The sequence below is a fragment of the Protopterus annectens genome, chromosome 1.part0 (assembly GCF_019279795.1).
Source record: "Protopterus annectens isolate FY-2018-M chromosome 1.part0, PAN1.0, whole genome shotgun sequence".
In the NCBI taxonomy this organism is placed as follows: Eukaryota; Metazoa; Chordata; order Ceratodontiformes; family Protopteridae; genus Protopterus; species Protopterus annectens.
In genome coordinates, this window is record NC_056725.1 from 426,053,801 (window position 1) to 426,125,889 (window position 72,089).

Below are 72,089 nucleotides of genomic sequence, written 5' to 3' on the forward strand. Positions count from 1 at the left end.
TGCACCACACATGCTCACAGAAGATTTGGTCAGATCTCTCATGGTGGAGCATCCACTGACTATCCTGACAGAGGGCCTGAAACAGGATCTCATTCTCTACATGGAAAAATGTGCTTTTTCTGTGCTTTCCATAAACTCGAATAATAAGCTAAAAGAGAAAAGAAATAGGCCACTGAGATGAGTTACTGTCATATGCTGCATATCCCTACACAGCTACATAATCAGCGAGGCACAGATGGTGATACCCATGTTCCCTTGAAATATATACCAAGTGCTACCAACTTGTTTATGTAGGATCCATGGAGAGGTGTGATGTGTCCATGCAGTGGTCTCCTTGTCTTTGGAATATTGTAATACCCTATATCTAGGCTTTTTGGCATTGATCTTGATGACTTGCAGGAATTGCACTAAGCATTTGCTGGGTACCTTCCACCATGCTGACATCACTGTTGTGTTGCAGAGTCTGCACTGGTTCTCCAAGGCATTGAGACTGACATAAGATGTGCCCTGTATGGCATCATTCCTGCCTTCCAGAAACTGCTTTTAACTATCAGCCGATTTGGTCACTTTGCTCAGGTGCCAGTGGACTGCTAGTTATTCCCAGTTGTGGCTAGAATTATCCGTTATTTGTTCCTTCTCTTATTAGGAGCCAATTACATGGAAATGATTGTCACTATCTTGATGGTTTGGGCAGCCCCACATTAAGTCCAAGAAGTTCTTGAAGACCTACCATTTTTATAAGGCCTTTTTGTAAGGTCTACCATTTTATTAGACTCCCTGATTTTCCTGAAGCCAGTATGCTGACTTACTACTTTTCATTTTAAGTGTTTCTTATTTATGGATTTGCTCTCTGTGCATTATTTTATCTGTTAGGCATTTTGGTCAACACAATTTGATTTTATTTTAAGCCATTTCATTTAATGTATATTAGCTGTTCAATCAAAAATACTACTTTTGATAATTTGTGTGTAGTCTACCATTTTTCTGTATTTTTCCTCATGATGAGCAAAGGTTTTTATTTATACTTCTGCTCTTCAGTGTGGGAAATACTTCTTTTTCTGTCTTCCTTGATTGTTCTGTTGCTTTCATATTTTTCTTACACATAGGGCTGTGGTCCCTTCACTTTTCTTGTTTTATTCTTCTTGCCCCTTCTACTTTGCTTCCAGTCATGGTTCGCTGTATACCCTGTGTTTGTCACTACCGCAATATAAAGATATTAGTTTTCCATCAAAGCCACACAATTGGTGATTTATTGTTTAGACTGCGATCACTGGTACTGTTTGCTGTCCATTTATTTACATTTAATTTGCTTGGTTTGTATTTATTCATGTTGATATAAGGCTGATGCCTTTTTTCCTTTTGCTACTGATGTTCTCATACTGTTCTTCCTAGTAAGACATACTCTCTTGGATAATCTGCAGGAAGAGGCCAGGATTTCTCTGCTGCTCTTCTATGTTTGAGCCCTGGGCTACTTTAAAATGCATGCATATGAAGCACTTACATCTGACTGTTAGAGCTCCAGCTGTTCTCCAAGACTGTTGCAGACCACCACGCCAGTATAGGCATGCATCCCCACAAGACTGTCTTCCATGAAATCAAAATCCTGTGCTTTCTAGCAGTTGTTTTACCAAATGTTGAAATTTATGTTGAGGTACAACCTAGGCTCACTCTTAACTGGATAGACAACATCTCCAACATCTCAAGAGATATGATAAGGTCCATTCCTGGTGTACTAGCTCTAACTATATTGCATCTAGAATATTCCCAGCTAGGCCATTTGTTAGATGGATGTTTCTGTTCACCTCCCTTCTCTGTCCACCGGCTTCTGTAATCCTAAGGATTCATTCTCTGTGTCTGCCAACATCGCACACTCTAATACCATCAATCAGGCATTTTAATATTCTTTCATATGATTTCTCTTTTATTTCCCTCTTAACAATGAAACCTATAATAATAAGTTGTTTCTCTCACCTCTTGAGTCCTGTTTCCCTGATCTTAGTTCTTGAAGTTCCTGTCTCTTTAGAGGGTCTACTCTACAGCAGAAAAGTGCAAGGATAGTAGAGATGCACAGGTGGAGGAATGGGATCTTCTTCACCATAGAGATGCACAGGTGGATGAATGGGATCTTCTACACCATAGAGATGCACAGGTGGAAGGATATGAGCTTCTTCACCACAGGGATGCACAGGTTAAGGGACATGATTTTCTTTATCATAAGTACTTTCCTGGAGTCTGCTGCGATCCTAGCACTTTTCTTTCTTGGCAACTTCTGAAGCAGAAGTGGTAGCCTTAGTACTCCTTGGATGGGGACATATCTGCCTCTGTAATCCTAAACAAGTCTATTTAGAGATTAGGAACCTTTGCTTTCAGCTGGGAGAGGTACCTGCAGATGGAGCAGTATTACACCCTCTAAAATGTTTGCCAGAAGATTGGGGTGCCTGCTGTTGATCTTAACCACTTGCAGCAGTTGCACCAAGCATTTGCTGGATACCTTCCACCATGTTGACATCACTCTTGTGTTGCAGTGTCTGCACTGGCTCTCTATGGCATTGAGGGTGACATACAGAGGTGCCCTATATGGCATCATTCCTGCTTACCAAAAAAACTTCTAGCTGATTTGGCCACTCTGCTCAGGTGTCACCAGACTGCTTGTGGTTCCTAGGTTGTGGCTGAAATTATGTGTTTTGTCTTGTTCTCTTGTCTGTAACCCATTTTGTGGAACTGGGTGCCACTACATTGACAGTTTTGGGACAGCCCCATAATCAGTCCAAAACTCGCCCAGAAGTTTACCGTTTTCATAATGCATTTTTATAAGGTCTACCACTTTATTAGAGGGCCTGAAATTCTGAAGCCAGTACACTGCTTTACTACTTTTAATTTTTATTTGTTTCCTGTTTATGGATTTGTTATTTGTACATTATTTTATCTGTTAGGCACTTTGGTTAATGCAATAATTTTATTTTGAGACATTCCTTGTAATGTATATTAGCTCTTCCTTCAATAATACCTCCTAATCTGTGGTGAGCAGGGTATGTTCCTAATGATGAAAAGAGGGTGCAATGTACTGTACCCTCTAAAATGTTTCTCAGAACTTCACTGATCCATAGCCATTGCACCACACCAGATCAGTGTGCCTGCCAGATTTTAAACTAATGTTTGGGTTAGTCATTGACTCCGATTGTTTTAATGTGCTTGTTTTTTCTTATGTACTTACTTATATGACTATTATTCTATTTTCTCAGCCCAATGTTCCTCATCAATTCAGAAATGTATTTTATTGTTAAGGCGCAGACATCTGACCACTGGGGAATTTAAATTTCCCTTAGCCAACTCACTATGAAATTTGACTATTGCTGCAAGAGGACGTCCCTGCTATCCTGTTTAGATTTGCTAGAGTAGAGACAGGAGAGACTTCATTTTGGAGATGGTGTATGCTACGGTGGGGAAAAATGGAAAGAAAACAATGCCTAAATATAGACCAGCTGAAAACTCAGTTCTTTAACTTTACAACAAATGCAAAGTTTTTATAGATGTGTTTGAGGTACTTTGGTTAATAAATGGTTAAACTAGCTGGAATTTAGCTAGTGTATATAATGAAGATAAAGATTTTTCGTTAAGTATTATCTGTTTCTGGAAACTACCATCATCTCATTTTAGCTCAACTACCCTGGAAGGCTGCATGTAAAAACATTTTCTCTGGTAGTGAGCCATAATAACTGTTTTTACTCCTGCTTTTTTTTCTTGTGTTCAGTATTAAACACCTTTGATTTTACTTGCATGAATACTTTGGTAAAAATAATGTGAAAGCACAGTCCTGGGAGGAGTACTGCGAAGCAGTGGAGCATCATGTTTTCATTTTATTGCTAATGAGATACATGAAAACAGGACGATAGCCACAACTGTTTTGCACTTGTAGGTCTGAAACCTGCTGTTTAATGAAAAACTTCCTAATACTTACTCCTAAAAAAAAAACAAAAAAAAAAAAACATGAAGCTGGTAAGTTTATTACAGAATAATTTTAATCCTAAGCATATGAGACAGCATGTATGTGTATGTATCTATATAAATTTCAGTCATATACTAGAAAGCTTACTAAGTCCATATTTATTTATTCAACATTTGTTCACCAGGAAAGTCCAACTGGGACAGAACACATTTTCAGCAGAGGCCCAGGGAGAAATGCTCAAGACATGTCTCTGGCGTGTGGGAGGAAACCCACACAAATACAGGAAGGACATGCAGACTCCACCCAGAAGGCATCCCAGCCAAGAATCAAACCAGAGAACCTCTTACTGGGAGGCAATAGTGTTAACTGCTATACCACTGCACCGCCCAATGCATGAATATGTACCTGACTTAATAAAATTAGCTCAATACCATAATTACAGAGAGATAACACAGATCTGAAAATGCTAAGATGTTTCATTTATCATTTGTTGACCAGGTCAATCCCACTAGACTAGTAGCCTCTTTTCAGAGGTGACACAAGGTGGTATTTATATTACTAGGGGAAATTTACCCATGTCACCAGGGAATGTCTTCTATTCTTTTCAATAGGTGTTGTGGGATCTTTTACTTCCACCAGCATAAGAAGATGGGGCCTTGGTTTAACATGTCATCTGAGAGACAACATATTCAGGAGTGCAGCACCCACCTTATGCTGCACTAAAATGTCAGGAGTTAATCTGCCTGGTGTGGAAATAGAACCTACAGCCTTCTGTACTAAAGGCAGCTGTGCTACCTGTTGCCCCACTGATACTCAAAGAAGGTCATGATAAGAAAGCAGTTTCTCATTTGAAATACTTTTAAGTGATGCTTTGGCAATGGAAACAGAAAGTAAAAATGCACATTTACAAACAAGGGTATGTAATCAAATAAAAGATTATCCCAGTACAAGGTGTGTTTATTAGAATATGGGCTGCAACAAAACTAAAGCTCCTTATGGGTGCATGGGTAAACAATACTCAGCTTTTCAATGTAAATTTAATTGAAATAAATATGATGTATAGTTATTTTGTGGCAGAACTGGGAGCACAGCAAAAGCCTATATGACTAAATATTCTTTGCAAAAGTATATAACTGAAAGAAATGAAAGAAAACTCAGCAGCGACTGTTTACATATTTCCTACTGAAAAAATACAGGATATGCAAAAGATACATTAAGAATAAAACATCTAGAGGAATAACTTTTGTAGTGCATGGAGTACTATGACTGCACACCAAAGTGGTAGAAGAAACAGGTTTGTTAGGCACCTTAATGACATCAGAAATGTGCTTAGCAAGCTTTTGTTAAGAATCTCTCTCCATTGATAAGGTCTAATCTTGCACTAGAGTCTTAACAGTGGTCAGTGGCCACCACAGGATAAAGGTAGGAAGCACAAAGAGCTTTAAAACATGTTAAATACTTTATTCAGCCAAATAAAAAAAAGAAATAAAGGGTGAATGAAGTGTTTAATGTTTTAAAGACCTTTGCAGTTCTCACCACTATTCTGTAGTAGTCGCTGTTTGTGAGATAGTATGAAGTGTATTACTTCTTTCAGAGCTGTAATATACTTAGTACTCCTACACTTTTTATTTAATTATTGTAGTGCATGGAAGCAGATTAAGCTTGATGCACTACAAAGAATTCTGATCTGATTTTTCCCATCATAACCCTTGTTGTTATGTGTTCTTGATATGGACATCAAGACTCACCTATCAAGCTTTGCTCTGAAAATTAATTTCTTGATGTCTGCATCTCAAGTACATAACAAACTGGTCATGATTAGAGACACAATCATGATCCTGCATGTTATGCACTGTGTAAAGCTTAAAAGTCTGCAAAAATAATCTAGTCCTAGTAGAAATGCAAATAATGAGCTTGTGAATCTTGCATTTGACAATGGAAGTTGTATAACCCTGATGATAAAATAACACTTTGTAAATGTATGTAACACTGCTTTGCATCTTATTAATCAGAGTGGGGGTCAGATAGAACTGCTGATGATGATAATGATGCAGATGAAGTGGCTTCTTCTGTAGCCTGTCATTGATTAGGATGTAGAAAATAATGTAAACTATAAGAGGAATATCAAATAAACAATAAATCATTAGTATATTCACCTTCACACCATTTGGAATGGCTTGAAAAGCCATGGTCTAGAGTGCATGTTAGGTACTTTAGTCAGCTCTTGCAGGACAAAGGTTTCACTTTTTCAAAGATGCTCATTCAAAATGAATGTGTGTATGCATCTACATGCAGCCAATGAAGAAAATGAGGCAAAGTTTTAGCATTAATGGTAATCCTTAAATTGAAGTATTTGGAAGTGTATATCATTTCATTAATGTGGAATTTGCAAGCATTATGAAAAAAAATGAAATTTATCATAGTTGCGTAGGTATACACTAGGCTAATGCCTGCCAGAGTGTTTATAAGCCAGTTGTGTCCCTATGTATCATGGGCATTTTTTAGGAGGGGGTATGTTAGGAAGTTTCTAAAGGCTATGTGATGGGGGTGTGCTAGTTTGTGCATAGTTACTGTCTGCTTCTGTCTATCAGAGTTATGAGGACCAGACCCAGGGTGAATTCCAAATTTCCCAAACATTGGTCAGGGTTATGCTTTAATAGGGTTAGGGTTGGACATTACTTTAAATGGATGGAGAACATATTCCAGAGCATGGGGATCCCCAGAGAGACATATCTATCTTGCCAAGATGTCCTATTTATGTTGAAAGCAAAATTTAAATCCTTGTATGTAGTGGTTCTGATGCTGTTTGTTTTGCAGATGTACAAGAGGCCCATCAGAGCTGGAGATGAGGATGCCTTGTATGCCAGTGATAGACCACCTCTTGGTAACCCATAAGAGACCAAATGTAGAGATAGGACAATGTGTTTATACCCTGGATTCTCCTGGAAAGGAACCTTTGTGGGAGTTCCATGTCTGGTCTGGTCTGGTCAGGTACATGCTGAAGAGGAAATTATACTCAATGATGGGAGTTATAAGGACTGAATAAAGTGGCACTTTGACTTCCTTGGACCTGGATACCATGCCACTACTTAATTTGGGCAACCTGGAATGATTTTTTACTGCTTTGGCCACATGTTGGTCAAAGGCAAGATTACTGTCTACATATGTTCCCAGATCCCTGAGTACTGGGTCAACTTTTAGGAGTGTCTTATTGATGGAGTAATTAGCCTAGATGGCTGTTTTCCTAAAAGGCATTATAATGTACTTCTTGGCATTTAGTTTTAGTTTGTGACTTTGGCACCTGTTGTCTGTGTTAGATTCTCTTGTAATATGTTTGTGTCATGGGGAGAATCTATGATAGCTCACAATCTGCAGTCATCTGTGAACTTAGTCAGCCAAAGGACCTTAGCATTAGCCTTTACCCCCAAGAATTAGATGCAAAATAGTAGTGGTCTCAGCACGGAGCCCTGAGGTACCCCGCTCGTTACCAGTCTCTTAGTGGAGGCGATCTCACCAATCCTGACTTCCTGGATCCTGTCTGTGAGCCAGCTGGCAATCTGATGTGTTATGTAGGGGTTTATGCCTAGTTTAGTGAGTTTGTCAATTATACTTGAGTGGGGTATTGTATTGAATGACTTGACCAGGTCCGGGTAGGCAGTGTGCATCATTTTCCTCTCATCCATTGCCTTGGTGACCTTCTCAAAGAAGTCCACTAGGTTTAGTAGGCATGACCTTCCCTTGAAAAAGCCAAACTGGGCTGGTTCCAGTGTCTGAAGGTTGCCTATGCTTTTGCTGATCATTACACATAAACATACAAAGTTCTGAACAAGGACAAGTAGTCTGTATGACATAGTAGTTATAGTAAAAAATGGATTCCTAGCATAAATGAGTGTTAATTCACACTGCAAATTCTGCAGTGTTATCAGTGATTATGGTTTGTGTGTGCAAAGACTTGATGATCAAATAATAGTATTTTGTCCAGAGACTGAATAAGATTATAAATCAGGAAATAAGAAATGATACATTGATAAATCTGATAAATATATTGGTGGAAATTATGGTTGAGACATAAACAAAAGCTGTGAGGACCCATTGCTTGCACATGTGGTTGCAAAAGGCAGACATATTCAATTTTTTCTGTTGTCACCCCACCCAAATTTTTGCTGATGAAAAGCAAAAACTTACTGAAATTAAAGACTGTACTAGATAGTTGTAAAACTTTTTTCCCCTGAGAAAAGCAAAATGCTCTCAGCTTTCATTAAAAGCTTAATAGTTTATACAAGCTTTCTTAGCTAGACGATTACAATGAAATATTGAAATTGTGAACTAATACTTACTGCTTTTGGATGCTTTATAAAGAAAATGAAAAAAAAAAAGAATTGAAAAAGAAAAAGGTATTCTAGAAAACTAATTCTTTGGCTGTACTATAAATAAGGCATTTTGTCGAAGGAGTTCTCATCATAAGAGGGGGAGGAGATGTAGAATTTTAGCTACTAAAGGGTAAGGTGAAATCTAGCTGTTCTGCATTATAAATATAACTATTCTACACCTTGCTGTTATACATCATAAAGTGAAATATTCTGCTTGAATTGCACCTGTTTCTGAGACCCCTCCTGCAGCCTATAATGTTGCAACTACTTTACAGTACCGCATCTAGATACTTCTCAGCTACTGAGCCATGAACAGTGAGTTTACTACTGTCATTGCTTCTATTTAAGTTTAGATTTCTTTTTTTATTAGAGATGTTAAATCATTTATTTTAATATGTTTGGACTTGGAGCATAACTAAATAATCCTATCTTGGTTTGTGATTTATTGATCTTTACTGTTAAAAAGAAGTGCGACTGCGAGCGATAATGAATTACAGCTTTTGTCTGGCTTGCAGAACTTGTACGGTTAGAACAACTTTACTGTACTTACTTTAGTATTTAGTTGTATATTGCTGTGTGATTATTGTCATAGAAGTTGATTTTAGTTCTCTTGGTATTCTGTGGTTACTGATTTTGATTACTCTTTCCTTTTACAATATTTTATTTGTTTGAAGCTGAATGTGGATTCCTTAAATGAGTATGCAATTAATGATTTTCTAATGCACAAATATCTTATACAGTGTAATAAATGCTATGCATATTTAAAGGTAACAGCTAACAGCTGATAGCACTGGTGATCTGTGTTCCTCATGTCAAAAGTTGGATGATTTGTTCACCATTGTTAGAAGTAAATCTAGACTTGATGATGATTGCACTTGTGCAATTGGCATGGCTTGGAGAACTGTTGTTTCATATATTAATGACTGGACTGTTGAAATAAATAATGTTAGGCAAAGAACAAATAGAACACATTTAGGGAACAATGCCATCTATTGTCTGCAAAGATCATTCAACCCTATGAAACAAGACAATACCACCGACAACTTTGGAATTCTGGATGCAAGTATCCAGCAATCTGAGGATCTGTATTGTTTAGAAGGAAACACAAAGAAAAATAAAGGAAGAAGTTCACAACAAATAACAAGGAAGAAAAAGAAACTGACTAATGTCTGTAAAGTAAAGAGAATACGTAGTAAAAAGGACACTGCTTTGTTATGTAACACACAGGTTACAGGGAATGATAATATTTTTCTGTCAGAAAACCCTCAGTCTACAGAAAAAGGCATAATTTTTCCAAAAGAGAAGGCAGAAAAAAGCGGCAGGGGACAGGTGAAAAGGAAGAAATCAAAACTAAATGTGGAAGGATTGAAGAACATTACTGTAAGAAAAAAGAAGAAACACAGATGTTGACTACATGGCTCAAGCTGTGGATTTACAATGCCAGCTGGATGAGAATTTAATATACAGTGAAAACAGTGGGATTAATAAGACTAATGGTGATGAAGATCTATCCTTTGTAACAATTGATAGAGCAAATATTACTTTATTAGAAGCTGAAGATTCAGCAAAGATATTCTTGTAATTGGAGATTCAGTTATTAGAGGAAGTGATACTTATATTTGCAGAGATGATAATGAACATCGAATAGTGTTATGCTTGCCAGAAGCAAAAATAGAAGATGTGAGACAGGATTTGGAACACCTTAATGTAAGGAAGCATGACTCTGTTTTTATTCATGTTAGTACAAATGATGTCATCTGCAAGGATTCTCTGACTGTTAGTAGGGAACGGACAGCCCTCTTAGTATAGCTTGCCCTGCTTTTAGGACGTATTTGTTGCTAGATAATCTTGGTAAACTGAAATCTAAACCAGTGCACAGAAGGTTAATTACAGATTATATGGAAGCAAAACAGTCCCCCGGATTCACGAATCCTCCGTGTAAGACTAAATAAGTCTTACTCGGAGGCTGCAGTTGAACGGTATGACATCAGCGTGCCATGAATATTCATGAGGGCACGCTGACTCAACCGCAAGTCTAACATGGACCAGGGAATGATAATAATTTTCTGTCAGAAAACCCTCAGTCTACAGAAAAAGGCTTTCTGCCGAACAGTCTAAATGTCCACGCCCCTGCAGGGGTTCAAAAATAAAAATGTAAACACAGAAGAGCGAGTCTGCTCAAATGTCCATGCACCCAACACCACACTCCCTGACATTATAAACCCCCATCACAGTTATGAAAAGTAAAACATTAAAATTATATTTTTTTATATTCCCAAAATAGCTGCCCGTATTTGCGCGTGTGTGCGCAGGTGTGCCCATTGCTTAGCTGCAGTTAGCAATCCTGTCATGGAAGAGCATAAGAAGGAATGTTTATGCAAATTACACCAAATAGCAATAGCGTAATGGTAGAGCGTTCGCACAAAGAGGAGGCTTTCACGGTTCGAGTCCCACCACTCCCCTTCCTATTTATGTTTTAAATCAGTTATATGAAATAATACCCGACATATATGATTACAATTTTACTAAAAAGCAGCGAAATGGCCTATGTATCAGTGAACAAAATATATATTTATAAAGGATCCTGATATATAATTGCCCGTAGTTAAGCAGCGCTTTACCCAGCGCAGTAGAGTTGCCCATAGCTAAATAGCACTTTACCCAGCGCAATGTAGTTGCCCATAGCTAAATAGCACTTTACCCAGCGCAATGTAGTTGCCCATAGCTAAATCGTGCTTTACCCAGTGCAATCGGTTTGCGCGGAGGTGTGCGCCGCGCCAACCAGCGCACTGTAGGGCAACGTGGAGCAACGTATAGCAAAGCTGCTTAAACACAGCCACACCCCCTAGCCTGTCTGGACAGTATTAAAATAAAATTAATGACAAGGTTCGAACCCAGGACTCTGTGCACCATAATCAAAGTACTGAACCACTAAGCCATGACAGCTTAGGATAAACAGCCACTGTTAACATACATATACTAATAAATGGTAGATTAACCATTACTAAGCAGGTCAGCAGTCAGCCGAGAATGTTCAAAAATGGCCAATCACAAAAAAGTGTGGGAAATGCGGTATATTTAAGCCCCATAGGCGGGAATATTCGCCAAAACTGATTGTAGCTCACATCTGCAGTTAGAATGGCTGGTGCTGGAGAGGGTACACGCTTCCGAGCGCAACGTTGGGGCATCGAGGAGTCAAAATACATGGTTTGGCTCCTTGTCCACCGTCATGAGTCAAGACTCTTGCATGGCCAGTTCCAAGGGATGGAGTACAAGGCAGAGGCTTGGAACTGGTTAGCTCATGACCTCACCAGTGTCACAGGCATTCCTCAGACTGGTGAGCAGGTCCGTCACCACCATGCAGACCTGAAGAGATGGAAGCAGGACCAACTGAACCAATGGATACAGGAGGCCTGTGGGATGCAAGATGCCCCACAACTGAGTAGGTAGCCATGGAATGCAGTATGTAAGAAATGATAATTGAGTCTGTATAATGGATAGGTATGTCTCAATATCCCTTCATTTACTTCACAGCTGCAAGTGACCATGCTGCGAATCAGCAAGCCTGTGCAGATAGGCTGCTAAGGCTGTGCCACCAGGCAGGTTAGTGATTATTCTGCATGTATTGTTATATAAAATAGGGTAGAGAGCATGAAAGAAAGTGTTGTAGTCCAATAATACAGCCATAAAATGGACTGAATAAGTCCTCTGCATGTACTGTCAGATAAAAACGTTACAGAGGCAGAAAAAGAGTGTAGTAACCCATTAAGAAAGGTAAAATATGTCTGGAATAATATCACTGCAGGTACTGTCATATAAAATAAGTGAGCAAGCCTGAAAAAGAGTGTTCTAACCTATTAATAAAGGTATAATATGTCTTGAATATCTCTTCCATATGCACTGTCATATCAAATAAAGGAGTGAGCCTGTGGAAAAGTATATAATGTAATTAATAAAGGTATAAAACCTGGAGTGTGTCTGTGTCACTTACTGTGAAGTGTTGTTTTACCCTTGCATTATACACATAGTACTGTTTTAATAAGTGCTGGCAACACACAGTTGGGCAGTCCCATCTAAAGTGGGTGATGGAAGTGCTAGTAGCTGTGAAGCATATATACAGTCCTGAACAGTCAGTTACTGGCTGTCATGCATAAGTAAATTGGCACACGAGTAGCTATTGAATGTGTTCCCCAGAAATGTGAGTGTGCTACAAGAAATGCAGGGTTCTGTACAAATTGAACTGAAAATGTCATGTGAACACATCCAGATATGTAGATAAAGAAATATAAATACAACAATAAATATGTAGCAGTAACATCTGCATCCTGGACAGTTATTATGTCAGATATAGGTCAGGTATATAATGAAGTAGCCAAACCCATTACACAACCTAATGCATGTTGCCAAATGTAATAATACATGGAGGGGATATACACCTGCAGTCAATAGGAATGTAGTGTAGACTAAAAGTACTCATAAGATGTTAATTGAGTTTTCTTTCTACATCCTACTGTATGTGCATAAATAATCAATTCCACAACTCAATGGGTATGTGTAATCTCAAAATATTTGTTGGGACATATGTCCTATTGTTCTATAAGTATCTGCATTCACTTTGATGCATGTGTCCTGTTCAAACACCACAATCATGGTGGCCTGTTGCCACCAATCATCCATGCATGCTATTGGAATGTCCACTGTTGTTCAATTTATGCATGTGTTATGCTTGCTGTTCAACTGTTGGAACCTTGGTGTGTTGGGTTAATGGGAATATTACTGCATGCTGTTACAACAAATTTGGAATGCTGTTGTTTATGTTGTAATTAAACACACCTAATCACAGAACGTATGGGAAGGCCAGTCCCAGTGGACCCACCTGTCCCTCCTCAGCTGGCGAGTGCACCTGGCACCAGCAGGTCTGGTGCCCAGCCCGGGCTCCCCTCCTCCGTTGGTCCTATGCCACCTTCGGGTGGAAGCACTGCAGGGGATGGGGCTCACCCCCCCCCATGCAAGTATGGGTGGAGAAGGGCCACCTGTCACCCTTTGAAGGGTCCGGTCTGTGGTGCATAGGGAGATCCAGCATTCAGTTGCTGTTCCCCTACGCCAGCTCGAGGCGAGAGTGGCGTGTCTCATGGGTGAGCCTGCCCATCCTATGCAGCCCCCAGCACAGCCACCCTCGGGGCTGTGAAGGTGCAGTGGTGACTGCCCATGGGTGGGGATCTCATTTCCACTGTTACCATCTGTCGGCTCATGGGCTTGCGATTTCCAAACACCCGTCCCCGTCAGTTGTGTTCACCCACCCCATGTGTCATACACTGCCCCTGTATGCATCTTGTTTGTCTTGTCTGTTCTCCTCCCCAACCTACCTCCCCAAATATACCTACTTCCTCTACCTCACATTCCACTCTCACCTGAAAAAAAAATAAAAAAAGGGCAATCTGTACCCACAAAAAAATTACGCCCCATACATAGCTGTCCATTTCACACACATGTCCACTGGACATGTAAACTGATAATTATAATTGGCAGTACAACATACTTTGTTGTCCTCACCCCTCTCCCAGGGGTGAAAGGTTTCAAATATCACTTCAAATTTATTGCGTATGCACAGCTGTTGCTGGTAAATAAATGGGCAGCTATGGACCTGCCCTACACCCGTCCTGCACATCCCGAGCTTGTTTCCCTACTGTTTTTCCCTCTTTGTGCCCCCCTTTTTCACCACTTTCCTATCTCCCCATTTTCTTTTCTTTCAAAGAAATTAGCGTGGGGGTTAGCGGGAGTAAGCACTTTTAAGCAGTAGTTAGCAGGTTTAAGCGAGTGTGCGCATATGTGTGCTTAGCTAAGCGTCACTTAGCATCATGCAAACCCACGCAAACCCGCTTACAACTGCTTAAAAGTGCCTTAGTCACTCTATGGCAGGGCCCTTGTTCTGCTCAGCAGCAAAAATACCTCTGCCAATCTCGAACCCCAGAACATTGGCACAATAGGCTGCATGAATTACCACTAAGCCACAGCAGACATACAATAACCTGGTGCTCAAATAAATATATCATGCATTTCAATTACTGAATGTAAAGGATAAACAGGAAGGCCACAACACAAAGCTTGTTTTGTGGATCTTTACCAGCAATTGTTGTGAAATGCATTACATGAGTGTGATATGAGAAGCAGCCATTCTAGCAGAAAATAAACTTACAGAGGCACTTTACAACCCCCACACAGTATCATAGCAGGACAAACAGTGGCAAATCTGATTAGGGCAGAGGCCATACTACCCAACTGTGACTACTTAATAGGGATGTCTCTGATTGTGAAACATATTGAAGCTGTGTCCCTCTGAATCCCTCTGAAAAGTACTGACGTCAGTCAGAAAGGTGGGGTATTGCACAACTAAAACTGACAATAATAACAGTAGACACTGCTTGTACTTCATAAAAGGAGTATGTATCCATATGCACTTCTTCACACAAGTCTAGACTTTTACTGTCTCTATGATGTGTAAGGTGTACTTCACATTTAACTACATATCCCTGACTCCATGCAAAGATGTATCTGAGTGTTTCATAGGCCTGGCAGAGGCACAAACACACAGGCATAGCAGCTATCCTGTTGTTACACACACTGCAAATAGCTTTGGTAGGACTTCCACAAGCATGCCCTTATGTAGGAGTACAACACAGAAATACCAAAGGGTGTAGCCATGTACTGGTAGCAACTGACTGTAACAATGCCATTGTACTAGTGATGAAAACACCTGCGGTTTGCACAGACAAAGAATAACAGTGTAACATTTGACTACCATCTGGATAGGTTCACAGTTGGGAACTACGCAGGCAGACCACCTGCCTTGATAAACCAACAGGTATACACCAATCCTTAAAGTCCAGTAAGATAATATTCACACAGTAATACATAATGCTCTCTGTATGCCAACAACCCCCCCCCCCACACTGTAAACACACTTGTGTGTTTAGGGTCTACCAAGGATGTAGGTAGGCATACTCAGCACTGGAATTGTCTAGTTGTCCTGTGAACCCTGGGCTAATGTCAGCAATAAAACCACAGACCCTGCAGAAGTGCCTACATTAATATGCACAGTATAACAGTTCACAAACAGTTCATGTGCCAAAAGAATACTTCTCAATAACTACGTTTGTATGGCAGTTACTTATATGAGTGGAAAAGAAACTACATAGTCACAGAAATGTTGTGTGAGCATTTGTAGGGGTGAGTTAAACTCTACACTGATAGCTCTGTACTGCAAGTGGCAACAGTCAGGCCTGAGTACAACATGTACATCACTGTCTACACCTCTAGCTTCAGATATAGGAAGTATACCAACCTTCTGACTTACACAACAGTTTCCACAGCAAACAAGCATGGGCCCCACTCTGGAAATCTGAAAGGGCTACGCCTACATACCTAAGCAATTTATAGCATTGGGTTGCTATGACAGTGAGTACTGCAATTACCACACAGCAGGCTGTATGCAGTTACCAAATGCTGGGCACCAATTGGTGCAGAGGGCATCACATGCACATGCCCAGATAACTATAAAAGCAGATTGTACTTGCTATCCCCACATGCAATCATTACATTGCATGTGTCAGCAAATACTGACAAACTATATTACTGAATACAGAAGCCTTACTTCAGTAAATATTATATTTACTTTCTGAAAAAGTAAATATATTAATTATGAAAAAAAAACTTAATAACTGATAACAACTAATAAGTAAAAAACTTTACTTAAAAAAAAAAAAAAACCTTGTAAAGCATACACAGACAGACCTGACAGTGAGTAACAGGTATGTAACAGAGTTGTAGTTACTGGTAAGTAGTAGATGATTATGAATAGTACTGTAAATACTCAGAAACATGCATAAGTGGCAGCAGTAGGTATGTATGCAGTGATGCCATGCATAACTACTACCATGGACAAATTAGTGTGTAGCTGTGTGCAGTGGGACATAACTGTGACATATGTATCTCAGCATTATATGTCGAACATCTGAACATGTTATCTATGGTCTGTACAGTACTGCGTGTAATGGCAGTTTGTGGGAGTAGTGCAAACACCTATATAAACTTGGATGTGACAGAGTAAGACATGCATGATAGTAACATAATTTGTAGCTCAGCACTGGCAACTGCTGTACCAGGCTAGTATAGTAGTGTTATCATTTGCAGCTATATATACTCCCTGTACTATTACTGTATGCACACATGTGACACGTGTCCATGTTGTAGCAAGGCCCAACAGGTCATCCGTGAGGTGTACAGACTTACAACATTGTGGACCCTGTGTGTGTATGGCACGCACATATGGAGAAATATATATGTGTCTGATAAATTAGCATCTGAACATGTGCATAGAGCAAGGGACATACTGCAACTGTTTGTGAAGGGTGGACAATTATATGTTGTTGCAGGTTGTTATGTGCATGTTTATATGTAGGTGGTAGTGTGTGGCAAACAAGACAGCATACTGTGCTGGCATATGAAATGTGGCATTTAAACGCCATGGGGCATGATTCCTCAGGTTGTAGTCTTCCAGATAGGGGGTCCTGCTAAAGGTACATGGGCTGAGACTACCTTCCATGCATTCTGCACAAGACTGTGAAATATCATTACATAACTGCATCCCTCTCAACCTTTGCATAATTGGTATTCCCACCATGAAAGGTGGACTGCATATGTGCCTATATGTATATCTATATGTACACCAATGGACGTTCATATGTACGCCCAAGCTCAATGTTGTAAATGTATTGCCATCCCTCATGTTAATAACCCTGTACCCATGACCTACCACATAGGTGGTAGACTACTCAACACCGAAAGTGTGATGAGAGACTATGGGACAAAGGTGGACAGTAGTGTCCCTATTGATAATCACAGTGCCACACTAGTCATGTAAACTGAGTAAGGGCCACATGTCAACAGAAAAGGTGTGTCATCCATGGAATAAGAGGTCAGTGTTCCACTGTACTCATCAGTCATAACACCCATCATAGAGTACATTGACCCTGTCAGTATGTACCTCAGAAGACATCCACATCGACAGTAGATGCAAGACACATACCTCACAAAGAGTATTACCGGACTCAAACAGATGCCCTATGCAAACTGTCCTACAAAATCACAGCTACACTGTGTCACATACCGCCTACCCAGAGGCAACCTCTGCCTAATATACAAAGCTATGCCAAACCCACAGGTGTTGGACATGCTCCATATATACTGATTACACTCCATACAAGCTACACACTGTACTGATCTAAACCCTGTAACGTGAAAAAGCAGAACATGCTGGAGTGGTACATTATCATCTCAGACACATACCATACTCAGGAACTAACTACTTATCAATAGCAAATGAAGGTCCTCATTAGCAGTTGTCATGAATAATCATGATGAGTGGGTGTGAGATAGGAAAGACAACCCGGGAGTCACCACTGTGGCTCTGCATGACAGGGGCACATGAACCTACATTACATGGGTGTGGAAGGGCAGGGTACCATATGGCTATGCTTCCATAGGTCCTACGGATAATAGCCTTTCAGCTACCTAGGACCCGATACACACACGCATGTACTTGTTGCATTACTGGCTATGTGAGGTTGACTGGGTGTGATGGTGAATGTGTAGGTGAATGTGTCAAAGTTGTATATATGTGTGATAGCCTAGTGTAAAACCGTGTATATCATGTTATGTAGTGTTGTAGCTCAGATCCCAGCAAAGGATACGTATGCTATTGCTAGGCAGGAAAAGCAGTAAGGCATATGGTGTGACGTAGTCCCATGGTGTTGACCGGAGTGTGCCATTGTAGGCTTAAGCAGTACATGTATGCTTATTGATTGGTAACACTAGTGAATACAAATCCTGTATGAACAGTAGTACTACCTGAAGCTGTAGGCCTAAACAGCACAGTATGGTTTATATCCACATTGCTTGGACACACTGTTTTGCTTGCTACCTGTAGTCCTCACACATTACAAACCTCAGGCATGAGGTTTTGTAGGTGCTGACACACAGTACTGTATGTTACACAGGTAAAACTGATCTGGGTTGCCATACCTATGTGTCCTGTAGGTATGTCAGATGTGTGTGTGGGTATGCCTGTAACATGGCCTTGGTGGTATGTGTGTCACAGGATATACGTGTATATCTAGCAACATGTGTAGTGTATTACAGCAGTATGCCACCTATAGTGATGAATGTGCACATTTGTTACTGAGGGGTCTGCTATCAACAAGTAGCGTGGTGTACTGATAGTACTTAAACTGTACTTGACATTCATTTCAATGGATGACAAATGTCTGCATGCATTAGCTTCATACACACACCCTGTGGCTAGGTGGTGCATTGTGTCACATAGAGTGTGCCATGTACTGTTGTATAGTCTTACATACTGGTTCCACTATGTTGCTGTGCAGAACATGTTTTGGAATATAGTATGTGCCAGGCACTGTCAGGCAGTTGTGGGCTGAGCAGTCCTATGTGGTATGACAGGTGTGCATCTACTGACAGCCAATAGGTTGCTATATATGGAATTTCATTGATGTCTGTACTTTAGCATGTTAAGTGTGCCACATGACATGCTCACAATGACTGTTTTAATGTCTTACAGGAATATGTCTCACAACAGGAAGCCCGCCTATTCCCCAGAGGAGGAGGAGGTCATCTATGATGCCCTGGTATGGCATTACAACTTGCTGTTTTCCAGATCTAGTCAGGACCAGCATGGACGCACTGCACTGTGGCAGGATGTTGTCCGTCAGGTGAATGATGTAGGCATGCATAACTGGAAGTATGAGCAGGTATGCCGTCACTGCAGTGATTTAATCAGACATGTCCGGCAGCATGCCTCCGATGTCCACAGACAACAGCTTGCCACAGGTGGTGGTGTATCAACACATCCCCCCTCACCAGAGTGGAAGAGTTGCTCCTCAGCATGGTGGCTCCTGGACAAGCAGTACAACAGACATGTGTCATCATGGAGGCCGGAGTCACCCAGCACGTAGATACAGAGCGTGCAGGTAACATGGCATATCTGTAGACTACTGTTAGATCAATTGCTAGAACATGCATTTACCAGCTGTGTACTGTGTATTCAGAAGATGTGGAGCCTGGTGTCATGCAATACGGATAATTTGGAACATAATTTGTATGCCTGTGACTGTCACCTCTTGTACTACTGTGGAATTGCAAACACACAGCAGCAATACCATAGTTGTTGCCACTGACAAACTGTCTTATATCCTTGTAGGTCCCTCTGGTGTGATAGCAGGACAGCACACCCATGCTGGTGAGTGTTCTACATTTAATATAGCATATAACATGTGCATGTCATAGGAGACCTGTAGGCCATATACACATGTAAAACACCTACACATAATGCATGCTCTGCATGTTCTCTGTGGGACTATGCACATCCCAGTAACATGAGTATCTGCCTCAAACACATGCAATACACAGAGCATCCCAACCAATTGTGGTACACTGTAGTAGACATTGTATAGGCAGAGTCAATACACATGCACACAACATACACCACTTTGTCATATGCAGTTAGTGGTAATTTGATACACATGCCGTATGTAGACACCTGCTGTAAGGTCATACTCCAGTATCCCAAATGTCAACAACACAGCACACATACTATACCTGGAGGTAGAGGACTTTCATGGGGCAGTGTGACATGCTTCAACACACAACACAGTCATGTGAGGCAATGCTCCCTATTGAACACCTTACATACCCATGTAACAACTGGCTGTGAAATGGTTAATGTAGCCAAAGTGATGCAGGTCAGGTACAGCAAGATAGTTGCCAGTGTGACATACATTAGTGGCCTTGGTTGACCACATGATGCTGCCTGATGATGGCTCATGGCACTAGACTACATCCAGTTACAGTAACTACAGTACTACACATAGCATTCATTGCTATACACCTGACAGTTGTGTGCATCCGGCCATGGTATGTATACCGATGAGTGATGGTGCACAGGACATTGGAAAGCATTCCAGACTTGCACAGCAATGTTGTGTCCATGTACACGTTGTGTTCCAGGGTGAGGCCAATCATTGAACAACACACATGCATCAAAGACATGTATACTGTTATCAACAGGGACTCTCCACACTCGCACTGCATGCTGTTGAGCAACACACATCCTGCATGCTGACACATGTGATAGGACTCTTCGGCTTGTGATACTGTACTGCACCATCAACCACTAATGGATATGTTCCGTATTGCTGTTGGTGTGTGTGTGTGTGTGTGTGTGTGTGTGTGTGTGTGTGTGTGTGTGTGTGTATGTGTCTCTACTTGACTGAATAGTGTATGTGTGCATGTGTGCATGTGTTCATGTGTGCATGTGCGCATGTGTGCATGTGTTCATGTGTGCATGTGTGCATGTGTTCATGTTTTCATGTGTGCATGTGTTCATGTGTGCATGTATGCATGTGCGCATGTGTTCATGTGTGCATGTGTGCATGTGCGCATGTGTGCATGTGTTCATGTGTGCATGTGTTCATGTTTTCATGTGTGCATGTGTTCATGTGTGCATGTATGCATGTGCGCATGTGTTCATGTGTGCATGTGCGCATGTGTGCATGCGCGCATGTGTGCATGTGTTCATGTGTGCATGTGTTCATGTTTTCATGTGCGCATGTGTGCATGTGTTCATGTGTGCATATGTTCGTGTTCATGTGTGCATGCGCACATGTGTGCATGTGTGCATGTGTTCATGTTTTCATGTGTTCGTGTGTGCATGTGTTCATGTGTGCATGCGCGCATGTGTGCATATGTGCATGTGTGCATGTGTGCATGTGTTCATGTTTTCATGTGTGCATGTGTTCATGTGTGCATGTGTTCATGTGTGCATGTGTGCATGTGTTCATGTGTGCATGTGTTCATGTTTTCATGTGTGCATGTGTTCATGTGTGCATGTGTTCATGTTTTTATGTGTGCATGTGTGCATGCGTGCACGTGTTCATGTGTGCTAACATCATGTACAGACTGTAAAGTGTGTTTCCTGTCTTCCTCTCACAGGTGCTGAGGTTGGGTTGGCTAAATGTGAATGCAGCAGGGAACCTGAAGTCACTGCCACAAATAGTGGAGATGATGAGACATGTATTGTGGCACAGGTAGGTTTGACAGGGTCTGTCGTTGGTCTGCCAATTGACAGTACACAACTTTCCACCCCATCTATGCGCACACTCATACTGCCAATACATCCCTCATCAAAAATGGCCTTAGCCGAGGGACAGCATACAGTTGGCATTGACCAGGATAGTGTGGTATCCATGGCACTTGCATCCCCTCACAGCAGCCATACCCGGATTACTGGAATGGTACCACATAGGAGGATGTCCAGGGGTTCTCGTGGGAGCACCGCTGGTCGTAATGCCCTTGGCAGATGTGCCCCCACAGGTCTTATGACCTCAAGTATGATCCGGGCTGTAATGCAGGCACAGGCACGTATGGAACGGTACACCAGACAGGGACTAAGGGCGCAGAGGCCCCATTACACCACTATCAATGACAGCATCCGTGACCTTGCCGGTGCCATCCGGACTTACACCGAGGTCATTGATAGACGTTGGGGGGAGACATTAGATGCACTCCACAATGTGTTTTCCATGAACCAGGACTGTGCCGGATGGCTGAGACATCGACGCGGACATATGCCAGCAACATCAACGGCTGGCAGTCATTGCAGATGGCCCACAGATCACAGCCGCTCCCGTAGTGGCAGTACCAGCCCCAGCAATACTGGGGCTGGCCTGTCTATTGACCGTCCTAGTAGACCATGTGCACGTGGCTCTGGCCAGTCCCAGAAGGGACATGGGTTCACTCGACATACCTCTGCCTCTGATGATAGTACCCAGTCAGGGTTGGTACGCGACACTGTCCGTAGCACTCCTGCCAGGCACAGGTACCGTGTCCGTGGCCAGAGACAATGATCTGTACAGCCTGGCAGGTACAGTCTGTGGCTGTCCCACAACCTCCCGTATATGGCAGCCACATGGTGGAGCTGTGTGCATGCAGACACACACACATTAACCAAACAACTAGGGCTCACACATACACACACACATTACATCAACATTGGCCCATGCTGTACTGTTGTCCCTCACACACACACATACATGTCGATTGGATGGGTCAATGTTGGGCTCTGGCAAACCAACAACACACCCTGTGCATATAATGACACCTGTGCCACCTCCTGTCATCTGTAACATTGATGCAGAAACAGGCTAACATGGTGCTGATGCACAGGGTGACGTTATATCAGTGTAGCACTATTAGCATGTTGTCAACAGGACAGTGTAATGATATCCTTGTAGGTATATCTGAGCAGGCATGATGCATCAAAGCTATGACTGTGAATGTAGCATTGTTTACACCAGTGTTAAGTCTGAGTATGTATTGTCCGCCCATGTGCCACGTGGCTGAAGTGTATAGTGTTGCCAGCAAGTGTCAGTTCGTGGACAGTACGTGTGTGATGTGTGCAGTACAGATTAGCAAGTGTACATCTGTGAACATGGTGGGTGCACACTGTCTGCATGTACGTGCATAGTGAACACATGGGACATGTGATATACCCTGTATTACACATTGTTAACATCTCATAGTATCTCTCGATGGCCAGTATGCATTCTACTACAGATATGTTCTAACATGGGTACACATGTGTATGACATGGTTTGACACTATGCTGTGGGTGATACTGTTAATATCTGTCAATGTTTTGCATTCTGGTAGTATACACAACCTCAACAGCTTGACCATAACCAATCATTAGATGATGTCCTGACAACTGACACACAGATGTGGGGAACTCAGTAACAGTTGGATCTTTCCGGTACTATACTATAACAGTAACCAGTGGTATTGACCGCCACCCATTCCTGGGACCACACCTGTTTGGCATATAGCCCTCTTAGGTACATGCAAACACACTAGGGATATGTCCATCCACATCTGTAAATGCATGCATTGGCCTACAATGCATTCTCTGGATGGGACACATATCCTACACAAGGGTATCATACAGACAGATACCTGTTGTCCATCACATGCTGTATAGCTCTAAGCCAACTATAGCATAGTCATCCATATTTGCTATACATACTATCCCGACAGTTCCACATAGGTGGTAGCCCCCAACATGTATGTTGGGTAGCAATGTGTACATACAGCCAAGTGTTATGTCATCTGTCCCTTGGTATCCACATATCCAGAGGTATTATGGAGTCCCTCGGTGTATCACATAAGACATTAGGGGCATGTATGCATATCCACAAGGCTGTTGTACACCTATAATGACTGCCATTATTGCCAGACATTGTTGTGTATGAACATGTCTGACATATACCCCAGGCATGTACCCTCACTCACACTTCTCTATAGTAACTGTCATGGGTGTGTGTGGCACAGATGACCTTGGCCATAGATCACTACAGTGGCCGGCCTTCTCACATACATACATATGTGACCTATGATCTGAGAAGCAGCGGCACAATCTGTCAAAGGAAACAAATGTATTCATGTCATATGCAGGCTTCACACCTATGTACTAATTGAGGTCACATGTACATATATTTATTTGCCACACAGATACCTGATGTGTGCAATGCACATACTGTTTTAATCCTGATATGTCATACCGTAGTAAAAGCAAAACCCACACTGCATTGACCAACAGTGTCACACACACACACTCAGCATTTGTAGGATTCAAACCCCTATCTAACTATGTTATGATACTAGAGAGAAACGCATTAACATGACACACTGCATACTTTACTGGGTGCTTTGTTTTCTCCTGCTATATTTGTAGGATGCTGACATCAACACACTTTCCAAAGAGGAATGTACCTCTTTTGATGTGTTTTCCCAGTCTCCAAAAAGAGCACTCCTCTCAAAGGTAATCACACACATACACACAGTCAGTAATTGCAGGATTTAAACCCCTACCTAGCTATGTTATGATCCTAGAGAGATATGCATTAACACGACATGCTATATGCTTTACTGGGTGTTTTGTTTTCTCCTGCTGTATTTGTTGGATGCTGACATCAGTACACTTTCCAAAGAGGAATGTACCTCTTTTGATGTGTTTTCCCAGTCTCCAAAAGGAGCACTCCTCTCAAAGGTAATCACACACATACACACAGTCAGCAATTGCAAGATTCAAACCCCTACCTAGCTATGATACTAGAGAGATAAGCATTAACACGACGTGCTATATGCTTTACAGGGTGTTTTGTTTTCTCCTGCTATATTTGTAGGATGCTGACATCAGCACACTTTCCAAAGCGGAATGTACCTCTTTTGATTTGTTTTCCCAGTCTCCAAAAAGAACACTCCTCTCAAAGGTAATCACACACATACACACAGTCAATAATTGCAGGATTCAAACCCCTACCTAGCTATATTCTGCTACTAGAGAAATACGCATTAACATGATGCGCTATATGCTTTAGCGGGTGTTTTGTTTTCTCCTGCTATATTTGTAGGATGCTGACATCAGCACACTTTCCAAAGAGGAATGTACCTCTTTTGATGTGTTTTCCCAGTCTCCAAAAAGGGTTCTCCTCTCAAAGGAAACACACACATACACACCCCACACAGTCAGTAATTGCAGGTTTCGAACCACTACCTAACTATGTTATGATAGTAGAGAGATACACATTAACATGACACACTACATGCTTTATTGGGTGGTTTTTACTATCCTGCTATATTTGTAGGATGCTGACATCATCAGACTTTCCAAATAGGATTGTACCTCTTTTAATGTATTTTCCCAGTCTCCAAAAAGGGAACTCCTCTCAAAGGAAACACACACATACACCCCCCCCACACACACAGTCAGCGATTGCAGGGTTCGAACCCCTACCTAACTATGTTATGATAGTAGAGAGATACGCATTAACACGACACACTATATGCTTTACTGGGTGGTTTCGTTTCTCCTGCTATATTTGTAGGATGCTGACATAATCAGACTGGACATGGTAAAGTGTGTACACTTTGTTTTTTGCAATCCCAGGAATGAACCATGGGGTCAGCAGGTGTTAACAGCTTGTACAGGACCCCACAATTCTTAGCTTGTGTGATCTATCTGTGGACAAATTGCCATTCCTTCATATGACAACACATATTTATGCACAGATTGTTGATTTTGTGGATACGACATGTGTCTGGGATGTTGATAAAGGGCTATTCAAAGTCTATGTGGGACATGTGTAGCTCCGTTCAGTGATGTATGTCCTGGGTGGCTGCCTTGCAAACAGTCTAGCATGTTTGGTAACCATGATCTGCCCATGAACATACCACAGTTGGTAGGGTTGTGTGTTTTGTCAGCTTCCAATAGCTCTGTTTATGACTTCAATCATGATGGACTCCATGGCCTTGCAGATCAGACTTCATAGACTTATTGGACTATACTTCCCATGGTGTGTTGTGCACCAACACTTGTGAGGAGTGCCATATGTTGCTGTAACACATTCAATGGTTTCAGATCCTGTGGTGAGGGTGAGTCTCAACAGACTGTTCAGGTGCAGGGTCTGTTTGTTCTGTAGTTCACTCATGACACATATAGGGAAACAATGTAATCCAATTGCTGCCATGCTTTTGGCTTTGGGGGGAGCTGTTTACCCATTCTACATGTGAAATCTCCTGGTATGATGATGGGGCCTTTCGTCAGTGGGAGGTGGGTATGTATATATGGGCCTGTCTGACAGGATGTCGACATTGTCAGTCAGGTACAGTTGGCCCTGACTCAGGACATATATGAGTGTACATTGCTATTTATGACATAGCTGAAGGAGGTGTCATGTTTCAGTCTGGACTCCTTCGCAGCTACTCTTTACAAAACACTGACGAACCTGAGCACTAAACCCCTGTTATACTCTTTTACACACTTAACACCCTACTGATCCTTTGTGATCAGTCAACAGAGTATGTTTTGATACATAGAGATCTTTATTCTCCAGTCCTGCCCCTGGCTGCTGTGCATCCCTGGCTCCAGCACCCGCACCTAATCTTGGGCTCCTGCCTATCCTGCTCTAACCTCTTGAACATACCCCACCGGACGTGCTTGATAGAACCCTCAGAAAAGGAAAATTAAATCAGAATAACTGAACTCCCATCTGCTCCCTGAGTGTCTTTCCCAGCAAGGAATTTTAGTGAAACTTGGGCTCCTGCCTATCCTGCTTTAACCTCCTGAACGTACCCCACCGGACGTGCTTGATAAAACCCTCAGAAAAGGAAAATTAAATCAAAATAACTGAACTCCCATCTGCTCCCTGAGTGTCTTTCCCAGCAAGGAATTTTAGTGAAACTTGGGCTCCTGCCTATCCTGCTCTAATCTCCTGAACGTACCCCACTGGACGTGCTTGATAGAACCCTCAGAAAAGGAAAATTAAATCAAAATAACTGAACTCCCATCTGCTCCCTGAGTGCCTTTCCCAGCAAGGAATTTTAGTGAAAGTATGCATACAGCTTTAACATTTTGTAACAAAGATAGTACATAAGTTCTTCTAGGTCGCTGAGTGCTTCCCTGCCAGGTTAGCCAGCAGCCTAAGCTCCCCTTTCTTTGTCATTTAATAACCCTATTCCCCCCTTTATATATACACCCTATTCCCCCCTTTATATCTACACGCCTATCCCGGTCTACGATAGCCCACTCCTTCCCCTAACCTGATATCTCCCTCAGGGGATCTTGCTACTTCAAACTGACTGGCCACTAGGTGGCGCTCCTTTACCTGCTTATTGTCTCTACTAACTTCACCCACTCTTACCTTATCTCCCCTACACAGTCTTCGACATCTCTTCCTCTGCTCACTCCCCCACTACTGTCCCAGGACTACCTATCCTCATTTTACTCCACAAACTCCCCTTCTCTATCCTTCATAAAGCCTCTTACCTTCTTCTACTGTCTTCCATCCAGATATCTACCCACTACTCTACTTCTCTGTAAGTCTTTCAATCCTCCTGCACATCTCTCCAAACTTACCTTCTGGTTCTCACACTCTACTGATTGTTTTCCTCACATTCTCCTTCCTTTGGCTCTACCGCTCCGTTAAGCCCTGCCTCTCACTCCGCCCTACCCTTCCCCAAATCCCACCTGCCCCCTGCACCTCTACTTTTATTCTTCACATTCTCCTCCCACCCATATCAATTAACCAATCTCTATCTTCTCCTTATTACCCCTCCCACCCAAATCAATTAACTAATCATAGTCCTCTTCTGATCACCCCTCCCACTCTTACTCCTCCCACTCCACCATCTTACACCCTCTCTACACACAATCTCCTCCTCTCCTCTCTGCAATTTAATATAACCCCTTCTACTTCTTTACCACTCCTCCTCAAACAGCCTGTTCTCTTACACTACATTTCTCCCTTCTTTTCTCCCCATTCTAAACATGCCCTCCCAAATCCTCAACACTTTCCTGATCCCTTGCTCCCTTCTCATACTGCTAATTCCTCTTTACCATGCTACCTCTTACTCTTCCAAAGCTCCCCCATGCCTTCCTTCTAGTCAAATTACCCCTTGCACTAAATTGCAACCTCTTCTATTCACTCACTTCCATTCCATATCCCCCTCTCTCATTCCTCCTAATCTACTGCACCTATTCCATCCCAAACTCTTCTCCACCTCAACAAAAACTTTCACTCTTAAACTACTGCTAGCCCCAAACAACTTCCTACTATACAAACCTAAAAGGCTAGAGGTTATATCCAGTAATGTCCTAGCCTTATCTGGAGATATCCATCCTAACCCCGGCCCCTGCTTCATTTCAAACAACTCCTTCCCCCCCCCTACTTCTACTACAAATAACTCTCTCCCCCTTTTCCCTTCTTCTTGTGCTTTCTCTCTTAACACTCTTAAGTTCTTCACTATCAATGCCCAGAGCCTTAACAACAAAGTACACCAACTACAAGCATGGATTAACCACAACCAACCTGACACCTTAGCCATCTCTGAAACCTGGCTAAAACCCCATATTGCTGACTCTGAAATCTTACCTCCTGGTTTCCACATCCTCAGACGCGACCGATTAAATAAAAAAGGTGGAGGCTCTGCTCTAATCTACTCTAACCTTCTCTCCCTAATCCCTCTTCAAATCACAACCCCTCAATTCAAAAATTCTGAACTAACAGCAAGCCTCCTAAGACTAAATAAACATAAGTATATCTGCATTATTTCCTTATATATCTCCCCAGGCGACAACATCTCTACCCTTGAAAATATTCTTCACTGGGCCTCAACTGAAATAAAATATGAAACTTACATTCTAGGCGACATCAATATTGATTGGAATAAAATCAACACACCTTCCCCCTCCCTATCCATTAACCTCTACAACTTCACCCAAGTAATCCATTTAACAACTCGTCCTAACAAAAAACATCCCCCAGGGTCCACCATAGACTGGATTCTAGTCTCCCATCCTAACAAGATAATTCTCTCTGGCACTATCCCTGATATCTTTAGTGACCATCTCCCTGCTTTCATTCATAGGTCAGCTAACTCCACTCAATATCAACACCACTACATTCAAACTCGTAATCTTAGCAACTTTAACCCCACAATTTTCTCAAACATTTTTAAACAAATTAACTGGCAAATCCTAAACACTCTTCCCCTTGACAATGCTGTAGAACATTTTAACTCTGTCTTCCTAAATACTCTTAATTCCCTAGCCCCACTAAGAAACAAACGAGTCAAAGCCAATTCTGCTCCTTGGCTGACCAAAGAAACAAAACAAATCATTCGTCACAGGGACAAATCCTGGAAGCTTTATCAGAAAAATAAATTGTCTTCCACCTTGCTCCAATACACCCAATTCTACAACCAAGTAAAAAAACTAATCACCTTGGACAAAAAAAAAACTACTACAATAAACTTCAGTCCAACAGTAATAAGAACCCAAAACAATTCTGGAATTCTGTTAATTCCCTTCTCCATCCAGGGTCCAGGAATAATCCTTGCCCTGACCCTTGTTTAACTGACATGGAGCTGGGCTCTCACTTCAACTCTTTCTTTACTGAAACCATAGCTAAGGTAACCAAAACTTTCCCAAGCAATAATCCACCCAACTCTCTTTCCTTAACACCCAACAACCATAATAACTGTCCTTTTAATTTCCAGCTCAAACCAGTTTCAACCATTTTTATAAAAAGGCTCTTATCCAAACTAAAGCCATGTTCTAATGCCCCTGACAACATCCCCTTCTCCTTCCTCAAATGTGCTGCCGAAGGTATTGCCCTCCCCATCTGTATCCTAATTAACAGATCCTTAAAAGAGTCGTATGTACCCAAACTTTGGCGTTCAGCCTTCATTCTACCTCTTCACAAAGGAGGCAAAAACACCACTATTTCCAACTTCCGCCCCATTGCCCTACTCTCTCCAATATCTAAAATTCTAGAAAAATGTGTCCACCACCAACTTTTGCCTTTCTTAACTCAAAATCACCTACTAACACCCACCCAACACAGCTTCCACCCCAGCCACAGCACCATAACTGCCTTACTATCCTTCCTAGAAACAGTCAGTCGAGCACGAAATTCTGGACTTCTAGTATCCACAGTACTGCTAGATCTCTCTAAAGTTCTGATACCATCTCCCACACACACCTTCTCTTTCATCTCTCCAACCTTAATCTCTCCCCTTCTACTCTATCCTGGTTCTCCAGTTACCTATCAGACAGAACTCAAGCTGTCAGATGGAAGAACTCTACCTCCTCCTTCTTGCCAACACCTACCGGCATTCCCCAGGGGTCCATCCTTGGACCAATGCTCTTCAACATCTTTATTAATAACCTTCACACTGTCATCCCTGATACCACAGTTATCCAATACGCTGACGACTCTACCTTAATCTGTGCCGCATCTAACTTTCCTGAACTTCTGACTAAAACACAAATAGCTTTTTCCACTACAGAGAACTGGATGCACCCAAATCATCTCTCTCTCTCAACTCGAATAAATCTAAAATTCTACTTTTCCCTCCCTCCAGGGCTTTCTCCTTTGACAAAAATGCTTTCAAAGTCCTAAGCCAAACCAACACTGCTATAGAAGTGGTCCCTTCTGTAAAACTTCTTGGCATTACCATAGATGAACAACTTAAATTTGATATCCATATACAACAAAACATAAAGAAAACCCACCAAAAGTTAGGTATGCTGTACAGGAATAACCACTTTCTCTCCAACTCCTCTAGGCATACCTTGGCAATTACCTACCTGCTACCCTCTCTACTTTATGGAGCCCCTCTTCTATCCAATCTGTCTGCTTCCAACACTTCAAAACTTGAAATTTGTTATAACAAGATCTCCAAATTTGCCACTAAATCCAAAACCTCAACTCACCACTGCCTTACCCTACAATCCCTGAACTGGCTAGAGCTCCCCAAGCACCTAGACTATATCCAACTAACCACCGCTCACAAACTAATATTCTACCCAGATAAATGCCCAGCCTTAACTAACATCCTTCCACCATACATCCCAAATCGATCTCTGAGATCTGAACACCAAAACCTAATCTCCATCCACAAACCCAAACATCCCGCTGGCCAGCTTCTACTCTCCTTCTCTCAAGGTAAGAAATGGAACTCTCTCCCTCCCTCACTTAGGACAATACCTAACCCAGAATCCTTCAAGACCCAACTGTTCCTATACCTGTCATCCAAACGGAAATGTTCCTGCTTTCACCCTACATAAAATCTAGGGAATTTTCCCCACTGAGCTCTCTATACTCCCTGCTCCACTCTTCCCTCAAGCTTTTATTTCTATTCTCCCAAATTACACTTGCTGACTGCCACAGATCAAGCAAATTTCTCACTTGACTCCCAAGTATGTAAATATCAGTATTGCCATGTTGCTATTGAAAAAAAAAAAAAAAAAGGGAAATCTATCTGTTAACTGTGTCTTATGATGTACATTTATGCATTTGCATTTCCTGACTGTATGAATTTTACACTTGTATTTTACCTTTAACACTATGTAACCCTTATGGTATTGTATTGCTTTGAAACTCCTAATTGTATGAATTTTACTCTTGTATTTTCCTTCACTAGTCTGTAACCCTTATTGTATTGTATTGTTTATGGAGCTTTTCTCCCCGGGCCTCCACTGAAAATGGGCACTTCATGGCCCAGTAGACTTCCCCGGTAATCAAACTGAAATAAATATAAATAAATAAATAAATAAATAATGTCATCATAATATCCTGGCGTGTCCAGGGGTCAGTTTCGTGTGTACTCTCCAGTCCAGCTGGTGAATATTGGAATTTTGACACAATGTCACAACTGCCTTATGTACACCGACAACCCTCTCCTCTTCCCAACAAACCCAGATGTATGTGAGAGATGCAACTATATAGACATACAAGAGGCTGAGCTCTCTCGACCCATGACTGGCACAGTCTATCAGGTGGTGAAGGTAACCACACACACCACAAATCCAGTCTCACATAGACCTATAGCGACAGCAATCAAACTACATTATCACACATAAACATACTCGAAGGCTCTAAATAAACTCTCCCTAAGCAGCAGAGACCACCAAAGCAGACACACAAACAACTGCTACCCCACTACAATACCCACATATCACATAGTTCACAAAGTCAGTGTGCCACACTGTCACTGCCCTTAGGGCTACGCAACACACCTAATACACTTGTAATAGGTGACACTTATTGTCAGACACACTGACATCCCACTCACCAGGCCGAAGAAGGGGATGGTCACTTTGAGCTGTCTGTCGGGTGCCAGGATCCGCCACATAACACATGCACTCAGGTCACTCCAAAGCAAGTACAGAAATGGCTCCATCATTGTCCATGCTGGTGCAAATAAACTCAGACGTTCCTCCCTGGACCACATGACATGATACATAGAGGAACTCTCTGACCATGTAGCCCAGGCCAGTATGACCCTGACCCTGTGTAGCATCTTACACTCACCAAGAATGATGTCACAGTATACAGACAAAATGATCACTTTTAACAGTTGACTAACATACTGGTGTCATTCAAAGGGGATCCACTGCCTGTCAGCCTGGGGTGACATGCTCGACATGCCACGTAGCTTCACTATGGACAGCTTGCACCTGTCACCCTTGGACTTTTGAATACTGGCTAAGGTTCTTGCCACCCCCATAGTGCCTTTTTTAAGCGAGGCTCAAAAGACAAACCCACCTCCATAGACATTACAGGGTAGAAGAAACTAAGGGTAATGCTGCTCAACACCAGATGTGTTACCCTCAAAATGCGCCCACTCAGGACTCTCCTCAGTATGGAGAATATCGATATCTGTGCAGTAACAGACACCTGGTTCAGGCTCCCAAATGCACACCAGCACTACCAGGTTATACTTCATACCATGCTTTCTGACGACAAGACTCAGAACGGCCAACACAAATAGGGGGAGTATCCATATACATCACAGATACACACACCTCCAGGTTAGTAGCACTGCACGAAGCATTGCAGACCATACATGTGCAACTAACAGTGTGCGAAAATGCCTTTCAGTTTGTAGACTGCTACAGACCACCCTCCCAAACTCAGGAACCACACTCGGCTTTCCTGGTAACACTGGAGAATATGAAGGCCTCCCCAAACACCATCATATTGGGTGACTTCAAATACCCAAACATTGACTGGGGATACTGAAGCCCCAACAACCTCGCCCAACAGTTGCTACTATTTGTAAACTGAAATGCTATGGCACAACCGTTCACCACACCCACAAGAGAGGTAAACATATTGGACCTGATCATCACCAACATGGGGACTCTTATGTTCCACACCAGAGGTATACCCCTCATTGTTAAGGTCAGACCATACATTTATCTCACTGGACATCCATATCCCGTCCCCACACCCATTGTAGGTAATCTTGGTGAACTGCTCAAAAGCAAATGTCATACTTCTCCAAACCAAGGTGGTATCCTTCAAAGACCCTGGGACAGTGGTAAATATGACTCAGACCGCCGAATCCTTTACAAACGCATTCTATGGACACCTACTGGACTGCATGGATCGTGCTATCCCAAATAACAACAAGACTCACTCTTCCAGTGGCAGGGGACCTGTCTGGTGGACCCCGGCCATTAATAAGCTAAACAACGAAAGGAGGAGGCTACTACATGATACAGCACTATCCCAGACAGGGAAGGCATCTGTGATCTGTACTAGCAGAAAGCTACAATCACTCATGTATTCATCTAAGGCCCGCTTCTAATGGACTACTGCACCAGACACGTAGGAAAATCACAAGGCCTTCTTTAGTTATGTCAGGAACCTGGGTGGACACTCACTGATATGCTGTGAGTTACTGCATACTGACTAAACATACCCTGAACCCACAGACATTGCCAACATCCTGTCAAACAGGTTCAGTGCAGATGTCTCCCCCCCATCCCCCCTAAGGAGCAACTGTCCATCCCAACAGAGTGTAACCTCCCTGACATCACAAATGAACAGGTCTGTGCTGCCCTCCCCAAAGCAGACAACACAGCATCAATGGGACCAGACGGTGTCCCGGCCTCCGTCTTACACAAGCTTCATGACGAACGTAACCCTCACATTAAGTCACTGTTCAATATCAGAGTTATTACAGGATATGTACCCAAGGAATAACGTACAGTGACAGTGGTCCCGCTCCACATAGGTGGTGCCACAACGGACCCCAGACAATATTGCCCTATAAGCCTAACTAGCCTGTTCTGCAAAGCTATGGAGCGTATTGTCATGGAACTCATACACATAGACATCGGGAACCTACAGACATTGGGTCCTACACATTTCAGCTTTGTTGTGGGCAGATCTTGCCTCTTGAACCTGTTTGTATTCTTTAAACAGTTACCAGGTCCATAGACGTAGGGAAGGTTGTCCACACAGCCTACCTGGACCTTGCAAAACCCTTCAACACAATACCCCACTCGGCCATTATACATAGGCTCACCAGCGTCAACATCGACACATATCTCACAGGATGGATTGCTAACTGGATCAGGGATAGCACCCACATGGTCAGTACTGCAGGTGCCATGTCTGACTATACATCAGTTACACGTGGCATTCCAGAAGGCTCAGTCCTGGGACCTCTCTTGTTCAGTATATATTTCTCTGACGTACAGGCTAACACAGGAGGAATATGGCTGACCATGTTCGCAGATGACTGCAAACTGGGTGCCATAATCAACTCTCCAGCTGGCACATGCATACTCAAACAGGGTCTCACAGAGATGGATGACTGGTGCCAGAGCCATGGCCTACAGCTAAATGCCATTAGATGCATAGTCATCCACTTTGGGAATAACAACATGACCACACATTACCACATAGGTGGTAATCCATTACGTACGGTAGGAGGTGTTAGGGGTTTGGGGACATGACTTGTTTGTACTCTTGCCTTTGACAATCACGTTGCCAATGTGGTTAAACAGACCTTCTATATAGCCCACCTTATCCCATATGGTTTCACATCTAGATCAAGTGAGGTCATTGTGCCCCTATACTCATCACGACCATGCTTGGTTACAATGCCCCATTTGGGATGTACCTTACCTGACACCTGCAGCAACTGTAATGGCCACAAAGGTTCCTCAACAAGCCGATCTAGGGACTCACACAGATTCCCTGCGCAGTTCGGATACAGTAACTCCAGCTCTACTCAGTCACTTACCGCCTACTCAGATGTGATGTGTGCCTGTTGTTTAAGAAAATGTCCAACCCAGAATTAATGGACATGCTCCACCTCAGGATGTCCGAATCCCTTGGAGCTACACACTCCAGGGACATAAACCTCAGCACAGAAGTTAATAGGACATGCTGGAGGGACAGATTCTTATCCCAGAGGCTCCACTCACTTCAGAATGTAATCCCAGTTTTGCATAGGCAGAGCCACCCACTGACCACCTACAGCAGACATCTTGACAAGTGGATGGGTGATTGTATGTTTACCCCTGGGATATCTTCTGTGTCCCTGCTAGACAGAGGCACAATAGACTAAACGTAAATGGCCTATCTTGTGTGACCTACTATTCACAGGCACAGTGTACTAATCTGACAGTGTTGTGAAAGCCAAACATACTCTGGCTAGGCTTGTACATGCCCTTGGGCAGATAGCCTAGTATCAACTTCTGAACCTATGATAATGTTCGGGATGCACAATGTTTATTGATGATACTGATTGCAGGTTTTTATCGTCTTTGCTTTCCCACTTTCTATGTACAACTTCGGTATCTGCAGAACATATTTGATTATGACGGGGTTCCACTATATTATATATGTGACTGTTGTCATATAACTGTGTGCACAGGGCAGATTGCTGAATAGTGAGAGGTTCCTGGGTTAACACATGCTACTGCCGGTTATGTGTGGCCCACTGCTGTACTCAGACATGGCCTAAGTGTGTGAGCATGCCCAGTTTGGCTTTTCAGTGTTTTGTTACCTGACATTTGTCTCATTTATTCAAGTGTGTGAGCATGCCCAGTGTGACCTTTCAGTATGTTGCTGTCTGAGATCCACTACATTTGTTGATGTGTGTGAACATGACCAATATTAACATTTATACTGTGTGTGTTGAAAGTCAGGTTCTATTCTTACTGCAGGACTCACCTTTGTGTCATAACTCGACAGGGATTATGCTGTGTCTGCAGGGTTTCCATGAGATACTTTGCATAGACTTATCAACATTTCTTCATACAGGCTGACTACTGCAATACTGTCATGGTTTAGTGGTTCAGTACTATGAATATAGTGCACAGTATCCTGGGTTCAAGGCCCATTACTACTTTATCTTTTCATACTGAGCAGACCAGACTGCTTAAGGGCCAGTAGAGCATATATGAGCATGTTGGCTTTTGTTCAGCTATGCCCTACTTAGACCAAGCTTGTCCGACATTGCTCAATATTAACCAACATTGCCGGAAGTTGCCCAATATTACTCAACATTGACCACAGTTGTGCTAGTTGGTGTGTGCGATTTTGCTTACATATACTACATGGTGGTAAATGCTGTTTAGCACTGCTTTATATTGCTTAACACATGGCAATCATGTCTCAGGTGGTGCTGCAGGGCTGCCTATGTTGGATGCACATACTACACCCCCTATACATGTTTGAAAACAGGTAGTGTCAAGTTGGGCATCCCTTTTACTATATGTGCAAGTCAGAGAGAACTATCATTTCCAGAGTTCCTACTGAGCCAGTGTATATGCTATGCGTTGCCTCTTTGCCAAAGCATACTGGGCACGCCTCCTTCTGCCTACTGGGGCAGGCACAGGTTGTTCCTCCTCCGAGTCACGCTCTGCCTGTGATGGCCTTGGCAATGGTGGGGGGCTGTTTGGCCCGGGCCTATGCTGGTCCTGCTGCAGCTGTTTTCGCAGGATCATATTATGTAGCATAGCACATACCATGACAATTTGGGTACATGTAGTTGGTGAGTACTGCAAGGCTCCACCAGATGTGTCCAGGCACCGGAACCGTGACTTGAGCAGGCCAAACACACGCTCGATTACATTTCATGTTTGTGTGTGTGCCTCATTATGGCGTTCCTGTTCAGGTGTGTGTGCGTTTCTGATGGGTGTCATCAGCCATGGCTCCAGTGCATAGCCAGCATCCCCAACTAGGTGACCATATGGGATGTCCCCATCGGCAAATGTCTGGTACAGCTGCATCAGATGCCAGATATGGGAATCATGGTAGCTTCCAGGGCAGCCAACACACACATTCAGTATTATGTCCTGGGCATCACACATGACCTGGCAGTTGATGGAGGGAAAGCCCTTGTGGTTGTAGTAGACCCTACCCCACTCACTGGCTGGTGCTTTGATGCGTATGTGCGTGTAGTTTATTGCACCCACTACCTCAGGGTATTCCGCTATTTGCTGGAAGAGGTGCATATTGCTGGCCAATACCTCACGGGAATTGGGGAAATATACATGATCACCGACATGTGCTGACATGGCATCCAGGAACTGGTGCAGTACCCTGGATGCTGATGCCTGTAATATCCTCATCATATCACCAGTTGGTCTCTGGAAGGTACCTGTTGCTAATATTCTTAGGCCAACACATACCTTGGTTTCCACTGGGATGGGTTCCCCTCTGTTGGTTCTGTGTGTAAGGCATGGCCTGCACAGCTCAACAATTTGCTGCAAGAGGTCTCTGTCCACTCTATAGCGCTCCACTATCTCCAGCTCATGTAGCCCCTGGTAGGTTACCCTGAGCCTGTACACTCTTTTCCGTCTCCTCACTGTGGGTTGTCCAGCAGCATTTGCATTGTCACCACCCTCAGCATGTTGCATATGTCGCCTTATAACAGCAATGGCAGCCCCTAACATTTCTTTGTCTCAGTAAATCTTTTTCAGTTTTCACTTCTATTAGCTTACTGCAGTGTTGCAGTGTCTCTTGAGAGAAACATAATGGACTGTTGTTTGCAGAGTTTTAAGTGCTGGGCTTGGCTGGGCTACTGACTGCCTGTGTAATTGCCTGATTCTGATTGTTTTCAGCTGCTAGCTCTGCTAGTACTCCCTGGTAACTTCCTACTATTTGTTGTGCTTCCTTTTTCCTTTCTGTTTCCTCGGGGGGCAGCGCCGTGCACACAAGCACAAACACGTGCACAGCAACTCACACGCGCGCACACATGCTTACACGGACTAAAACTTCCTTATTCTTGTTAAAACGCGCGCACACCGGCACAAACGCGCTTACAACTATTTCAACATCCTTATACATGCTTACTCTGGGTTAAAAACTCGCACACACACTTACACGAGCGCACACAGTCTTACTCGGGTTTACAGGCGCACACACTCGCGCATACACGCTCAGCCAGAAACTTTAGTGTTATCCATGGCATACACCTTTGATTTCTTTCCTTTACCTAGCCTGCCTGTTGGCACACCTCTTTCAATGATGTGTAAATGACAGCTGACACATGCCACTCTGCTCCAATGAGCTTCACTTCTTTCATACATACCCCCCTCGTGATGTCACCTATCTTCTACTCTGTTACTCCCCTTATCCTACTCCTACACTCCACAGACTGTGCTCATTTGCTATGTAAACTTGCGATTCACTATCCTAACCCTCATTTGCATAGGATTGCCTACTAATGCTTGGTTACATCTCTTAGACTGAGCTTCTCCCCTTAGCAACCTCTACTCGGTGGCCATGTTGTCTTCAGCCTGCCATTCCCTTGCATTGTAAATTCATATTAGCAATAAAATCCACATTTGTGGATCTTAATTATAGATTTTCTGGTTTTTAGGGCGCAGTGCGTTTGCGCGGCGCTGCGCTATGCTTAAACCCCGGAGATCGGGATGAAAAAAAAAAGTAATTTTATTTTTATTATGCATCACTGAACATTGCCAGTGGCCGAATATGTGGCCATTGGCATGCTTCCTCATGTAAATGCATCCTTTTTTTGGAGCTGTCACGGCTCCGTTTTGCTATTTGCAGAACTGTACTCAGTTGTCAACTGAGTACATTTCTGCAAATAACACTACTCCTACTCGGACAGGTTCGGGTTTCCTGGATCGCAAGTTTACCTAATTTGCATAGCTTTCGCCTGCAATTGAGGTAATTTGCATATCCAAGCCCTGTCCGTGTAGGACTCATTTTGAGAGCTCTGTTGCACGCCCCTACCGGCTGTTCCTGGATCGCTCGGCGGACATGTTGGTTGCATGGAGTCTTACTCTACTCTTAGACTCCGTGCAAGCCTTCGTGAATCCAGCCCAGTCACTATGTAAAACTAACTGGAGTGAGGTGTTCAGTGGAAGAACTGCAGATGGAATGTGGAAAGTTTTGAAAGGGAAATAGTGCATAAAATCAAAAAAAAATGTTTAATATCAGGATCTATGCATAGAACATCAGGGGGATATATTTCCATAAAAACAAGATATATGATTAAGGTGAGAGACAAAAACATACAAAAAATGGAAGAGAGGTTAAACTACAACTTTGAAAACTGAAATAAACAAGCTGGACAAACAGATTAAGCATAATGTGAGACAAGATCAAGAAAATTTTGAAGAAAATGTATATAATGATACTGAGCATAGCAGGAAAACTTTTTATAGATACATAATATGTAGAAAGAGTAAAGACATACAAATTGATAAACTGTGTGCAGATTCTAAAATTTATTCTCAGACACAACAGATTATAGATATATTTACAAAATATTATGCAAAACAGTTTGGCTGCACAAAGGGGGTGATAAGTTGTCCTAGTGACATTCAGGTAACTCCAGATACTAGAATCAAATTAGATTATATTGAAAAAGAACTGCACAAACTGGATCCAAACAAAGCACATGGAGGAGGCGGAATTAGTAACAATGACCGAGAACACTTCAGCAAGAACTCACAGTACCATTATATCTTTTATTCACTAGGTCTTATAAATATGGGGAAATTCCTCAAGATTGGAGATGTGCTTATTAAACCTGTCTTTAAGGGAAAGGGGAGTAGGACAAATCCAGAGTCATATAGACCCTTAAGTCTACTTTCATGTTGTGAAAAAATAATGGAGAAGGTAATATTGGATAAGTTATTGTCAAAACTGGATAGGTTGGGAGTTGAAACCATATATCAGCATGCATATGTTGAAAATAGATTTATTACCACCTGTAACATGATGTTCTATAACAATATAATAACAGCTATGAATGAAAAATTGTGCTGTGATGTAATTTATATAGATTTAACTTCAGCATTTCACAGGGTCATACACAAAACACTGATCAATAAATTAGTACAACTAGGTATTGCTGTACTCTTGATAAGACTGATAGCTGCGTGGCTTACAAAGAGGACATTGCAAGTATCATACAGCAAATGAACAGGTGAAATCCTTGGTTACAGTCAGGGTGTCCCACAAGGCTCTGTCCTAGGTCCTTACTTGTTTAGATTGTATCTTTCAGACCTATTTTTTTCATCTAAGGTGTTCTACAGTCTATATGCAGATGACCTGAAATTGGGTAAACTGATTGCATGTCTGCAAAATAACTTGTCTAAATCGACCATTTGGACACAGGAGAATAATATGCTGATAACTACATCAAAAACTAAGCATATGAGATTTGGGAGACATAAATTGAAAGGTGAATATTTAATACAGCACACAGTGATTGAAACTGTAGACTCATTTAAGGACCCAGATATATGGGTAGCTCCAGCTATGAGTTTTTCTAATTATATCAACCAATTGGTTAATGATAGTTACATAAGTTGTATAAAAAGATTTACAAAGTCTAGGAAATCAAAAATGATGAAGTCATTGTTTCTTCATTACATTAGCTCCACACTTGAGAATGGAATAACAATATGGAACCCTATAAGAAAACAAGTGTGAATAAACTGGGAAGAGTACAGTGGAAATATACCAAGTGCATCCATGGATGTAAAAATGTAAGTTATTATGAAAGACTAAAATACCTGAACTTGTACAGTGTCTTACAGATAACTAAGAGGATATCTTATTCAGGTATATTGGGCATTTAGAGACAGCTGCCTCTGGGAATGTTTGGGATTATCAAAATATACTAGAGAATCATCAGACAACCTATGTAGAAGATTCTATAGGAATGAGAGGTGTACTAATTGGTTCTCTGAGAGAGTAGCTGATGCATGGAACAGACTACCAAATTCTATTAAAGCAAGTAGTAGTTCAGATATTTTTAAGAACAGCCTGGACACTTATTACAGGAACAAGTATTTTGGTATATTGGCAAGCTAGAAGGGCATTGATGCCCATGCTTGAAATAGTTGCATGTATTAATATTCAATAGACAAAAATATTTGCTTTTATCAGTTTTTTTAGCAATTCAGTAAGCAGCCCAAAAGGCACATCAGTTGATGGCACTCTTTAAGTTCAAGCCCCCCAAACTCAGAGAACATGGTAACCTATGTGGAAGTATTTTCAGAAACCCTGTTCAAGCATGTAAATAACTACATAGAAACAGCAGCAACAAACTGCAATAAACTTAGTACAAAGTCCAGTAACAAGCCCTCTTGGTGGACCCCCCAGTATAAATAGGTTGTACAAAAATAGAAAGAAAATCCTCTCCAAAAATAGGAAGGGCTAAGCCCAAAACACAAAAGACTCCCTCATCAGGCTCAGCACATAACTGAGGGGATTAATCAAGTCTACTAAAGCTGACTTCAAGGCAAAAATAGCCTCTCAGACTAAGGATGACCATAAGACATTTTTCATTTATGTGCACAAACTTAAAGGGAACACCCAACTGTGTGCTGAGCTAATAGTAAATGGAACTTCCTATACTGAACTGGTGGATATAGAAAATTTACTGGCTGATAAATTTAGCTCCAGTTTCACCCCTCTATCACCCCAGCTCCCCCCCAGGAAATACCCTCTGCCAGTTCTCCCCCAGCTATTACTAAAGAACAGGTGCTCACTGCACTCTTCAGAGCTGAAAACACTGCATCAGTGGGTCTTGATAATATCCCAGGATGCCTCCTAAATAGTTTGAAATATGACCTGTCAGGCCCACTAGAATCTATATTCAACCACAGCCTCCAGCCAGCCTTCATTCCTACAGAATGGAGGACTGCAATGGTCATCCCTCTACACAAAGATGGACCATCAATGGATGAAGGAAACTACAGACCCTTAAGTTTGGCTGGTCTTATATGTGAGCTCATGGAAAGAATTATCACGGACCTGATAAACAAAGACATAGGAAATCTTCAAACACTGGACCCATCCCAGTTTAATTTTGTCAATGACAAGTCATGTGTACTAAACCTGGAGGTCAGTAGAGGCATGGATGAGGGCAAAATGGTACATACCACCTACCTTGACCTGACAAAGGCATTTGACACAATAACTCATGCAAGTATTATAGAAAAAGTCACAAATTTATGCATAAATCCTTATGTCACCTGATGGATAGCCACATGGCTCACATATAGGACACATGAAGTTGGGTTGGGGGAATCCACCTGTGTCCCACTGGGCTCAGTACTCGGACCTCTGTTGTTTGAAATATACTTCTCTGAAGTCAAGGGAAATGTAGAAGGTCTTTGGCTGACCAAATATGCTGACAACTGCAAGTTGTATGCAATCACTGAATCTCCCAGAAATATAGATATCCTCCCTGAGGGATTGACACAGACAAATAACTGGTGCCAGAAACATGGCCTAAAACTCGATGTAAAAAAATGAATAATTATACCTTTTAGTAAGATGACCACCCCTGCAAACTGCAACCGTAATAACACTCCCCTAAGAGCAGATCCAATGGTAAGGAACTTGGGAGCTCAGGTTGACAGTAACCTGAACTTTGATCACCATATTTTCAAGGGAGAAAGAAAATCCTTCTTCAGAGTGCAACTTATAAATAAGGGCATGACATCCAGATCTAAGGAGATCATAGTCACATTATACTCAGACCTCATTAGACCAAGAACTGAGTACAATGCACTCTTTAACATGTACCTGGCCAGGCATTTGCAACAGCTGGAATGGCAACAAAGGTTCCTCACTAAAAGAATACAGGGTGACAATAACGTGCTATATGGACTGCCTCAAAACCTTGTCCCTGTACTCTGTCTCCTACAGACTGCTGAGAGGCAATCCTATGACTAACCTAGAAAGCATTCTCATGATCCAGCCATGATGGATCTGCTAAGCATTCACAAAATAAACAGCACTAGAATTACCCAATCTAATAATCTAAACCTTGTCTTTGAGATAAACAAAACACGTTGGAAGGATAGGTACGTGTCTCAGAGATGACCCTATCTCTGTAACAGACTTCCCATTTGTGTGAAACAGACCTCTCCCTAAGCCTATTCAAATGCATTTTGGACCAGTGGATGGGAAATTGCAAATTCACCCTTGGCTTGTCACCAGTGGCCCTTATGGACACGGACAGTTTATAGATGCCGTTAGGTACATGCATATATCAAAGCCATTCTAGCCCACTGATAATTGGGAAAATTGGGGTATGAATGGCTAGTCTTAAAAAAGCTATAGGGCTGTTTGCCCAGTAAACTCCTATGGTCCAATGATCACATGATAACCCCTCTGCTTAAAATTGTAATAATGCATATTTGTTCTTGCTCTGTCTACTTTAACAATAGATTGTAAAGGCAGTGCCTAGTTTTTGTTTTCCTTTTATTAACTTGTTCATACAGTGGTATACCTGTTATCTCAGTTCTGCTACACATTCCTCAGTCTCTGGTAGCTCTAATTTGAGTTAAGTGAGCTGGAAATAAGTATGCTGAATTGTTTTCTCATTTCTGTAGAATGATAAAAACTCCTCTCCAAAATAAACTATATTTAATTCAACACGTAAGGAATAAGTTGTTATGGGGAATAAACTAAAGAATTTTACTGTACTTCTTGTGGTTATGAGAAGGCATGAGATCAGAAACTGACCATCCTTATACCACTGTCACCAGTGAGACATGAATCTGAATAGTTTTATTATATTTTAAAAAGGATCTAAGGATTTTAAAGAAAGAAAATGATACTGAAAATTTGTTCTACTATGAAACACTGAGTGGCAAAATACTAAGAATTAGAAATGCCAAAAAATAATGCCTAAAACACAGAAGGATGAAGAAAATAACTTTGTTTTTTTTTTGGTGGCCAAACACCCTTGTACCCACAGATGTATATTGTATATACCAACTCCATTGTCACACCAACTCAAAGAATGGAGACATGTCCACAGTAAGGGAATCACTGCTAATGCACACTTAGAAATTGCATTGGCAATGATTTCCTATGGAAAAAGCAATCAACATTGTGTTCTTCAGCATTTTGGGCTATAGGCAACTGATGTGCAACTGATGCACACCACTGGCCACATGTAGAGATAGCCTGAAAAATCTATACATGTATGCAGATGTGATATATGGTTAGGTTATCTAGCTGGGGTATTTTCTTGATAATTAATACATATTATAGAGTACAGCAGGACCTTGTTATGCATGAAAATCATGGTATGTGGCACCACTGGTGTGCTGTCCCATCACCCAAATTATTATACTGTCTTTCCTATGTAAGCAGGACATGATGACAAAGTGCATTAAAGGACATACATCAGAATGTCCAGAACAGTCCAAGTGAAATGGACATGTAGAGATGAAGAGGGCTCAGTTAATAAAAGTTAGCATCTTTGCTGCTTCTTTCTCACATTTTTATAACTTATAGTATATACTATTGGCATACACCATGAAATTATGTCTAAAAACTGTACAGAACAAAGCAGAAAGCCCTGCCACAATTGTCAGCTGCTTTATAATTGAAACCTCTTGTGCTTTTGCTTTTGGGTTATAATTAACACCAAGCAAACTCTTCAAAGCTTAACTGCTTTGAAATACAGAATGGTTTAGCAGTTATCTCTTCACATAATATGTCTGTCTGGCACAATTAAAACAATGGACAATAAAAGTAGCTAATAGCACACAACGGAAAGCCAACCTTTGAAAATCAAATTCCTACAAAACAGGCTTTTGTGCTGTTTCTACACTTTCTTGAGTCTTGATAAAGCATTCAAGTTGCACAAAAGCTTACTGTTTCATTAAAATACCTTAACTCTTCTTACACTTGGTCCAGCACCCTTATTTGTCTTTGTGGACAGAATAAAATGCAAAAAAAGAAAAGTTAAATTGCTCTAAGTAACAGAATCATGATAAGAATAGTCAAAACTCAGTAACAATAGTCAAAATGCTAATGTTTTATCAAATAAAGATACAGTTGAGACAAAGTCTGACCCATGGAGAGTCTCAGAAAAAATACCAATTGGCACTTTCTTTTTACCAGTTTTTGACACATTGCTAATTGTTATTGTATATCAATCACAGTCTAAAATGTATTTAAGACAATGAGTACTTTAATAGGACCTCCAAGGATAATGTTGGTGATCCATCTTTGGAAACAGACTTAATTATTGGGAGGCTGATGAGATAAGGAGGCCTTAAGTAATCCATATTAGAATTTAAAGTTGCTTTGAGATCTGTGAGAATAAAGCTGTTGTATTAAGCAAAATAAAGCATGGTATCCATGTGTGAGGTTTAAAGCATTGCTCCTAATGACCTCATATGAAATAACTTGTGTCAGTCTCATGACTTTGCTTCTTCAGGAGACAAATCTGTAAGAAGATATAAGCTACAGAGTACTGATTATATTGCTTTTTTCAAGTCATAGGAACAGCTATCAAAAATGAGACCTCTGCATTAGACATAGTCTTATCTGGGCATTCTCTGTAAAAGTCAATGACATGACATTATTAACTATGCTAGAACTCCATGGGCTTCTGGGATAGTCAGTAGATGGTAGGCCATGTTTGAAAGTTAAGTACTAAACAGGACTGCTGACTAGAGAAAAATAAGGACTAATGAACAAAATATATCTGACAGGCCATGCTTATTAAGGAGTGTATATATCAACGCATTTCTAATAATCCTGGGCAGCTGTTAGTTTTGGCAGATAAAAATGTAAAATTCATAGTATAACTTTCAAGATTAATTAAAGGACACATATTCAGTTCCTGGGAAAAACATGGGTTCTTGCCACACTGTTACAGTGACACTTAGTTTACAAAATAACTGGAGGTAAATTGTGAGGATGGCATCTCCTACTGTTAGAAGTTAGCATTAACAATTTAAGAGAGACATTGGGAAATACTATAGAAATCGTAGATATTAGCATCTAGCATCATAGTCCCGTAGTTAGAAAGTCACATACAAAAATATCAACATGGGTACAGAAACACAATTGGGTTGTCTAAGGAAAAACTTGAAAGTGAAGACTTAAGAATTCCAAAAATTGTTTTTCTTCATATACAGTGACATTAGTATTTCTCTTTTGCTTTTGTTAACAGTGGAGGCTCCAGGTTCTTTTTCTCACTGGGGCACAATTGGGGCACAGAAGCCAGCTGGTCGGGCTTGTAGGACATGTGGAAGAAAAAAACAAGCACCAAAATACCATATGAATAAAGTATAGAATACATGATACATGGTAACCACTCACCCATAATCAACTCTTAAAAGTGAAAGACCATTTCCCTAAGAAAAAACTGTGTAGTTACATACTCTTACAAATCCTGGCGATATTCACAACACAGAAAACTAGTTGTATGTCATGCTCAAGGATTATGGTCTGGATGAAGCGTTGTAATGCTACAGTGTAATAAGTCAAAGGTGTAGCTACCAATACAATAGAGGTAGGAAAATGTCATGCACAAAGACATTTTTGCCTCCTTCCTTCCATGGTTCAGTAGAAAGAAAAAATATCATTAAACCAAATTCATGAACTGAAAGTCAGAGTTATTTTGTTCTGTGCTTCATTGTAATGAAACATATTTTTAAACAAATGCAGCATATTTTGCCAACCGTCCAGGTAAAACATATATCTTCTCACTGCAGACACTGGTAAAGTAGTTTAAATGTCTGTTAACAGTTCTTTGAATTAGAAGCAACAGTGGTCAGTTAACAGCTCCTGAATTACAATAATACTTCTGACCTTGGGACTAAACATTTGAAGCCTTAAAACATGCAGTCCAGCTAGTATATTTTGTTGAGTATGTACAACTACAGTTAAAGAGGTAAGAGCTGCTCTGAGAACACAGAGTACCTCGAGCATAGGTTCCAGAAGCTGTGCAAGATGCCTGTGACTCACAGTACTGCCATTCTATTTACTTGGAAGTTAAAAAACATGATTTCCTTATGTCTGGCATGAGTTGTATAAAGGGGACTTAAGTGGATTCTCATGGAACAAAACTTCAAGATTTTACAGTGGCAGGCCAATTGAGATATAATAACCATATCCAGTTAATGATTCCAATGCATTAAAATAGTTGGAGTACAAATACATAATGAAATAACTGAGATACAGTGGCAACCATTATTTATTTATTTATATTTATAGTTGGCCAGGTTAGTCCCAATAGGCCAACATTCTCTTTTCAGGGGAGACCTGAAGTGGCTTTCATACTGAATAGGGGAAACTTGGCCAGAAGTCCTAGGAAATGCCCCTACTATTTTGATATGTACCTTGGGATCTTTTACATTCACCTGAAGTACTACCAACTCAGGCAAATGGAGCCTTAGTTTAATGACTCAACTGAAGAATGGTACATCCAGGAGTGTAGCACCCCCCCCCCCACCTTATGCTGCAGTACAGTTTCAGTATTGGAAAATTAATGCAAGTACCTGGCACAACAGTAGAAGCCACAGCTTTCTTCACCAAAAACAAGTGGGTTACCTGCTGAGCTGCTGAGACTGCTCCCTCCAAGGAAAACAACACTGATAAAGACAAAAACTGTACCAGGCAATTGCAGCAACCTGAACTACCCACTACACTATTTCTGGTTTATTGAAATAACTGCAATAGAAATGCTTTAGATCTGAATATTTTAGAGTAACACCATATCTTTCAACTTATTTGGTGAAGAATTCAGGATAAAGCCAAAAACAATGGACGGGGAATAAAGGCAGGAACATTTTTTAAATATCACTCTAATTCACTTAAAAATAGAACAATATGTCTTGCATCAATACACATTTTTGAGCAGTAAGAAATATAGAACTCTGATGACTGGCATTACTTACTGACTGTAATCGCAAGTGATTTACCAGAAAATCAAAAATGTTATGATAGCTAGGACAAATATTTGAAGCAAAATCAGGGATGCTCTGCAAAAATAGGGAGAGTTGACAGGTATGGGAGGCGCTCAAAAAGGAATGCCTAGTCACAATAACCAGTTCCAGGATTTGAATACTTTTTTGGTTCTATTGGATTTTAAATGTTGCAGTTATGATTTTCTGAATGTTATTATAAATGTCAACAATTCTCAGCAGAGGGCTTTAACAGATTCTAGTTTTAATGACTGAGATCATTAAAACTACATATTCTTAAAGTCTTATGCTAAGGCTTTTTCCTTTTCAGGTTTGACATTACTATAACACCCATAGTACCAACAAGTAAAAGAATTAAAGAAGCTGAAAACATAGTCAACTTTCCATCTTCAAAATATGGGACACTACACTGTCTTCATAAGGTAGAAAAACAGGAAACGTGGAACATTTACTAACAATGAGGGAGGGAGCTCACAGCATGGTTACAATGTTACTTTATACTTGTTTTACCACACACCCAAACATGAGGCAAATCAATAATATTATGCAAAAGAGGAGACATATAAGAGGCAAATTACTCAAATTCACTTACAAAGTATAGCTTTTGCACCAACATGCATTTTCTGAACATTTGAGCAACAGACACTATGAAACTCTAATCACCGGTATTACTGACTGACAATAAACTTTAGTGATTTTTAACTCTCAGTGATTTATCAGAAAATGAAGACACAAGTGAGGATTTGGTAGTTAGCACAGGGGGTTAGGACTGTAACCTCTTATTGAGCTACTTTCTGTTGTCTGGGGTGCAGGGCCTGATTGTTTCTACCGCCATTTACCTACTTTGTGACTTTGAGTAAGTTACTTAACCAGATAGTGCTCCTGGTTTTTACCTCGTTTAAAAGATAGAAAAAACAGATAGGGCATATATATATATATATATATATATATATATATATATATATATATATATATATATATATATATACACATATATATATATATATATATATATATATATATATATATATATATATATATATATATATATATATATATATATATATTCATGCGCAGTTTCTGAACAATAGGAGAAGATCCTGATCATGGTTAAATGGGCCCCTAGGCAGAGTAATTGACCAGACCCCCCCGTAGCCATACACTCTACTCTTGGCTGTCTTGCCCCACTTACCCTAAAACATTGTTGAAGCCTGCCAGAGTACATACTATTTTCTTGATTACTTCTATAACAGTCATAGAGATTGGATTTAATTTAACACCTTTATTAAAAACTTTACAGTAAAAATACTGACAACCATTCATGCTGTGCAGTTTATTCCCAGACAAATAAACACACTGTCAACAGTCTACAAAATAAAGAAAGCAAGGATCCTACCCACAGAACATATCTCATATGATGAAGCCCCTGCTTACTATACTCAACGTCTTCCTTTCCACCATTACTACTCTTGGAAGCAGGATACACATACACAAACACACACAGATATGACCATCATTTACACCCTTCTATGACTGCATACATTCACATGTTTGCTTGTGATAAAAACGAATGAACAAATACATAAATAATGATCATGAGGTGTATTTCAGATCACCACTGGGAGAGCCATACTGTGCATCCCATTGCACACATGTCATGCCCTCCCAACCTCTTAGCTCAAGAAACAAAGACTCAGTAATCAGGAACAGATTTTAAATCTTTCTCTTATATACTTAGATAGTTGCATTAGTAAGTTTTTTTGAAAGACACAAAGTCTGAAAAGTCTGAAACTCATATGCCTGACATAATTAAGTGACTGTAATATACAATGATTTGACAGAAAGCCACAAATTTTACAAGAAACAGACCAAAATAATTCTCAATTTCTTTGTCCAAGAATTCTGGACAGAGCTCAAAATAATTGGGGGAAGGGCATAAAAGGGACAAATTAAAAACAAAAATATTTTTTGTCTGTTTGTTAACCAGGTACACTCATTGCAGAAAGTGTCCCTTTTCAGGGGTGACCCAGGAGTATTGCCGAGTGACTTGCTCACAATCACAGTGTAGGAAAATGGAGGTGGGAAGATTCAAACCCTTTACCTTTGTCTACAAGAAACAATTCATTAACAGCTTAGAGCCTTAAGTGTCAGACAACATGAATTACAACAGGTGTTGCATGGACATACATTTTTCCGAAAAAAAAGAGAATTATGAAACTCTAATGACTTATTTACCAAAAAGAGGCAAAGGGAGGCTTGGTGTACTCCAAGCTCATAATAAGCGGCAACAGCGTTGTAGATTTTGATTCTTTCGACCTCCATCTGTGTGACTGAGCAAGTCACTTATCCAGAAACCATCTGTGTAACTGGGCCCTTACACACACACACACACACACACACACACACACACACACACACACACACACACACACACACACACACACACACACACACACAGAGTTTCCTAAAGATACTTCCTTCCATCTTCTAATCAACTGCTTTAAGTATAGTAGAAGACACTTCCACCTCATTTCATCTCACACCCAGGAGACATTCAAAACGCATATTAAAGAGTCAACCATTCTTGCATAGTGCAGTCAGCTGAAACCATCAAGCCTTTGTTTTAGTATTCCCAGCATCAAAAATGTGTTTTAGTATTCTCAACATTAGGCATTTTTAGTATTACCCTGAGTCACTCAGGTAGCACACAGTTTCATAGGAGTGGGGGGGGGGGTGCACGTGTTTGTTAACTAGAATATCAGTTGTGCTCCTGCTGAAAGGATGGGGAGGGATATTTTGGCAGAGACCATTGTGCATGTCTTGGACAGAAATTCATGTGCATAACATAATTGCATGTCTGAAGCCCAATCACTGAAAAAGGGAAAATGCTTCTTCAGGACATCATGTGCATATTTGTCCCATTGTTAGTATGGAGTCACCAGCAAACTGTCTCTCTTTAGTATGCATCTGGGTGAATATGATCTCTTTTAGAAAACAGATGGCCCCAGGAATAGATGAACTGTTTGCAAGGTATCAGGGCTGAGTGCTTATGAGAGTTAACAAGAGAGGAATGTATCTTGACTAGCTAAAAGGAGGCATTAGATGAAAAGTGAAAGCGGATAAAAAGTTACACGTCTATTTCCAGCAGTTTAATGGTGTGCTTATCTGTGTAATTTTAAGCAGATTTCAACATTTCTTTTTAGTTCACATTTTGAAAAGTGAGTCACTGCATGATTTAAGTGTTTACTCAGAGCATATAATTTGCTTTACTTGAGATAAACTGTGATTATCTGAAACTGGGTTTAAATAAAAGAAGAAATTCCCCAAACACATGTGAATGTAAACACAGTTGTTCAACACACAGAATGTGATGGAACAATTGAGCAAACAGTGTATGTGGTACAGACAGTGCAAACAGAAAAAGCCAGACTTTGACAGAGAAGAATAAAAAGACATCAGAAGAGTAAATAAGGGAAGGTGACATCTTTGATATCTACAAGCAGTATTTACTGAACAAGCAGTTTTGTTTACTAGACTCTTTCTGTCTTCTAATAACACAGACCAATATATATTTCTGATTAACATTCACTCCAGCTGTGGCACCATGTTATCCATGTTACTCTGTTTAAGGTACCCTGTGTCTTGAGAACAGTTCAATGAACAGCAACCCTGTGGCTAGATGGGGCTATCATTTAACATTTTCATACTGGATACCCCCCCCCCCCCATTTCCATCCCATCCCTTTTCTAAAATAGTGAAGTTGTCCATTTTTAATTCTGAAGTGCTGGTATGCTGTCCACCCGTTTACGGTTACACATCTGTTCTGTTTATCCTGGGCAGACTGCTAGAGAAGATCATCTGGTGAAAGTCGGTGCTTGTTTACAAATCTCCTGTTCTAATTCCTGTTCACTATCATTTTCATGCTAACAAGGAGCAGTCAGTAAATGGCAGTCCAGTATGACTCTGCACTGTGATCTACTCTCTCGGACTACTGTTGCTACCAAACAAAAGCAGTTGACTAGGACAGTTCCTGTCTCTTCTCCTGGAAGCTGCTCTCTTTGTAAATGTATTTTATCAAGGAGCTGTAGATTTGTAGAATCCTGCACTTGCTTTTGTTAAACCCATTGCTGTGATTCAGTACATATGCACCATTATCACATATGTCTTAACATAGAGATTAACTGATGTGACTAATGAAGTTTAAAATATCTCATTGCAAACTCTGTAATGCCCATATCTGATATTTTTGACCTCCAAAAGGCTACTTGAATGCTTTCCCATTTAAGGGACTCTTTCCCTACCCAGCACTGCAATTCCATATCAGTTTATTGGGGTTTCAGGTTTTCATCCTTCTTAGTATAATGTTCTTAGTGTGGTTAAAGGGGAAAGACTGGCCATTTCATAGCCTCTAACACATGTAATTGATCAGGTCCTTGGTGGTCTAGCTGTGATGGTGCCGTAAAGAAAGAATTACTCAAAGGTGAATCATTGTTTTTTTCATTTTCCCAGTTATTCCTCTTCTATGATATGAATATGGTGGTTGTAGAGTTATGTATGCATTCCTATCGACAGTCCCTTTGTATGTACTTGCTCATGTCACATATACACTGCTAGTCTCCACAAAGTTTCAGAGTGGTTATAGACCCTTCTTCACTCTCTGCCCAGGAGAAGACAGTGGGCTTTAATACAATTGTATTTTAGTCCCAGCAAGTCCTCCTGACTTGCCTTTTGCCATTCCCATATTCAGATCATTACAAGCAAAATGAGACAGAGCTCTTTTGTGCCAAAGGCTGTTCCTGACAGTCTTATTTTAGAATGACCTGTGTCTGCTTTGACAGTTACTATCTGGCCATACTCAGTACATTTAGCAGAATCCTGTTGACCCCATTGCTGGTCAGCACTTATAAATTACAAGGGCCTTTCATTAGTTTACGCATCTTTGTGCATCTCAGTAAACTGGTCGATTTCTTTGAAAATGTTACTGAAGCAATGGATGAGGGCAAAACACTATATACCTTATATCTAAAACTAAACCAAATACTTTATTTCAACTTCAAGTTAAATAGGTTCATAGGTTCATAGGTACTTACTAGGCTACTGATATGATCTCAAGAAGCCTAGCCTTACAGTCCCATGGTAGTTTTTAGCCCTTATATTCTGCATACGAATAACCAGAGATGGGCTTAACAAAGCTCTACTGGGACATTTAAATGTTTCCCAATCACAGATCACTGAAAAACATAATTGAAAGCACATTTCATTAAAAGCACATTTGTTTGAATCACACTTTGTAGAAAACTGAAGAATCACTGCTGGTGTGGTTTAGGGTTCTAGGGTCAAAAGGCAAATTAGTCTAGAACATTATTTGTGCCTTGCCAGTGCCCACCATGTTTACCCCATCTCTAGAAATGAGTGCTTGTGTGCCAGCAGTGATTTACTGAATGTGCTATTTTCTCTTTTCTCTGTGGTTGTGCCACGTGAAGTTAATATACTTAAGTAAAGGGGTGCAGGGGGCTTGCTCCTTTGGAAAAAAAAATAAGTATTTACTGGATATGAAATTTTCTTCGAAATGTGATTCAGGGAAATGTGTTTTCTTGAATTTTTAAAGTGATTTGTTGAGTGAAATGGCAGTTCAATGACAAGAAATATATTCAAACACACACACACTTACAAAAAAGAACATGTACATGCATACCTGCGTGTGTGTGTGTGTGTGTGTGTGTGTGTGTGTGTGTGTGTGTGTGTGTGTGTGTGTGTGTGTGTGTGTGTGCATGCGTGCATGAGCGTGCACACACTCGCGCATGTGTGTGTGTGTGTGTGTGTGTGTGTGTGTGTATGTGCATGCGTGTGTGTGTGTGTGTGTGTGTGTGTGTGTGTGTGTGTGTGTGTGTGTGTATTTAAAAGAATTTTCACTATGTTTGGAATGATAGGTGCCCCATTTATGAGGTGTTCTGAAAAATACGTACTGATGTCAATATGTGAGGCTTAAATACTTAAATCTTTCATTGTTTTTAGATTGTGTTTATCATCTGAAGCAGGCATTCATAACTTTGTTGTCATTATTATAACACCACATTTACAGGTCTTGTTTCTAAGATTGTATGATTTTGGAAATACTCAGCATTTTTATCTAGTTGGAGCCAGTTCTAACTTGTAGAATATTATGCTTCCTCATACCAGGTGCCTTGGTTTAGTTCTACAGTTAACATTGTACTGAGATATTTTCAATATTATTTAATGGTCTGAACATTTAATGCTGTATAATACTATCGGTTTGCCTCCAAAGGTTAAGCATTGTTTAGGAGAGCCTTATGCAGTGGTGGCAGCTTTGGTTTTCCATTGGTGGTGGTAAACCTATAGTGGTATGCTTGGTCTTTCTCCATTCCAGCCATGTTTTTGGTGGCCTGGGTCATTTAGCAAACCCTGGTTAGGGGTGCTGTCATCAAAAATTATGTTGTTTTATTATTAGACTGATAATGATGACATCACTATCAGTCTTGTCTAACAACATACTTTCAAAAATCATCTTTCTGCATGCATGAGTAAGGAAAAACAACAGTGTTCAAAGGAATTTTGAAGAAATGCTTGTATGAAATAATTGGTGTTAGTACTGAAAACTACCAGTGTTATGAAGCTTTGAAAAATGTGTTGCACACTCATAATGTTGTCCCAGTAAATGTACACTAGTTTCAAAATCATTTTCTCATGTTTCTATGACTCTGTTTTATGATGAAAAATAAAAAAGTTCCTCTCTTGTTGAAAAAGTAATGTCACAAACAAAATGGGACCCCTCCTTCTACTATATTAAAAAAGAAAACATAAATTTCTTTTGACTTCCTCTAAAAACAAAACAAAGACATTGCATCTCTCCATTCTGGAGATGCCCTGTAGAGACTTTATTTGACAGTCCAATAAAGTGACTGAATGTTTGTCAAACCAATGCTTTAACAAACATCACTGATAAGTGACAAAGCATCTAATCAAACACAACTCATAGACAAGTTATAATACGTCTAAGAAAAAATCAAAGGTAGCAGGTTTAATTACCCCCATCTCTCCTAAATGCATATAATGAGTAAAAATAGCAAATGTCAGTCGCTCCTAACAGTGTAATGCTGGCTCTTGCTAGCACCATATACAGATGTAAATGAACAGCCTCACTCAATCCCCCAACAAATAACAAGCAACACAAATAGCTACAAAGGAAACATGCAGAAAATGTCCCCTCACTACACCATAAAATACTTCCTCACCATAATCACGCCAGCTATATAAATACCAACTCTACTCTCCCGAGCATGTGCCAGATTTTACTAGAAGCACCAATGCACTATATAATACAGTCCGGTCTGAAATGCATAATGCATACTGCAGGATATATAGGTATTATGGGGAAAATGGGTCCAGTAAAAGAAGTACTGGTGTTGCAAATAAACCATGGGTTATAGAGGAAGGGTCATTACCAAGGAAATAGGTGGAGATGGTAAGCTCCAGGGTTAAAAAACAAGTTCCCATTACCCAAACAAAATTTAACTTTAGCTGGAATGACACAAAATGACATAGAATACCTGAAAACCATCATCAGAAGAATCTAACAACATGTTACAAGTCATAATGTTAAAGGGTGCTATGGAAACAGAGGTTAACTAACTGCCAAACACATTTCTGCTGTAAAATCCTGTAATGATGAGACATATAGACATGGAAATAGAACCAATCATTGTTGTAATATTAATATCAATTTATCCACACTTCCTTGCATGGCGGAGCATTCCTAAATTACGTGATTGTAGATGCTGACATGTAATTTCTGTTAGTAAACACTCAGAATGGTAAAAGATTTGCATGGTCTCCTATATAAGATTACATATGGCACTCATGGAATTACCCAAACACTCATGTAAAAACCACATGTACTGCAAATTTTGGTAGGTGAAACATCCAGGAAATGTTTTCTCCTCTAGTATATGCCATAATGTTGACAAAAGCATAAAGGGGGCAAAACAGCTCTTCGAAATCCTACATATCATGGTCAGTGAATATAAATTTGAACTATAGCAACCACTGACAATCACTGACTTCAGACATGCAAATGACTGAAGTGATCCATGTAGTCATTGTGTTAGTCTGTCTGTATGAAGATCATTTAATAGGATTTAACCGATGCTTTTCAATAGACTGACATAACTTTCAGCAAGTTCCAATTCACTGAAACCCACTTATTTATTTATTTGCATTTGTTTACTGGGGTAGTCCACTGGGCTATGGGGAGCCCATTTTCAGTGGAGGCCCAGTGATAAAAGCTCCATGAGAAACAAATACACACATAATATACAAATAGTTAAAACAGTGCAGAGAATACAAATTCTTGAGTATATACAGCAGAGAGTAACATATTAACAATTGGATATATAACAGGTGAAGTAACAAAAATGACAAGGGTAAGGAGTAACAGAGGCAGGTAGATCAACATTTCATAATTGTTTCTGACTGTAGGAAGAGTAAAATCTTACAGATGATCTTGATACATAGTAAACAGACACCAATGTCTGTATTCAGCAGAGGATGTTAGGTTTTGAGAGGGGGAGATGAGGTGGAGGTACAAATCTAGATGGAAGATAGCTAATCTGTTAGTGAAGTTTTAAAAGTGTCAAGGTTTTGAGTAGTCCTGATAGTTACTGGTAGGGCATTCCATGATTTGGCTACAGAACAGGACTGGAGAAGTTGACCAGCTGGCATGTTTGGTTTAAGTACAGTTAGTAGGTGCTGATTCTTAGATCTGAGAGGGCTGGTTGGAAGGCAGAAACTGAAAATTCGGTTGAGAGCAGGGCAGTTTGGTGGTTTAAAGATAATTTTATATGCTGTTGTTAGTTGCAGGTAGGAAAGGTAGTGAGGTACTTCTAGCCAGTTCAGAGAGTATAGAGCTGTACAGTGATGGGTATGATGTTTGGTGTTAGTAGTGAATCTGGTGATTTTGTTATGGCAAGACTCAAATTTAGCTTTTAAGAGGACTGAAGGTTGGTAAGCAGTGGAGCACTGTATGAGAGAGGGGGGAGCAGGAAGGTGGAAACTACAACTTGGGATTGAGGAAGGGTTTATACTTACAGAGGATGCCTAGCTTTTGGTGAGTTTTGCTGATGTTATGGTGAACATGGAAGTCAAATTTCATGTGTTCATCTATTATTACTCCTAAGATGTTTGTGTGGGAAGATACCTCAATTGCAGTGTTACTTTGGGAAGTTATGGTGCAACTGGCTTTGTTTACAGAGGTATTCTTCCTAGGAGTGAATAGCACAAGCTTGGTTTTACTTGAGTTAAGAGATAAGTGATTGTTAATACAGCCAGCTCTCTGTGGAGCACTCAAGTAAGTCCTTTTTTGTAGGTGAGCAGGTACCCTGCAGCCCCTCTGTGGAGGGACACCCCACAGCCTGGGCTAATATATATTTTCCCCACATTCTGCCAACATTAAGATATAGATCAAACTTCATTAGTGCTAAAAGTGGCTCTCAGTGAGTTTATTTTATAGAACTTTCAGCCAATGAAAGAGTGCTTGAGCTATGGATATGATCCTGCTTTAGCCACATACACTGCTCCAAATCCAGTGTATCTACACTGAAATATGAACTGTTCACTTACTCCAGGATGTCAGTGCCTTTAGACAGATAAAAAACAATTAAATATGGGCAGCAAACTCCTGACATTGACATTGGAAAATACACCATCTGAGATAGCTTAGTATTTGCAGAGTCTACGTAATGTACCTCAGCAACATATGAAAAAGGGATGCTGGTCAATACATGATCAGCACTCCTTGCTGCTTAGCAAAACAGTAGGGAATTGTCCCCTCCCCCAGACCCTGGCCAGATTTCTCCCAATCTATATAAATACCACCTTGTGTCTCCCCAAAGGCCAGAGGCCTAAAAAAGTAAATAAAAGAAAAGAAACCACCATGGACACAGAATAATGCTGAAACATGGCACTGTGTGTCTAGAAACATTAAGCCTTGGGGATAAGCAGAACAAGACATATACCCTGTATAAACGTATCCAAAATAGATTAACATCTTCATCTGCGATGCATCATCTGGCTGGCAGTTACTGGCTAATAAGGATAACTACATCATTTATAATGATTTGATAACAACTGGCTGCCTGTATTTAACTATACCCCTTCATTCATACCGACCTACAAGTCATTTGATCTCCATATCTTCCACTAAACTGGACCTAGCTAATCTCATTGTCGATAAACTGCGATTAACCAACTACATGCATCATATAATATTCTACTTAGCATGCGCCTTTTAAGTGAAAGGTGTACAAACATGTAGCTGCTTTTTCAGTCAAGATGCAGCAGTGTTAAGTATGAAAAGTGTACAAAACCTGTAACTAGTTTTGCAGTAAAAATGCAGCAGAGCTTTAAAAGTTGAAGCTATTTCTCTCTGCCTCTCACAAACACACAGACACACATACACACACAACACTCACATTAACAGAGTTAGCTCTACTTAGACTGTTACTTCTAATCAAAAGCTATACTACCTTAATTGGTCTGCAACTTTATGATTATTTAAGCAACTTTGCTCTGGAAGATATTATCTGGATTTAGAATTTTGATCTAGAAGAAAGTGACGAGCCAAGATTCTTTTAATAAAAACAAAATATGGATTTGTCTGAAAGGATAGTGCTAAATTAATATATTTTCCAGTGTTGCCTCAGTCCAGGACACCCATCTGGAGTTTTCTCCAAGTGATTTGACAGCAGTGGAGTTAATCTTTCCTCTTCTGATACAATATTCAGTTGCCTCTGTGGACTGGAATCAGTGAAGAAACCTTTTCATGGACTGCAGGTGAGAATAGAGACAGCCGGCTGCCCAGAGTCAGAGAACTCATGCCTATAAATTTTATATAATAGCCTTTTTGCAAATGCTAAATGTTCTTAAAAGTCAAAGTTACAGAGGTACATAGATTACAGTTATCTTTAGTTTGTAATAATAGGAGGACCAGTTAGCTGATAGTGTCTGTTCAAAATGTTTTATTTCATATTTTACTGTGGAAGACTGCATTTGTCTGCACATTAACATTCTTTAAATGAAAAATTATGTTATTCAGTTTCAAAAGTATGTGGCTAGTTGTTTACTATGTTATATAATGGTAACTGCACAAAACTGGTGAGTTATAACCATTGTCATCTGCCTTTTGAAGAGAGACTGCTTAGTTATAGCCACAATAACTTGATAGCATAGTTTGTTAATTTTAACCGTATACAGCAATTGTGTTTTAGGTGTGTCAGAATTGTTTGGCTGATGGCAGCATGTTACCATAAAGGCAGGAAGGGGTAGGGATATTTAAGAGGTATTATTAGCCATCCTTTAAATCACTGTCTATAGGAATGCAATAGTTCTACCCCAAATATAGTTACAGTTGGTAACCACTCTTACCTCCTCTCTAGTCAGCCTAATTCTATTACCCTACCTACTCTTAGTAATAGCCTTTTTTCCATCTCCTCTCTCCTTCTCCAGTCCTCCCACTACATCATACTCACACTTACTTCTTCCAATCCCCTTATGAGCTCAAAAATTATACCCTTCTTATCTCAAACACTTTTTCTCCTAATCTTATCCCATATATATTATCATACTCAGCCCCTAACCAGCAACCACTCACCATCATTTCATATTACTACCCCTTTCCCTACACCACACTCATGTTCCTCTATCCCAATATCCCCCTGCCTATATCCCATCAATAATCATCTATTCTTTCCCTATAAACCTATTCCTTTGTATAACCACTCTACTCCCCCACTAACCATCAAAACTCTCAAAAACTTAATAATACTCAACTTACATACCAGGAAGTGCAATTACCTCTCTAGCTTATTTCAACACCTAACTACCATTCTTATATCCGGAGATATGCATCCTAACCCAGGCCCTCACACTACCTCCTCTACCTCTAAATCCATCCTACTAACCTCACTAAATGCCCAAAGCATAGCTAATAAAATTCCCAACCTCCATGCCTGGCTTACCCACAATAAACCAGACATCCTGTGTATCTCTGAAACCTGGCTAAAACCACATATAAAAGACTGTGAAATAGCACCATTCACCTACTCTATCATAAGAAAAGACAGAACTCACAAAAAAGGTGGAGTAGCTCTTATGTACTTATCCTCCTTATCAGTTACTCCCTACAACAAACCCATCCCCCAATTTGCCAACGCAGAACTAATCCTGGCTCTTCTCCAACTAAACACAAACACATATCCATAAACTCGCTTTACATTTCCCCCAGAGATAATATCCCAATACTCAAGGATATCCTCTCATGGCTTTCTAGTAACATCAGTAATGAAACTATAATACTTGGAGATATGAATATTAATTGGACTTCCATTCAATCCCCCACAACCCCCCTAAATATTAACCTCTTTAATTTCTCTCAGCTTATTAACTCTACAACCAGACCCTCAAAAAATCTTTCCAGCAGTAGTATCCTAGACTGGATCTTAGTCTCTCACCCTCATTACTTCTCTGACAGTGGTACCCTTCCTGATTCCCTCAGCGACCACCTCCCCACTTTCACCCACCATCCCCCCCCCCTACAACTATCCCATAACTATATCTCTATTCACAGTCTAAAGAACTTTAATCCTATTACCTTTTCAAACTCCCTGAAATCAATGGACTGGAGCCCTCTAAAAACTCTGCCCCTGGAAACAGCTGTTACCTATTTCAATACAACTTTCCTGACTTTCTTAAACAGTTATGCACCAATAAAATCTAAAAGAATAAAAAGCAAAACTGCACCTTGGCTAACTAAAAGTACTCTAGTTACCATGCACCTTAGAGATAAAGCCTGGTTGCATTACCAGATAAGATTCCCTCCACCCTTAATGAATTCAGAACCCTTCGCAGCAAGGTCAAAAAGCTTATTACAATAGATCAACAAAATAATTTTTCCCTTCTTTACAATAGCAATGAAACAACTCCACACAAATTCTGGAAAGGCATCTCTACCCTACTTAATCCCAGTAATAAAGATACCCCCAGCCCAGACCCTAATGCACCTGCCATAGACCTAGCCACTCAGTTTAACTCTTTTTTTCATCGACTCAATTACTAAACTGACCTCATCTTTCTCTAACACTCCAGCCTCTACTTCTATTTTTCCCCCATGTCAACCCCTTTAACCCCACCCTCAAATTCCCCCTCATCTCAATCCCCTCCCTTCTCTATAAAACCCATTCCGACATATACCATAAAAAAACTCCTTCAGAAACTAAAAGCATGCTCACCTGCCCCCGACAGCCTTCCCTCGTACTTCCTCAACATATCATCTGAAGCCATTGCCTTCCCAATCAGCATTTTAATAAATTGCTCTATCCAAAAGCCTATGTACCCCAACTTGGGAAAAAGGCTTTCATCATACCCTTGCATAAAGGAGGCAATAATAATAGCATCATAAACGTCCGCCCCAGTGCCATCCTGTCTCCCATCTCTAAACTCCTGGAAAAATGTAGCCATCTCCAACTCCTTCCCTATCTTATTGACAGTCACTTACTAACTTCCACACAACATGGATTCAGACCCAATCACAGTACTATGACTGTCCTTATTTCCTTTCTAGAAATAGTGAACAAAGCCTGGGACTCTGGCTGTATTGTATCTACTCTCCTTCTTGATCTCTCTAAAGGTTTCGATACCATCTCTCATAACCTTCCACTTGCAAAACTTTCTAATCTAAATCTATTCCTCTCCTCTCTCAACTGGTTCACTAGTTACCGCTCCAACAGACAACAATTAGTCAAATGGAAAAATGCCACCTCATCTTTCCTGAACACCCCCACTGGTGTACCTCAAGGTTCCATACTTGGCCCCCTCCTCTTTAATATTTTCATAAATGACTTCCACCATTCAATCCCCAACACTAATCTTATCCAATACGCCGATGACTCGACCATAATCTGCTCTGCCACCTCCATCCCTGCACTCCTGAAACTAACTCAAGATGCATTCTCTACCACTGAAAAATGGATGATAGATAATCACCTAGCTCTCAATGCCTCAAAAACTAAACTAATGGTATTTACCCCTTCAAATACCACAGTATTAGACATAAATATATTCTTTATCACCAGCCTGAACAATACATCTCTCAAACTGGTATTCGAGGCCAAACTATTAGGTATCCATATTGATGACCAGCTCAAATTCAATTCCCACCTAGAAACTAACATAAAAAAAAAAACAACAGAAACTAGGCATGCTCTACCGCCACAATCGCTATCTTACCTCCTTTACTAAGCTCACTCTCTCTACTACATTTCTTATCCCTTCTCTTCTTTATGGTGCCCCACTCCTATCTAACTTACAATCCTCTCTCAAGACAAAGCTCCCTTCTTGCTACAATAAAATTGCCAAATTTGCCACTGGCCACAAGTTTTCTTCGCATCACTGTGCATCCCTTCATAAACTTAGCTGGTTAGAACTCCCCAACTATCTCTCCCTTACCCAGCTTCTTCATGTACACAGACTAATCTTCCAACCCTCCCTCTGTCCCTCCCTCTACCTTTAAAATGCACCTCCCAGAAAGACTCTTAAGATTTAACAACCAGAACCTAACAGAACTGTATAAACCCATTCGTCCCCCAGGCAAAAATCTATTATCCTTCACACTTGCTCCTCTATGGAACTCCCTACCACCACAGCAAATCCCTCTAAATTTAAAAAATGACTTCACTCACATCTAACATCTCTGTGGGAATGCTCCTGCTCCCACCCTACATAATCACATTCTCATCTCTACAAGTATTGCAACATTTTACTGGAGTCTCCTACTTCAAGCTTTGGCCTAGTAAGTACTAATTCCTTTTTCTGCATAACGTCTTCTGTGAAATTGTATCTATAAATGTATCTTTAAATGTAAATTTCTAATTAAGATGTTTACCTACTGTAACCATAACTTTTCCATTGTAAATATGCAATTTTCAAATGTACAACTAAGTAACTTTGTACCTGTCTTGGAGCTTTTCTCCCCAGGACTCCATTGAAAACAGGTTCTTCTAGGCCCAATGGACTATCCTGGTAAACCAACTGCAAATAAATAAATAAATAAAAGGTAGTACTGAAAGGCACTAGGATAGATATCAGATGTATACAATTATGAGAAGCCAGTATCTATCCATCCTCAACCCCATTTCTCATTCTTGCACATGGGGTCGGGGTGTCACTTCAACAGTGATAATCACGTCAAGCCAAAGTTTACACCACCAGGTGGCTAGCCATGCCAGTGTAGTTCATCTGTACCACTCACTCGCACACACACACACACACTCATAGTGCCAGTTTAGAGTACCCAGTCCACCTGCTGCATGTCTTTGGAGTGTGGGAGGAAACCAGAACACCCAGCAGAAACCCACATGACTGCAGGGAGGACATGCATACTCTGCACAGAAGACACTGCAGTATAGAACCTCTTGCTGTGAGGCAACAATTCTAACCGATGCGCAACAGTGGCCACCTGTAGCTGTAGTTTTCTTTCCCAGCAGTGCAATGTGAATCTTATTTTGGTGTGGCAGCAACTGGTTAAAATCCAGGGCAGCAGTGTAGATTTGCAATATGCTCTTAGGGCTGGGCACCTCACATATATTGTTGCCAGTACTACTGTTACTGGGCAGTCCCTGGAATATTATTTGCTGGCAGCAGTGTGGATTTTATTAACTAGATTTCTATATCCTGTAAAACAGTTGTGCAATCTAAAGGTTTGTGTTCCCTTGTAGCAACAAAGTAAAGATACAGGCATATACATTGCATTATTTTATTCTATTTTGGATAGAAATGGGTATGAAATGAGGTAGAAGTGACCTCTGCAGAGTGAGAAAAGACTTCAGTGCTGCAGCTGGTTAAAAAGTGTGAATCAAAGGGACTCCCATGTGCAAATTTGATGATGGATGCGTTCAATAGCCACCTTGTGTGCTGTTGAAGTAAAGTCCATTGAATCTGGAGATAATCTGCTAGTGACAAGGTCATAGCATGCAGCAGAAAAGCAACTCATTACATTCCCAGATGATATCAAAATTCAGAGTGAGCTGTGGAAATTGGAGTTGGAGCTGGAAATTAGATGTTTGGATGCAGAAGCACCCGAGAGAACAAACAAGCTAGAGGAACAAAGGGAGAAAGTGAGAGAAGGAGAGGCAGAGAGAGACAGTATGAGTAAGAAGAAAGAGAAAAACAGTGCTCCATCCTTAGTTTCCCATCACCAAATGCACATGTAGTAAGGGTGAAAATTCAGAGCTGTAAATAGGTAGATGAAGCTGCTAGCTTTATCAAGGGTAAGACAATGTATGCATGTAGGAAGTTCTGTGACACTGACTGTCTTGATAATCTAAAAGTTAAAATTGCTTGTGTAAATGCTTTAAGCTAATACTTGAAGCTTACAGGAAAGAATTTATTGAACAGAGGAAAAAGTCAGTGATTGTATTACAGAAGTAAATACTTATTTTAATATGGGGGTATATGGATGCCAAACAACTATAGTAGAGAATTGATTATCTGAACTAATTGGGACTTAGGGTAGTTTGGATCATCAAACTGTTCAGATAATCAAAGATACAACTGAACCAGATTAAAACATTTCTAAAAAATTTTTTGATAAACATTAAACAAGAAAAATAAAACAAATTTACTGTAAGTACAAAATGGTACAGTATATTACTGTAGTATAAGCTCACAAAACATGCACAAGTGAATATGTATAACATTTACATATTCAGACATTATGATTTTTCCTACCCGAAAACTTTGGAAGGCTGCTTTCAGATAATCGACTCTCTACTGTACTTTTGAAATGTTAGGAAAGCTTGGAGAAAGGATGGAATTGCTCAGTTCTTTGTCTAAAGATATGAGAATCTGGTTGACATATTGAAACTGTAACATTGTTGACGAAATGGACTAAAAGGATGACCTCTATATATCCATCAGGGGACATCCACACAAGAGAGGTTTATGTAGTACTGCCCATGTCAATAATGGAATGCATCGGGGCAATCTAAACCATCAGATCAGGTTCCACAGGTAATGGGAAACATTAGTTCAAGTGGACATAAAGTCCTTGGACTTTAATGCTGGTGTAACCAAGTTGGACATGTGTGGTCTAAATGCCCACAGAGATAAGCTGGGGTGCAAAAGTCAATTGTCTAACAGAGGTGGCATCATAGTTGTTACAATCTGCTGTGAAGGTCTGTTCCCAATCCTGTTGGAGGAAACAAAACACAATTGCCAAGTGAGAAACCACAACATGCATAACTATTTTTAAGTCCACTGTTATTAGAAAGGAACATTACTTGCCCAGAGAGTCCAATCATGTTAGAACAATGGGAGGTATACCTTTCCAGGCAATACTGGCCAAAAATGTCTTGAACTGGAAAGAGGGACAGGGATTCAAACAGATGGGAATGTTTCATGAAATCCCAGTAGATGTTTTAAAAGGGAATAATTGTGATGATAAATGTAGTTTTTGTACAGATATGGAGAGAAGTATATATGGAAGGTAGGAGGGAGGAGACCCAGCAGGTGTCAGGCATTCAGCAGAGGCAGATGATGTTGATGAGTTAGGTAGTAACATTAAGTATGAATCTGAGACACAACTGTTAAAAGGTATTGGACTTCCTTTGGAAAGGGCAACTACTGGGAAGATAGATAGGTAGTAGCCTTGTGCCTTTGGAAGGGGAACTATGGAAGATCACAAAGATTGTGTTGAGACATGCCCAGCTCTTGGATCTCACTTTTCAGTACTTGAGGACAGTAGCCAAACACTGCTTCTAATTCTCAGGGGAGGGTGAGTCCATATACTGGGACAGTGGATTACTGTACAGGGAATGGATTCCTGAAGGAGTGATAGAGGTAGAAATCACACAGCAAGCTGAATAGTCAGCCATTTTCACTTATAGACATGATATTCCTTTTCCAACAAATGTACACAAAAGGGAGGCTTATGCAAAATTTCAATTGGCCAGGTATTGAAACAGATGGCAGTAGGTACTGCAAGGTGTTTCAGCAATGCCAAAAGGTTGGCATAGCAGGAGATAGAGCCAATGGCACTTTAGTGCCTTTGCCTGTTACTGAGGAACCATTTCAAAGGATAGCTGTTATGGAGCCTCTTATTATCCCAAGCATCACTATGAGGTACTTCTTGATGACAGTAGATTTTGCTGTTAGGTGTTATGAGATAGACTTTTGTCTTCTTTTGAGTTAGAAAAGGTGGAAAAAGCTGTGGTAGAAATTTTCAGTAGGATCGGCTTTCCCTGGAGGATGATTACAGCCATGCTAATTTCATGTTAGACCTGTTTACTTTCTTTTGAAAGCATTGTGGGATAAAGCAGCTAAAGACTGCCCTCTACTACCCAAAAACAAATAGTCTAGTAGAGAGGTTTAACTCCACTCTTAAATCCTTGCTGAGACCATTCACAAACCTTTTTAAGTGAACTTGGGGAAAGTACATGCTTCCTCTCCTCTTTATGTACACACTGCAAGAAAGATCCAGCCAAGCTAAAGTCTTCACTGTGTAATACATTAAACCTTCTATAGTGGAGGCCCATGGAATGTAACTGTTGCTTAACTACATAGCCTCTGGAATACCCATGATGTTTTACTTTTTAAGCATTTACGGATACATTCAGGCTAATACCACCAAACCCCACTAGTTGTGCACATGCCACCATTTGGACTTTTGCCGACCTCATTTAGTACAGCATAGTTGGATTGTGTGGCAATAATTTAGAAACATAGAACTTAAGTTTGAGCCTGATGACCATAGTCATTAGGGTGTCTGGAAAATATCTAAACTATCGTCCAAACCAAAGGGCAAAAAGGTCACACAGATACACCATTCAGAAAAAAACTGCAAGAAAGACTCAGCCAAGCTATGTGTAATATCTTAAACCTCCTGAAGTAGAGGTCCAAGGGATATATGCAAGTGATACCTTAAGGACATAAGAAGTTTCTCAACTACATAGCTTCTGAATGCCCATGACATTTTGCTTTTTAAGTCTTTATATGTACATTCAGGGTAAAAAAGTCAACCCCCTCTAGCTGTAGACATGCCGTGTCTCAGACTTTTTATGACTTTATTTCAGTTTGTACTGAGTGGTTTTCTGTCTGACCTTTTTGCCCTTTGGTTTGGATCTGTTTCTGTATAGAGAGATGCCCAGAGTATCCACAGGTGTTTCAACATTTAAGTTCATTTATATCACAGGGTGATAAGGCCCAAGATTTAATCTTTAATTTGTAGGAGGGTAAATATGATTCCCACAAAGAGTTTGTTGACAAGTACATGCTAAATTGTAGGACCAAGCTTAGGGAGCTCTTTAGGTTGACACAGAGGCACTTAGCACAAGCACATACTAGCAAAAAGGCTGGTATGACTGGACAGCTGGTGCCTAAGAATTTACAGTGGAAAAAGGTGATGGTGATCATCCCTGCTAGATGGAATAAGCTGTAGACTGCATGAGAGGGTCCTTTCACTATTGTGAGAAAAATAAGCAATGATAACTTTATAGTGGAGTTACCAAGCAGGAGGCTGGAACACAAGTGTACCATGTTATCATGATACTTACTGTGATGGAGAGACTGTGACACTCAGTATCTGCATGGGGTTACAGATGGACAGGGGTGGTGTCTTCTGGAAGAACTTCTCAGTGAGTTTGGTCTGAAACCTCAATAGATGAGGTAGTAGTTCCAAAGCAGCTATTCCCTATCTAGTTTAAGGAAATCTGAGGCATACTACTGAAGTGGGGGGTCTATGTTCCCTGTTAAGTCAGGGTGTATCAAGCTGGTGAAACATTACCTGGACATAGGGACCCAGTGAGTAATCAAACAGGCTCATTACAGGGTGCCTCAGCAACTCAAGCAAATTATGTGGAAGAAACTGCAGGAATTGTTAGATCTGTGGGTGATACAGCAATCCAGCAGCCCCTGGGGGCCATCAGTAGTGCTGGTGCTAAAAATATATGACTATCAGATTTTGTATAGACTACAGGAAACTAATAGCTACACAGAGTCAGATACTTACCTTATACATAGAACAGATAAAACCTTAGAGCAATTAGGTGGGGCTGAGTGTCAACTATTGACCTAAATAAGGGCTGATGGCAAATAAAAATGCAGCTTTTCTTACCCTTTTTGGGTTATATAGATTTACTAAAATGCTCTTTCGGGAGAAAAGCAGCCTAGCAACTTTTCCAGAGGCTAGGAGATTGCATCCTGGAAGGAACCAGAAGCTATGTTCTTTGTTACATAGATTATACTGTAGTCTACAGTCAGTCTTGTCAGGAACATGTTACACAGTTTAGTGACTTGCTGAGCAGACTAAACGGGCAGGATTAGCTACCAAGGCAAAGAAATGTCAGGTAGGAAAGGCAGAAGTGTATTTTCTTGGTGGTCAGGGTGGTGACAGAAATATCTGTCTAGGCCCAGCCAATGTGAAAGTTACTCTGGTGTGGCCTAACTCTCATTAAAAAGAAGGTAAGGGCATTCTTGGGGCAGCAGGATATTACAGGAACTTTGTCCTTCACTATAGCACAACAACCAGTTCTCGTACTGATTTTACTCAAAAACAGACCAGGTAAGATTATTTAAATGCCACCTTGTAAGAAGGCATTTCAAAAGCTGAAAGTGGGCTTCAGTGGATACTTCATTCTGGTCAATATTGATGATAGTCAAGAGTTTATTGTGTAGGCCATTGCTTCAAAACATGGCCTTAGGGCTGTGCTTGTGGTCTCTTCAAACTGAGTGAGGTATACAGTTGTATGTTACAGTCTAGATTTTAGTCTTTGGAGGACCCATACTTAAGTTGTTGAAGAAGAATGTTTGAGGACAGTTTGGGGCTTCCAAAACCTTCCATTGTATAAGTATTGTTGAATAATCATTGTGCTTTTATTTATTTTACAGTATGTTTACCGGGATAGTCCATTGGGCCAAGAAGAGCCCATTTTCAATGGAGTCCCGGGGTGAAAAGCTCCATGAACAACAATATAATATGAAGACAATGCATTTACATCTATGTGATACTACTGAAGAATGATGATAGTATACAACATGACAAAAAATCCACGGTTGCAGTGAAAATGCATTCAAAAAAAGCAAAAGGCAAAATTACACACACAAACACATACACACACACACACACACACACACACACACACACACACACACACACACACACACACACACACACACACACACACATAAATAAGTCAATTAAAATAAGAAAATCCATTGGTGCATATTCCTGTTAGATTTGTTACAATATGAAATAACACAGGGTTGACATTACAGTTTTACGTGAAATCTTAGCAGAGTTAAAGTAGGATAGGGGGATAAGAGGTGTAATTGTTGAATGTAAGAATGGTGGGACAATAAGGAAAAAAAGAAGAGCAAGAGTAGGATAAATGAGGAAAATGAAGAAGGTAGTAGTCAGAGAAGCTCAATATGATGAAGAGAAGAGAGAAGTAAAGGAGTGTGAGAAATGGGGAAAAAAGAGGTGAGTCTTGATGGATGTGAGCAGGAACATTCCCAGTGGTTTTGAAATGGGAATGAAGTGGTTGTCAATAGTACGAATAAGAGTCACAATCCTTTACAGTGGTAACTCAGAACCTATGGGATAACAGTAAACATGCTAGATGGAGCTTGGAATTACACTCCTATATGTCACTCAAACACAAGCGATACGAGTAATATAAGTTCAGGCAGGCTGTCAAGGCAGGGCACCTCCATCACAAGCTATATTTCTTGGCACTGTCTCAAGAAAACACACTTGAGAACTAGAAAGGGGAATGTGAAAAGCTGTCACAAAAACATTTATTTTTGTCAGAAAAGTTGCAGCAAATATGTAAAATTTGAGAACTTGTACAAAAGCTCTAATTGTGTTTTTGGTAAAGATGCAGTAAATGTGAAATCTGAAAACTTTATAAAATCTAGTTTCTTTTTAAGTAAACAAACACACAAACATGCACATACATGCAAACACATGTGTGTGTGTGTGTGTGTGTGTATGTGTGTGTGTGTGTGTGTGTGTGTGGGGGGGGGGGTATTGAATAGTTTTATCCAATATGCAATTACTTTTGGTAAAGTAGCACCAAAAGGCTGTGGCTAAGAGTGAGGTGTACGAAATCCTGGAAAGAAAGTGGCTTTATCTTTCCTGTCCAGCAGTACATTGTAAACATATTTAGGTGTGGTAGGCACTGGTCAAAGTCTAAGGAAGGAATGGTCATTTGTCATATTGTCTTAAGGCTGAACACCTTACATATGTTTTCAGTGGTACTGTTAGTAGGACATTCCCTGGTATATCATTTGCTGTCAGCAATGTTAATTTTGTCTATCATAATCACTTACAGACAGCTTGTAAACTGCCATATGATTGATTTTTTTAAACATTGATGTGCACTACAAGTTGGCAACCAAGGCAGGTGTGTCATTCACAATCCTTCCTATGACAATGGCCTCACATATATCCCTGTTGGCTATATAACTTGTAGGGTATTCACTGACAGAAGCAAAATAACAACTCTGTGGCAAAATTCTGACACTCAAATTACAGCAATGATATGAGTCATCTTTATCTGAAGATCAAATGACCATGCATTCTTAGGATATCGTTTCAGTTTTCATTGTAAGGACATATTTTTTTTGGATGCTAGCCACTTTGACAGCATTCATCTGTACAGTAGGGAGCTATCGTGTGACAAGTTGTCTGTTCTAGTAATGTCTTAACTATGCTCCTTTAAATAGGGAATTAGACCTCCCAAAAATACATGACTGTAGTGAATGGAAATCATTTGCCATGCAGATCCATAGAATAACAACACAGCTGTGATGAAAAGACATATAATGAATAGGTAGTCTGGGCCTCATTACAAATGTCTTGTCATCTTTGAGATATGGTCCAAAATGAAATGTTGCTCCCCTTTAAATGACTATAATCTTCTGGTGTACAAATGTAATTGCTACACAACAATTTTCATTTTCCAGATGTGTCCAGTGGGAAGCATTTGCCATGTGCAATCTATTTCATATGTTCTGAAGTAATGCAGAATCTAGCTTGCTTATTTCCATCTGTTGAAAATGTTTAGCGTGAAAGCTTTCTAAAGTTAAAGTGAGTAGAAATTTTGGTTAACTTTGCAATTTTCCAGAAAAGGTAAGATAAAACGTATAGAGATAGTCCTAGAATTCATGATCTAACAATTTGTGGTTTAGTACAATGACACTGCATGGTGAATATATCCTGGACATTAGAAGCTTGGTCTGACTTCCTAGATTCTCATAATACATTTTGATAGGTTTTGTCACAGTACTGTACACCTATTATGTTACTGCACGCCATACGTTATTACTGTTTTGTTTGAACGTAGGATGCTTTTGTGAAGCCTTCAGCATGGACTATATATATTTCCAAAGCCCTAAACTATGTAAAGGAAAGTGGGACCAAGCTTTGCGAAGTATGATACTGACTCAGAATATCATTGCCTTTCAAAAGCCCCCTTTGGAGCATTCTAAGAACATTTTACTTATTTCAACATTTATTAGTAATAAAGTGGAATGGACACTTTGATAATTATATGGATTTCCTCCATGAAGTATCATCAGGGGAAATACTTATAATATTCCTGGCTTAGCCAGCAACATCCCAGTCTATACATACATACATACAAATATTTCAAGCATGGGCATTAACGCCCTTCTAGTTTGCCAATATACCAAAACACTTGTTCCGAAAATGTGTCCAGGCTGTTCTTAAAAATATCTAAACTAGCACTTGCTTTATTGTAATTTGGTAGTCTGTTCCATGCATCACCTACTCTGTCAGAGAACCAGTTAGTACACTTCTTATTCCTATAAAATCTTCTACATAGGTTGTCTGATAATTCTCTGCTACCTTTTGATAACTCCAAACATTCCTAGAGGTAGTTGTCTCTAAATGTCCTATATACCTGAAGAAGGTCTCCTCTTAAATATCTGTGAGACACTGTACAAGCTCAGATATTTTAGTCTTTCATAATAATTTAAATTTTCACATCCATGGATACTCTTGGCATATTTCCACTGT